This window comes from Corylus avellana, chromosome 10 (genome assembly GCF_965113065.1).
Source record: "Corylus avellana chromosome 10, dhCorAvel1.hap1.2, whole genome shotgun sequence".
NCBI classification, from domain to species: Eukaryota; Viridiplantae; Streptophyta; class Magnoliopsida; order Fagales; family Betulaceae; genus Corylus; species Corylus avellana.
The window spans coordinates 15,921,269-15,988,710 of record NC_142499.1 but is presented as its reverse complement, the minus strand read 5'-3'; the positions used below and the strand labels follow the sequence as shown (position 1 = coordinate 15,988,710).

The 67,442-nt window shown below is 36.1% G+C and overlaps 1 protein-coding gene across 1 annotated transcript; it reads right to left on the bottom strand.

The window, feature by feature from the left end:
* Window positions 1–27,859: 27,859 nt before the first annotated feature.
* Window positions 27,860–28,652, bottom strand: LOC148583405 (uncharacterized). Its single transcript, XM_088511403.1, has 3 exons — window positions 28,461–28,652; window positions 28,170–28,361; window positions 27,860–28,066 (listed from the first exon to the last, which is right to left on the bottom strand). The coding sequence occupies exons 1-3, from the start codon at window positions 28,650–28,652 to the stop codon at window positions 27,860–27,862; spliced, it is 591 nt and encodes a 196-aa protein (XP_088367529.1).
* Between the last annotated feature and the right edge of the window lie 38,790 nt (window positions 28,653–67,442).

The following is a 67,442-nucleotide window of genomic DNA, read 5'->3' as shown; positions in this document are numbered from 1 at the left end:
CTAGCTTTGAACTGTTCCATTGTACCATTAGTCTTTCTCTTAATCTTAGACACCCATTTGTTTCAAATGACATTGTGGTAGAGAGGTCTAAGGCAGAGAGTCCAAGTTCCATTTGTTATCAAGGCATCATACTCTTGCTACATTGCTTCCATCCATCAAGAGTCAGAGGTAGCTTGCTTATAGGTTGCTGGTTCACATTCAGAGAAACTAGTATGGTAGAGCTGAAAATCAGGGAAGGCTTTAGGTCTTAGGGAGCCAGTTTTGGACCTAGTAATCATGGAGTGAGTGGGTAGTGGAGGTGGTGCTGCTATAGGGATGATATTTAATGAAGAGTTGGAGGTAAATAAACCAGTAGGTGTGGCCATAGGATTTTCAACTGAATTTGGTGTGGAACTAGGAGTGGATGGTGAACCGGGTGGTGAATCAGGCTCAGATGGGATGGTGATAAGTGTCAAATATTGCATATTTGGGCCCCTTAATTTATATTAGTTAATCCGTTAATTGTGTTGTTTTTTTAATGTTTTGTGTTAGTTTTGTGTTTTGTAGGTGTTGAAGAGAAAACTACAGCTTTAAAGGAACAATTGCAAAGTCTTGAAGAAAGTCGGAAAGAGAGCATTCTGGAAGTGAGATCGAGCACAGCTCTGCTGCGATGGAGCACACCCACGCCCACAAGCCAACATCAGCGTGTGAGCGCTGTGCCGTAGAAAGAATCAACGCATGCCCGAGTGTGATCGATCGCACTAGCCATGTGATCGAGCGCACTTGCGTCTCACAATTAGCGGCCAAAGTCCTTTTCCAAGTCAAATTGAGTTTTCAGTCTTTGGGACTAGGAGACAGACCTCCAATTTTCCTGGGACTCTCCTAAGCCCATAAATAGATTGCTATGCATTCAAGAAATGAGAGACTAGTTTTGGGAGACAATTTTGGAGACAGGCTGTAATACACAACTTTTCTTTTTAGTTTAGTTTTTTCTTTAGATTTAGGTTTAGGTTTTAGTTTCATAGTCATGTGGAGCTAAATTCTCAACTAAGGTTGGGGATAAAGTCTCACCGATGAAGAACAACATCACTTTATTGTAAGTCTTTATTATTCCGATTTTATTGATTTTATATTTCAATTGTTTTACTTATTTTCAATTGTGTTGAACGAATCTTGGATATCTTGTTGTGATTCAAAGATATACTTGATGGTTTAGGATAATTTCATATGATTGACTGCTTGGTTTTATATGCCTAAAAATTGGATATCCCTTGTGATTTGTTCTTCAGATACATCCGGTGTTTCAATTAAATTTGGATTTCTCTTGTAATTTGTGCATTGAATGGATACATAGGATGGTTTTGATTAATTCTTTGAAGCATAGTAAAACATACATAAGATTTAAATTGTGAGAACTTCGGATTAATATTGATGAACATAAATATGTTGTTATGATTTAGTGAGTGTGGATTCCGCATCCTTAGTGCCTTTATCTATTGATTTACTTAGTTTAGTTAATTCATGTTTAGTCTTTTAATTATAAAAAAACCCAATTCAAAACCCCTTTGAAACTAGGTTAGGATTTAATTAGTTGTGGGATCAACCTCGCACTTACAATCCATTAACTACAATTGATTTGTGCACTTGCGAGTTAATATAAATTGACACAACAGATGGCAGCTGCATTAGGATCAGTACTAACAGGCAATGCACTAGATAATGGAAAAGGAATAGAGAGAGAGAAAGGAGCTTCACCTTGAGCATTTCTCTTGGATGGAAGGAGTGTAGTAGCTTGATCCTTGGCAAGGATAGAATCTTCATTTAATATGACATGTCTAGACAAATAAGCTTTGTTAGTAGCATGATCCAAACACTTGTAGCCAGCATAGTTGTATCATAGGAAGATGCATGGTTTGGACCTATACTCTAACTTATGTACTCCATAGGGTCTAAGAAGTGGATAGCAGAGACAAACAAAAACCCTAAGTTTTTCATAATCTAGTTCTCTATGATAGAGCTTGAAATAGAGAGACTTGTGATTCAAAGGAGTAGGCAACGGATTAATAACAGAGACAGCAATTAGAAAAGCATCAACCCAGTATTCATTGGATAGGTGAGAGTGAGCTAGAAGTGTGAGTCATGTTTCAAGTATGTGTCATGTGTCTCAGCTTGCATTCTGCAAGTCCATTTTGTTGAGAAGTATAAGGACATGATTTTCTATGAAGTATACCATGGTTGGTGAGAAAGGTTTGAAATTGAGTTGAGGTGTATTCTCTTCCCCCATCTGATTGAATTTGTTTTGATTTTATAGGAGAATTGATTTTTTGGTAGAAGCTTAAACTTAACAAAATTTTCAAACACTTCAGATTTGTTATGTAAGGGGTAAATCCAGGTGAACCATGAGTAATCATCAACAAAAATAACGTGATATTTATATCCATTGATTGACTGTACTGGAGAGGTCCTAATGTCAGTGTGAATGAGCTCTAGAGGTTGAGTGGATACATGAGTATAAGCAAAAAAAGGCTGCTTGTTGCTCTTGCCTAATTGACAAGATGAACAAGCAAAAGTTTTATTGAAATCAAATTTGGAAACAGGAAGGGATTTACCCTTAACAACACAGTTAACAACATCAAGATGATCTAACCTAAAATGCCACACTAAAGTGGTGGTTCTTATTCCTATCAAAGCTGTAAAAGTCTTGGTGCCTTTGGGAAGATTCCTTCCTAGCCAAAGTGGATACAGGCCATTTTCATTCCTCCCTTCCAAGAGTGTTGCATGAGTCAGACAGTCCTTGATATAATATTGAGAAGAGGTTAGAATAAAGTAGCATGAATTGTCATGGCAAAACTTTTGTATAGAAACCAGATTAGTAGAAGCTTGGGGAAAATGCAGTATATTTTTGAGTTAAAATGAAGATGTAGGAGAGTGCAAGAGAGTTAAACCAGTTGTAATGGCCCCAAAATTAGCCTTGGCTAACCTGGCAGGGTTACTAGCAATTGCCTCAATTAAACCAATTTGTGGCTAAATGAGGAATGGCCCCTCTAAGCGTTTCAGAGTAATGCATAGGAAGGTGAAATACAATCTGAGAGAAACTATTTACATTGTCACGATACCAGTAAAATCCTTAAATTAAATACATGGAGCAACTAATCAATAGAAAAGAGGCAAACCTGATAACATTATACAGATCCTTAAGCAGTGCCTACAGTGGTAGCCATACCACTCTTGGCTTCTAGTGACAAGCTTCCTAAAAGGGTAATAACAACATAAGTCTGTTGACTTAGTAAGTAAACCTCACAGTTTTAGTATGATATGGGTTCATTTAAGCATAATTAAACGTGCAGTTTGATAATCACTCAAAAGAAGTGTTGTCTACGTTAATACACCATAAAGTAGCATTTTGGTTAATAAAAGGGTGGTGTACTCTCAGCAACAATCGCCTAAATATTTTAATGCAGGAAAACTAATGTTTTATAGGTTATAACTCTCATGTATGGTCTACTCGAGATATTATCCATTCTCAGCAGGGTTGGTGCTGTCCCGAGAGACCTCTAATACAATGCTGGTGCCCTAGCCATTGTACTCTACCATACGTAACACTAGCGGTACGACCGAGTTTGACCTCGGGTGACTCACACCACTAATGATGTCCGTCCTATAGTAATCTAGCCATTTGGGAATGGCTGCACCAAGTCACAAAACCATTGGATCCAAAGCCCACATAACACTCATACAGAACGAAGTCTATATAATAAGCCTATGGCCATTATACAGCACGTACTAGTGTACCATGTCATACAATGCATCTTGTTATTGAGTTAATAAGGCAGTTACCAAGTAGTTACAAAAATGTAGACATACTCATATCATACTTGTGGTCAATCAACTGACATATCCCACAAAGCAAACCCCGTTTGCTCAGGATTGTCTTACCCCTCTCACTCATATGACCTAACCGTATATGCCATAACTGGGTAGTGTCTGAATCTGGATCATTTGAAGAAGACACAGCAGCATAACCTGTTACCGTACTACCCTGAAGAAAGTAGAGGCCATCAACCTTGTTACCTTTCATTATAACCAATAAGCCTTTGCTAACCCGAATGACTCCACATTCACCGGAATACTTGTATCCAAGGGAGTCCAAAGTGCCCAACGAAATAAGATTTTTCTTCAAATCTGGTATATGTCGAACATTCGTCAAAGTCCTCACAATCCCATCATGCATCCTAATTCTGATTGTACCAATACCAACAATGTTGTAGGCGACATTATTTCCCATCAAGACTGAACTACCATTGACTGAAGCATAGGTAGTAAACCAATCTCTTTTAGGGGACATATGAAATGTACAAGCAGTATCAAGGACCCACTTGTCATTAGAACGATCATTAGGAATGGTAACTGCAAGGACAGGGTCTGAACCCTTAGAATTTCCTTCGACAACATCAGCCACAAAAGAGGAACCTTGCTTGTCACCTTCCTCTTTATTTTTTAACTTTGGACACTCGGATTTATAATGCCCATACTTTTTTTAGTAGTAACACTTTACTTTCTTCTTTGACCTGAACTGCGATCGGCCTCTTGATTTACCTTTACTCGAATCCCTCTCATTGGATCAACCTCTAAAATTAGAAAAAATTTCTGAACGACCCTTAACAAATAAACCCTCTACCTGATTATCACTACCTTTACTATTCAATCTTGTCCTCAACTCCATAGAATTTAAAGCAGATTTAACATCGGCTAAGGAGACAGTAACTCTATCGTACAACATTGAATTAACAAAATTATCAAAGGCATCCGTTAGTGAACACAACAAAATCAGGGCTTGATCCTCATCATCTACTTTAATATCAATATTTTTCAGATCCAAAATAATTCTATTAAAGTCATCAAGATGATCACAAAGAGGCATACCTTCTTTCATCTTGAGGGTATATAACCATTGCTTCAAATACAATCGAGTGAGGGATTTCGTCATGTACAAGCTCTCCAGCTTCTTCCAAAGTCCAATGGTTGTTTCTTCATCGGCAACTTCTCTTAAAACTCCATCTGAAAGAGACAACAAAATTGCACTGTGGGCTTTTTCTTCAAGTTCCTTCGTTTCCTCCGTTGATGATGTTAATGGCACCTCGCCATCCAAAATCTTCGCCAAGCCTTGTTGTCGTAACAAAGCTCGCATCTTGATGCGCCAAAGGCTGAAACTATTTTGACCATCAAACTTCTCTACTTCAAATTTTGCAGTAGCCATCCCGCAAAATAAATACCTGAGCTCTGATACCAGTTTGTTGTGACAAATGAAAACTCCAACATCACCAAAGAAGTAGAAAAGTACAGAATAGAAAAATAACACAACCACACAAGACACCAAGATTTAAGTGGTTCGGCTTAACAAGCCTACATCCACTGGCGGAGATGATCTAGGAGAAATTCACTAACAAAATAATGGAGTACAAAGAGTAGTACAAACCAAACCACTCAAACCCAAAAGCCCCAATACACCCCAATCTCACTCAAAAGAGAATTAAATACAAAAGAGAAAATATTCTCTAAAATTCTCTAAGCTTTTCAGCATTCCAAATGTGAGATCAAACTGAATAAAAATGGTGTATTGCTTCTTCCCTCTGCAACACAAGTCTCTTTCTCTCTCGGCAACTTCAGCTATTCTTTCTCTCTATTTTTTCTCAACTAAAGTTGCTGCATTCTCCCTCCTTAAGACTGAATGGCTTCAACCTTTAAACAACCAAGCCATTTTGTCAAAGCTTCTAGAAGAAGCTTAATAAAGAAGGGACAAAATGGACATGTGAGAGAGAGAAACTTAAGTCAAAAGGTATGGGTGTAAAAGTGACCATAATTGTTTGGGGCCCACGGTAAGGTTGAAGAGGAAATTCAAGTCACCTCTTCTAACACACATGATTACGGTGACATCCTAGAAAGTTAGTCTCATTGGGTGGGTGGATTGTGAAGGTGTTGCATCAGTTCTAAGTCTCACATTGGTTATTTACTAGGTGAGATTGGCTTTATGAGTGATTTCGGAGAGTTTCAATTGTGACTTCATCGGTCTTGTTAGGGTAGTAGTGCAGAGGCGGTTAGCCACTACTCTTGAATCGTGACAAATGGTATGAAAGTAACCTAGTAACATCATATGGTGCTAGAGCACTGGAACTGTGCAACATAACTTGAACACTATCAAGGATATTAGGGATTTGAGTGGTTGTGAGACTTTTGGAAGTTAGTCCCACATTGGTGAGCAGATTGTGAAGGCATTTCATGAGTGCTAAGTTCTTCGTTTGTTTCTTTTTAGGCAAGATTGGGCTTTATACGTGATTTCAAGAAGCTCTAATTGTAACTTGACTAGGCTTTTTGGAGTAATAACGTTGATTTGGCTAGCACTTTCTTTGAGTTGTGACAATTACTTTTGGAATCTCATGTTAAGGGCAAGTATAGAAGTTCCAGATTCCTTAATGATTGTCCTCCTAGAATAAAGACTACTAGGAGAGCACTCTGGAGAACTCAAAAGTTGTCTTGTTCCCTTTTTGTTTGGTTAGACATGATGGCATTGCATTTGGGTTGGTCATTTAATTTCGGTATAAAAGGCTTAAATTTCCTTACTTCGCTAACATCTTTCTCTACTTTTTATGGTCGCTCATAAGCTATCAAATTATCAAGGTGCAGGGGCATCTTGTTCTTGCCATTATGTGTGGCTCCTTGACCAGGCCAAATGGACCTCCAAAATATACATCTTTTCTAATGTTTTAGATCAAGTTTTCTTGTTCATCTTTATACAATAAATTGTATACATCTGCAGAAGGATATAGTTTTCTAGCTTTCATTCTAGATGATGATACACAAAAGTGAGTCTGCTAAATGTATGATTGTTGATATCTTCTTGTCAATTCTATGGCATGATAAGAAAACTTCAGAGTGTTGATTGTATGCGTCTTGCATCTTTCTCTAAATGACCCTGTCGTAATAGCTAATGTACTTCATTCATGTATCACATCCTCATTTAAGGTCAAATTTAGTTAGTGAGATACTCATATTCTTTTTACTTGGTGTAAATTATGATATCATATTTGTTTGTGTTTACTTTTAACTACTTTATGGTTTGCTTCAGGCGAAGGATTATGTACCATCATATGGAGATCTTCAAGAAGGTTGATGTCATAGTGACCCCAACAATTGGGTATGTAAGCCTAACTGATAAGCAATGTTAACAATGTTGCTAATGCATGGATCATGATATACAATAAATCATCAATTGAGGAATTTGGATATGGTTTACTACAATCCATGCCAAAGTTGATCCAAATAGATTTTGTATCTAAGACATAACAATCTCACACTTTTTTTCAGCTTTGTTAGTTCTTGTGTTGGCTTAATTCAGTTCCAAAATGCAGATGCTACTGTTCATGGCTCAAACACTGATATAGAATGCTCAGAATCCAATCTCCACCGTTCATAACTTAGATTCATGTGTTATGAACGTCCCTGCAAAATTTCAGCTCAATCGGACCACAAACGCCCATCGATCGGAGCTGTTGATGAAGACTGGACAGGCCGGGTCCGGACCCCAATTCCCCGGGTCCGGACCTCATTTCCAGAAACTAAAATCTTGCTCCGCAAAGCCGTGTCCGGACCGCCCATTAACGGGTCCGGACCCCCCGTAAGTTTTAGGCCCAAAAACGTGTTTTTAAGTGGGTTAGGTCTAGGGTTTTGTCGGGGGTATATATACATCATTATAGAAGAGAGAGGCACGAATTTTCACCCCCAGAGAGTTCGTGTGAGGCTGTGCTTGAGTGATTATTTTGTTGTGAGCCAAATTGATTCCTCTTAGAGGATTTTTGTTAGTATTGATCGTGTGCTTAATTGAAGTCTATCGGAAGGGTCCGATAAAGGAGAATCACGTTGAAGAAGATTGTGAGCGAGGAGACAAGTTGGAGGCTTGTCGATCTTACAGAGTCAAGGTCTTGCAAAGGGTTGTAAGTGTTCCTAGTATCTGTAATCTCTGGATAATCTTTTGATAGTGATTTCCTGGGTTTGGCTGCCCCGGAGAGGTTTTACTTTTAGAACGTTTTCTAAAAGGTTTCCTCTTCGTCACCAAAATCTTTGTGTGTGATTGTTCATATTTTGGTGAATGTTTGTTTTGATATATATCTGTTAATTCCGCATAAAATTGTAATATTTATCTGTTTAGAATTTTTCAATTGGTATCAGAGCGAGTTCACTCCGTGAAGGATTAAATTCCTGAGTGTGACCTTTGTTTCTTGTTTAAGATGTCTCAAACCCTTAACACTGTGCCTGATTTTGATGGATCAAATTATGGCTATTGGAAATCCCGTATGAGATTTTTCTTAAAATCTATAGACGTTTGGCATGTCATTGAATCTGGATTTAAAGCTCCAGATAAGCCGACGGCTGAATGGTCTAATGTTGAAAAACAAACTCGTATGGCGAATGACAAAGCTATGAATGCTCTATGCTTGGCAATTTCACAAACTGAGTTCTCCAGAATTTCAAATTGTGATAGTGCCAAGGATGCATGGGAGATCCTAGAAACTACGTATGAAGGAACTAATCTTGTTAAAGCTTCAAAACTTCAAATGTTAGTTTCTCAGTTTGAGGATATTAAAATGTTAGAGGATGAGACATTCAATGAATTTTTTGGTAATCTTAGTGAAATTAGAAATTCCATGATAAATCTAGGAAAGAAAGTTTCTGACACTAAGCTTATTAGAAAAGTTATGAGATCCCTCCCTGAAAGATTCAGAATGAAGGTAACTGCTATTGAGTCATGCACTGATCTTAATACCATGAGGATAGAAGAGTTAGTTGGTGCTCTTCAAACTTATGAGTTTTCCTTGCCTCAACCTAGGAAAAATAAGGATATTGCCCTTAGAACTCTTAGGAAGAACTCTGATGAGTTATCTGATGAGGATTCACCAGATGATGAGGAACTTGCATTGATAGCTAGAAGGTATTTTAAGAATGAACATAGAATTTCCAAGAAATTTGGAAAACAAAAAGAGAGTACTCAGGGTAGAAATGAAAGAGACTCACGTGGTCCAAAATGTTATGAGTGTTCTGGCTATGGTCATGTGCAAAAGGATTGTGCTAACCTCAAGAGTAATAAGCCAAAAGGTCAAAAAGCTTTCAATATTACATTGAGTGACACTGATGAGGAAGAGACTCCTAATTATATGGCTTTTGGTGCATCTTATGATTCTGATGATTCTAATCAATCAGATGTTCAGTCTGCCCCTGATAATGAATCAAATAGGGTTAATGATCTTCAAAACTCCTTTAACAATTTAATGGAAAAGTTTTCTATGCTTAGAAATACTAACTTGAAAATTGTTAAGGATTTTAAGAATCTTGAGCTTGAAAGGGATAATTTGTTGAAATCTTTGAGTGATTCACATGTTGTTTGCAATACTCTCAAATCTGAAAATCATGTGTTAATTGCAAAAAATAAATCCCTTCAAAATGATCTGATTGCATCTAGAAATCACTTGAGTAAATTCTCTAGTGAAAAGCTTGATAAAATGTTGCATATTCAAAAGCAATCTAGCGACAGATCTGGCTTAGGATTTGATAAAACTGCTTCTTTGTCTTCTAACCGTGCTTCTACTTCAAAGACTGTTTTTGTTAAACCAGTGAAAGTAGAAGAATCTTCAAGTGAAGAAAAGCAAGTAGTTGCTCCGACTCCTCAAGGTAATAAAGGTAAGAAAATCTACATTGACCCTCAAGCATCTTGCCCTACACTTAGAGTCATGCATCCTCCTAGGAAATTACCTTCACAAAGGTTTGTCCCTACATGTCATCACTGTGGCAAAGTGGGTCACATTCGACCTCACTGTTTTAATTTGAAACTTCATGTGCATATAAATAAAAATTCCTATTCTAGGAAAGAAAGTGAGGGTTTGGTCATAATGATGAGAGAAGTGCTATCTAGGCTAGATAAGTTTAAGCAAAGTCATAAGTCTAGACCTAAGATTTCTCAAGTTTGGGTTAGGAAGGATGATACCATTCACCCCTTGAGGGGGAGTGGTGATGATCTCACCTTATGTTAGGTGAGTCACCCACATGTCTAGGATTGTTTTTCATGCATATCTTTGCATATCCTAGAGCATGTTGTTTTTCGTTTTTCATTGCATTTTTGTTTTATTTTGTTTTGAAATTGTATTTTGTTTGTGTGCATTTCTTTTGTGAAAAATAACAAAAAGACAAAAATATTTTACTTTGGTTGTTTGTTTCTTTCTTTTCTTTATTTTGTCTTATGCACCGAGATAGTTCATTAATTTCTCATGTTGTTTTTTATGAATTTAATTCCTTACGTCTTGGAATGTTCTTAATATGCATGAGATGAAAATTTGTGTCAATGAACTTGTTTTTGTGGTTACCTAAAGCCTGAGCTTATGTGGTACTTTTTGCCTATGCTTTATTTCTTGTGCACAGTTAAGCTTAAATTGAGGTTTTGTTTCACTTTATTTGTGAGGTCTGTTAGGTAGCCATATGAGGTTTTTGACTAGTCATATTTTTCAAATTGACCATATGCTAGTTGAACCTAGGGCTTAAAAATTCCTGCTTTCTCTGTTGTGATAAGCACCAAAAGTTTAAGGACACTTTCTCAAAGAGAAAAATAAACAAAATAGTGAAACAAATAAAATCAAAAGATCATATTCCAAAAGGAATTTATTTCACTGTGTCAAACTTGTGCAAAATATTTTACAAAGAGAATTGTATAGGATGAGAGTGGCTAGGCCCTAGTATGATAAGGTTTGACTTTTGATTTGATATACTTGTCAAAACCTCATGGTGGTGAAACTTTCTCCTCATTTTGTAAATTGAAAATTTTTCTCTTTGGATGGCTTACCCACACACCACACAAGCATAGGTTGAATGGAACATTTTCTTGGCTTGGGTTAAGCAATATGAGTTTCTAGCCATTTCTAGTCTCATGTATATTTTGCATATTTGGAGCATGTTTGGATATTCATTGTGCAATACATGAGTCATTGATGTGTTATCATGTGTGTTCATTTAACTTTTAAGGGAGAGAAACATGCTTTGCATTTCCAGTTTCCTGTTGTTAATTGAGTCATACATTGAGGGGGAGTTTTGCTGATGTTTCTTTATAATCACGCATTCTACGTCATTTTTTTTATCATGAGTTTTATTTATGTCTTCTTGTTCCACATATGCCTTGATGTATTTTGTGAAGTGTTTCAGGAAACATGAAGACCTTTTGTCATTCTGTGACAAAAAGGGGGAGTAAATATGGGGAGATGATGGGATTGGCTCGACATTTTGGTTTTGTCACTGAATTGCCAAAGGGGGAGTTTGTTAGTTCTTGTGTTGGCTTAATTCAGTTCCAAAATGCAGATGCTACTGTTCATGGCTCAAACACTGATATAGAATGCTCAGAATCCAATCTCCACCGTTCATAACTTAGATTCATGTGTTATGAACGTCCCTGCAAAATTTCAGCTCAATCGGACCACAAACGCCCATCGATCGGAGCTGTTGATGAAGACTGGACAGGCCGGGTCCGGACCCCAATTCCCCGGGTCCGGACCTCATTTCCAGAAACTAAAATCTTGCTCCGCAAAGCCGTGTCCGGACCGCCCATTAACGGGTCCGGACCCCCCGTAAGTTTTAGGCCCAAAAACGTGTTTTTAAGTGGGTTAGGTCTAGGGTTTTGTCGGGGGTATATATACATCATTATAGAAGAGAGAGGCACGAATTTTCACCCCCAGAGAGTTCGTGTGAGGCTGTGCTTGAGTGATTATTTTGTTGTGAGCCAAATTGATTCCTCTTAGAGGATTTTTGTTAGTATTGATCGTGTGCTTAATTGAAGTCTATCGGAAGGGTCCGATAAAGGAGAATCACGTTGAAGAAGATTGTGAGCGAGGAGACAAGTTGGAGGCTTGTCGATCTTACAGAGTCAAGGTCTTGCAAAGGGTTGTAAGTGTTCCTAGTATCTGTAATCTCTGGATAATCTTTTGATAGTGATTTCCTGGGTTTGGCTGCCCCGGAGAGGTTTTACTTTTAGAACGTTTTCTAAAAGGTTTCCTCTTCGTCACCAAAATCTTTGTGTGTGATTGTTCATATTTTGGTGAATGTTTGTTTTGATATATATCTGTTAATTCCGCATAAAATTGTAATATTTATCTGTTTAGAATTTTTCAAGCTTGTTGGAAGTCCCACATTGCTTGGGTATTAAGGAGATTGGCCATTTATAAGGGTGAGGGGAAACCTCAACTCTTGAGCTAGCTTTTGGGTTGAGTTAGGCCCAGGACCAATTATATAACATGCATCTTGTTGATTGCATGTTTGTTATGGTATCATAGTCAGGTTCCTAGTTCCGTACCTTCTCCTATTCTTAAAAGGTCAGATAGGATCAAACACAAACCTAGTTACTTGCAAGATTATCATTGTAAACTGGTTTCTACTTGTTCACCTCAATCGGCTTCAAATGTTGACAATTCAAGTAAACCTTATCCATTGTCCAATTTCATTTCTTATGATAACCTGTCTTCTTCTCATAAGCATTTCTGTCTTTCCATTTCATCTCAACCTGAGCCTAAATTTTATCATCAAGCTGTTAAGAATCCACTTTGGTGTGAGGCTATGAAAGCTGAGATTAAGGCTTTGGAGGAAAATAAAACTTGGGTAGTCACTGATTTGCCTTTTGATAAACATCCCATTGGTTGCAAATGGGTTTATAAAGTGAAGTACAAATCTGATGGAAGCATTGAAAGATACAAGGCTAGGTTGGTAGCCAAAGGGTACACTCAATGTGAAGGGTTGGATTTTCAGAAGACTTTTTCACCTGTTGCTAAGATGACTATTGTTAGATGTTTTCTGGCACTTGCAGCAACAAAAGATTGGGTTTTACATTAATTAGATGTAAACAATGCATTTTTGCATGGGGATTTAGATGAAGAAGTGTACATGTCTATGCCTCCTGGTTTTGGCACTAAGGGGGAGACAAAGGTTTGTAGGTTAACTAAATCTTTGTATGGATTGAAGCTGGCCTCTAGGCAATGGTTTTCAAAATTTTCCACTGCATTGATTGAGCTTGGTTTTACACAGTCCAAGGCAGATTACTCCTTGTTCACTTAACTCAAAGGATCTTCCTTTATTGCTTTGTTGGTTTATGTTGATGATGTAGCTATTGCAAGCAATGATCCACAGGCAGTGTCCTCTTTCATCTCTCTTTTGAATGACATATTTAAGTTGAAGGATTTCGGGCCTTTAAAATACTTTCTCGGTCTTGAAATAGCTAGGTCTACAGAAGGACTTTCTCTTTGCCAACGAAAGTATGCTCTTGAAATCCTAGAGGATTCAGGTTTATTGGTTGCTAAACCTGTTAAATTTCCTATGGAACAAAATTTGAAACTCTCAAAGGGTGAAGGTGATCTCCTTTCAGATTCTACAAGCTACAGAAGGTTTGTTGGCAGGCTACTTTATTTCACAATTACAAGACCAGACTTAGCTTTCTCAGTTCAGATATTGAGTTAGTTTATGGACAAGCCACGGCAACCTCATCTAGATGCTGCTCATCGAGTTTTGAGATACTTGAAAAATTCTCCTACTCAAGGCCTTATTTTCTCTGCCAAATCAAATTTTCACCTTAAGGCTTTTTCAGATTCAGATTGGGCAGGTTGTTTAGATACTAGAAGGTCTATCATTGGTTTTTGTGTGTTTATTGGTGATTCACTTGTGTCTTGGAAATCAAAGAAACAACACACAGTGTCAAGATCATCTGCTGAGGCAGAATATCGAGCTCTTGCTTCCACATGTTGTGAGTTGATGTGGCTGACTACTCTTCTCAAGGATTTCAGAATTCCTCATCCACAGGCTGCTCTTTTGTTTTGTGACAGTCAATAAGCTCTTCATATTGCTGCAAATCCGGTTTATCATGAAAGGACCAAGCACTCGAAATTGACTGCCATCTAGTTCGTGAGCAAATACAACTTGGACTCATTCGCACTTTTCATGTTAATTCCCATAATCAATTAGCTGATATCTTTAATAAAAGCCTTGGTTTCAAGGACTTTTACAGATTAATGTCCAAGATGTTTGTAAAGGATATCATCCTTCACATCCATCTTGAGGGGGAGTTTTAACACGTGTATAAACTAAATAAACTAGCTTTTTCTGTTGAGTAAGTTAGTTTTTAAGTTCAAGTTGTTAAACGGTTTTCACAGTTTTAGTTGCTTCATTGGAAGCGTGTATATAAGCTTTCTTGCTTTTGCTTGTAATTCATGCAAGTTTATTATGCTAATGAAGATCTTCTCTCCTTTTCTGCTCCATCTACTTGCTTCTTCTTTCTTCTTCTCCTTCTGTTCTTCTTCCACATAGCATATGCTCTGTTTTCCTTGATTCTATTCATTATTGAATAGTTTGACATGGTATCAGAGCCTCGCCCAATTGGATGTGGTCTACCGTCACCCATTATCACACGTGTTGGCTTGGATGTCTTCCCGCCACACGTGAGGGGGCGAGTTGGAAGTCTCACATTGCCTGGGTATTAAGGAGATTGGCCATTTATAAGGGTGAGGGGAAACCTCAACTCTTGAGCTAACTTTTGGGTTGAGTTAGGCCCAAGACCCATTTATAACATGCATCTTGTTGATTGCATGTTTGTTACAGCTTTTGAAAGAAGAGTATTGATTTTAATAGTATCAACTCTGATCTCAGATAAAATATTGGATAAATATCTGATCCAGCCTGATCGTGATCTTTTTATAGGCATACTTGTGACAAAGCTTATATATAGGTTTATTAAATGCATTCTGAAATTAGGTCCGCTTTTATCGGTGTGAGTCACTATAGTCATTTGCCTCTTTTAATAATTTTAGCTATTACTTTTACTCATTTCAAAGAAAAATACTAATTTGACTTGTTTGCTGGTTTACCTCTAGCAGCATATTTATATTTTTTCTTTGAGAATTTATAACTTCAAATATATGTTTTCTTATGCAAACAGCATGACAGCCCCCATAATACCTCCTAGTGCAATTCAATCTGGGGAGACGGATATGCAGGTTACAGGTTTGTTGGTCCACATTCCACATTGCAGCTTTAGAAGATTAATTATTTTTTGTCTATTGTAGTCGTTCTCTGAACTGAAAAGTAGGGCCGGCAATTTTGACACGACCCGCGAATCCGACACGAACACGACACGAAAAAACAGGTATTGGGTTTGGGCTAATCGGGTTCGGGTCGTAATCGGGTCTACCCGATTAAGACCCGAAAATTTCGTGTCTGGCGGGTCGACCCGTCGGGTCTGGCGGGTCGACCCGCCAGACCCGGGTTTTTTTTTTTTTTGCCTTTTTTCTGGACCCGGCGACCCGGCAACCCGGTTTCTCGCCTCACGCACGCACGATTGCTTTGCGGTCTCGCCTCACTTCACGTCAGTGACTCAGTGGTCAGTTTACACTTTACAACTTTATCACTTTATCACTTTCTCTTCTTGTTGGTATAGTGGGAAAGGAAGGGGATGGATGATGTGTTTCCATATGGGCCCACCATGTTCCATCCAGTTAATTAGAAGAAGAAGAAGAAGAAGAAGAAGAAAGAGGAAAGTATTGACTTTGTCTAAAAAGTTTTCCTCTCCATCGAATAGAAGTAGTAGGATTAAAAAAAAAAAAAAAAAAAACTCTTTCTCCAAAAGCCTGAATTATGTAAAAAAGTTGAACAAGAAGGAGTAGTGATTCGTTCAACAAGAGGGAATACATAATAGATATACAGGGGATCCTTTTAGGAGATTAAGCGAAAATTGTAAGCATAATACTTACTAACCCTACACTCGATGTTTTATTGAGTAAATTGTACAATGTTTTTAGTGTGATTATGTGGCCCTGTATATTTTGGGAAATTATTATGATAAATTATGTTGATATGATATATTACATGCATTTAAATAAATGTGTTAAAGGAAAATGAAGTGAAAATTTTGTAAAAGATAGGTATCTCGTGGTTAAGTGGGGTTATACACTTAACAGTTAACAACCCAATGCTAGTAAGGTGAAAACAAAAATGTTTCCTCGGTCAGTTAACAACCCAACGCTCAGCTTCTCATGGTGGGTCATAGTGATTTCTTCATGTTGATATGATATATTACATGCATTTCCAATTTTTTTTTTTTTTTCTTATCCTTTATTAAAACCTTTAATCTCTTAGAAGTTAGAACTCAATTTTTTGCATTGACTATATTGATGTATTAGTATTATTATTACAATTTTGAATTTTAATTTTTTTTTTTAAAAAAAAATTATAGTTTAGGGTAATCGGGTCGTGTCGGGTCGTGTCTACCCATTTATACCCGGTTATTTTAAACGGGTAAAACGGGTCGTGTCGGGTTACCCGATTATTTTCGTGTCATAATCGTGTCAACCCGATTACCCGTTTAGCTAAACGGGTCGTGTCTGGGTATAGGCTAATCGTGTAACGGGTACCCGCGGGTCTAATCGGGTCGTGTATGGGTACCCATTTTGCCACCCCTACTGAAAAGCATGAATTTGAAAATGATTTTTAGCCAAAATGTTTGTTTCTAAGTAGCTATATATTGCCATGAGCCTTTATGTTCCTCCTAATTTCTTTTCTTCTATTATAATTTCTGTCACATTTTTATTACGAAATAATAATTGGTCTCGTTATAAATTTTCAATTATTCAAATGAAAGCATTGAACATGTACAACTCAATGCATATTTCTGTTATTGTGTATAATTTGGAACGTGGACAAGTCATACAAAGGTTGTTATGTGATAATTTAAAAGTTTACATGCGTCTTATGTCACTTAATGTTGGAATATTTGATACTAAAGGAACGTGGACAACTCAATGCCTTTCCTAGCTCAGTTGCCTCAAAGGCTTAAAGTTTGGCAAAATGGCAGTATTATTTAGGAGTAGAAGCTACCTTTTGTCAGTATTATTTTAGGAGTAGAAGCTAGAAAATCTTACTAGCTTGGACAGATTATGGCAAATTATTGCCATTTTGCAGCTGCCTGCTGGATTGTTCGCGGATCTCTTGATTTAGTAAACAAAATCACTGCCTAGCTGAGGGGAAAAGTAAGATGTCAGTGTCATATGACGACATTCATTCACGCTTAACTTCACAGAGATGGAGATGTGCCACCATGCTCCGGTGGACTATTTGCATTCATGGGTTCTCAATGTTTCTGAGTAGAAAAGACATGCAAGACCTTGGTTATTGGGCATTCCAAGTTTTCCAACCCTGCAACTGTAACTTTGACCTGTAGTTAGATGGCCTTAATTAGCCAAACATGCATTAGAACTCTACAGAATGCCAAGAGACCTTATTTTGATGTCTATGTTCCCAGATTCCCTTGCCATACTCCTCCGTTGGTCCTCTAAACCAAATTACCCTTTCATCTTTTAACCCCATGTAGCATGTTAGTCCATTAATGAATGTATATGTGCCTCTTAATGCTCTTAATCTGAATATAGTACCAAAATTATGTTGGGTGGAACAGATTTAGTTATGTCACCGGATGGGATTCAGAGAGCCTTTTGAGATTATTCATCAAACCAAAATTGACCCATCATGATTGTACATATAGCAGATGTCTAGTGTCTTCTGTGTTATTATAGATTCAATTATCTTAAAATTCCAAAATTTGAGGTTGTACATTAGGCACAACCTCAAAATTTGATCAATTGTTTTGAGGTTGTGCCTCCCAGTATTGTTTTCATTGTGATCAATTCAATTGTCTCCAATTTCCAAAATTTGAGATTATACAATAGGGATGTTTCTTTTAAGTCATTCAACATTCAGCTATCTCCAATTTATATCTGTTTTTGCTAAATTTGTACTAATATGCATTCAGTTATCTCCAATTTGTATCTATTTTTGCTAAATTTGACGTAATGTGTTTTTAGTTTTACACTTCCACCATCTTTTAAAGTTTTTGTGCATACCTTCCTCTTGTATTCAGGTTATCTTATGCGGTTTATCATCGCAGCAAATCTTCTTGGACTTCCTGCCATTTCTGTGCCTGTGAGTGTTGCCTATATTTTTCCTAGAATCCTAGCTGATGTGCTCTATGGTTTATGTTTGTCAGGTACTCAGCTTTCATCCTTGGTAATTACAAAATGAGAGAAATAGACTTCGACCTCCATCACCAATTAAGAAATTTAACTCCCACCAATCTTGATACATTTGGAAGCAAAATCTATTAAAATTTAATCCGAAGAATAAAGAAAAGTAAACGAAAGGAAAAACTAGTGGTTTTCTTAATTTTGCTTATTGCTTGCCTTGACTAGGACATTAAATGCTGGATAATTGGAGGAATAACAGATATTTTTAGGGTACTTTAAAACATATCTGGACGTCTATAATGCAAATAAATTGAAGTCTACTTCCCAAGCCGGATTGGTGTTGAAAACCTGCAACAAATATTTGCATTTTGTTCTCCCATTCCATATTATTTTAGGGTACTTTAAAACATATCTGGACGTCTATAATAAAAATAAATTGAAGCCTACTTCCCAAGCTGGATTGGTGTTGAAAACCTGCAATAAATATTTGCATTTTGTTCTCCCACTCCATATCATATACTAATCAGCAAGCAGTTTATTATAATATGAATTGGTTGGGAATTATACTAGTATTTGGTGAACTGCCTTTTATGTTTACGATTTTGTTGGGTTATTATAATGTTTTGGGTCAATTTCTTCAATGCTTTCAGGTGGGTTATGATAAACAAGGACTTCCAATAGGTTTACAACTAATAGGCCTTCCATAAAAGAACCAAAGCTGCCGTGACTTTTTTGAACTTTCCGACCACAAGCACTCCAGACATCAACTGCTAGGGGGCACTCCCATAAGATGTGACACACTGTTTCTGTAGCACTTCAGAATTTTCAAAATTATTTAAATAGATTATTTTGATATTGATGTTATTTTAATATTCATTTTAGCCAAGAATTTAATTCTTGGGAAATCTATGGTGATATAGAGAGTGGTAATTAGAGAATGGTACTTTGTGAAATAATAGGATAGTAAATAGTATAAGAAGAATTGTATTGGTAGGTAGAATAGTAAGGGAAGATAGAATAGTTAATCGTAGGTATAATAGTATTGATATAGTAAAAGGAGGGTAGAATTGTAAATGGAATGTAGAATAGTCAATGGTAGGTATAATAGTGTTGGTAGGTGGAATAGTAAAATAAGGGTAGAATAGTATTTGGTTTTTTCCTATAAATAGAGCTATTTCCCTTCACAAATTTCACCACTCCTCTCCTTTCTCTTTCACATATACTTCCATCTTCCGCTTTCTACTTGATCTTTCTTCTTTCTAAGAGTGTTTACACAGAGCAGAGAGAGAAAGGGCAAGACAAAGCACTGCAAGAAAGAAAGAACACAAGGGAGAACGGACTTGAGAAATTAGTTTCAAAAGATATACTAGTGGTTTTAGTCAGATTGGAGCAACTAGATCCTTCAGACCACTTTTAGCTTCAGTCTAGAGGTAAGTAAATTCACTACCCCTTCTAAAGTTATCGTGTAATGCAATTTATGTATTTTTGTAAATATTCATTTTTATTTACATATTATGAAGTTATATGGCATGCATGAAAGATTTGAGAAAAAGAATTTTGTGAAAAGATGTCGATTATAAGAAATAAGAATAATGATAAGCCCTCCTACATGTTGCCCTAAAAAGCATCAAAAGAAGGGCGAAGAAAAGTGCAAGAAATGAGTTAAATGTTTATGAAATAAGGACACATGTATGAATGAGAGTATTTTTGGCCCCAAGATAAGTAAGGATGAGAGGAGTTCAGTACCGATACTTGAATGGAGGCGAAACCACTGAAGGAGGCTATGCAAGAAGGTGGTGTTCCATCAACATGACCGTTGAGTGCACAAAGAAAGAGTTAATTGACGGTTGGGCATGACTGAGGCCACAGTTCAGTGTCATGGTTACAAGGACCCGCAACCATCGTACACAGGGGTAACAGTGTACATGGGCCATAATATGAGAAAATGATAATATAATTTCAACGGTGATATACTATGACGATTTACAATGATGATTTATAATGATGCATTATGATGATGATTTATGACGATAATTTATTACTAGATGTAATAGTATGTATATGCTACTGGAGATGCAACCGTACATACATATATTATTATGGCTGGTTGTATATATATAAGTAAGGGCGAAGAAAAGTGCAAGAAATGAGTTAAATGTTTATGAAATAAGGACACATGTATGAATGAGAGTATTTTTGGCCCCAAGATAAGTAAGGATGAGAGGAGTTCAGTACCGATACTTGAATGGAGGCGAAACCACTGAAGGAGGCTATGCAAGAAGGTGGTGTTCCATCAACATGACCGTTGAGTGCACAAAGAAAGAGTTAATTGACGGTTGGGCATGACTGAGGCCACAGTTCAGTGTCATGGTTACAAGGACCCGCAACCATCGTACACAGGGGTAACAGTGTACATGGGCCATAATATGAGAAAATGATAATATAATTTCAACGGTGATATACTATGACGATTTACAATGATGATTTATAATGATGCATTATGATGATGATTTATGACGATAATTTATTACTAGATGTAATAGTATGTATATGCTACTGGAGATGCAACCGTACATACATATATTATTATGGCTGGTTGTATATATATTTATGAATTTTTTTAAAAAAAACTAAGGACAAGGAGTAAAACTATTTTATGGTTGTGGACTTTACTTGTTGGGCCCCTTTGGGTTCATTGAGTTTTATTTCTTGTTTTCAGGTAGAAAGGACACTGGAATAGGAGGTTATAATGGGAGCGGGAATAATTATTAACTTTCAAAGTCTTTTTATATCAGTTATTGTAATAATATGATATTCCGCAACTAAAGTTTAATGTTTTTTAATTTCGCTTATAATAAAATCTCTTGAAGAATGTTTTATACATTTATCGTATCCTTTAAAATCAAGTACTTTGATAGACCTTATAGATCTTTGCAAAAACTTTTGTTTTAAAAGAAAAAAAAAATGGCAAACTCAGCCTTAACAGGCTGGGGATGTTACAATTTTGGTATCAGAGCAAAGGTTATAAGGTTCTGCAGACTTTTCAAAAAAAAAAATTGGGTTAATGGGAAGCCACATTCCGGCCAAGTAGAGTATGTATTTTTGTGTGATCTCTAATAAATGATGCATGGGCATTTTTCTAAGGGTTAATTTTTGGTTTAAAAAAAAAAAAAATCATCTTAGTGTGATTAATTTGGAGGAGTTTATTATTGTGATCAAGTTAATGACGAAGATGATTTTATTTTTATTTTTATTTTTATATATAGGTTGTGATCTATAGTATCTGTCCATTTGGATTTGCGGCAATTTTCTTGAGTATTGATCAATAAGAGTATATTTTGAGGTGTATCAAGGATTTAGAAAAGATTATTGATCATGATTTTAAAAAAATAAAAAATAAAATCGTATGATGGTTTTACGGATTTAGGTTGCGAGATGATTTGTGTAAGTAACTTGGTGACAAAATGCATTTTGGTTGTGAGATGAATTGTGTAAATGACTTGGTAATAAATGGTCTTATGGATGTCGGTTGTGAAATGATTCTTGTAACTGAATTAATGATATAAGAGTTTATATGAGTTTTTGATAATAGCCAAAGTTTGGTTGATGACAATAATGGCTCTATGATTGATGTTGTAATATATGGATTGATGAATAGAGATTACGTAGTGACATGAAGTGAATGCCTATGTATTGCAAGGATAAATGCAAATGAGGTATACCCTGGAATCTATAAGATATTTTGATATTTACATTTGTGGTTTAAGGATTTTGATATTTTCAAATGATTGTGATGACTTTAAAGTACAATTCATGAAATCTTTTAGGTGATTCTTAGAATTTGAGGTGTTAGGTTTTATGTAATTAAGGTAAACTATATTGAAGTGACGCTTAACGTTTTGAAGATGAATTGGTGCTCCTAGGTTGTGGATGATATTTAAATTTTGAGGCATTAGTGGTTATGGTATTATGAGAATTTTAGTTACATACCAAAGCTTTTGATATGATTTTCTTTCACTAGGTAAAGATGATGGATTATTATTCTTGAGGTAATTTGAAGCATAAAGGTAAGAGTTGAACGACAATATGATATAGTAATATGATCTAAATTTCTTTTATAAGATATATGTTCAATGATATTCAGGTATTTTAGATGTTGATAACATATGATTGTGCATATTTAAATGTTTTATTGAGTGATTAACTTGTTAAACAGATTGTTTGTTTAAAGGAAGTTATTTCAATGACAGAATGATAACATAATGAATATTGAATGAGAATTGAATGATTATGAAAAGAAATGTTAGGAGAACAAGCTCCTTATAATATTACACACTAGTGTCCATTACTAAAAAAACAAAAAAGAAAGAAAAAAAAAAAGAAAAGAAAAATAATTTGTTGCATAAAGAGACACGTGGTAATGATGAGCAGATGATTCCTCAGAGCTACTCCAGGAAGATTATTTCTGCACAAAGAAAATCTAGTATGAGCAGAATCGTATATATTTATATAATTGAATTATCAAAGATAATATTTATTTCTAATGAGGTACCCGACTAGAGCTTGTGCGGAGAAACGTGCAACACCCCTGGACATCGACCCGGAGTTTTTCGTGTTGTCATTAAAGACAATTGGTATTCTTCTCCATTTCTAGCACCTTTGGTCTCAAGTATTCTGCGTAAGATAACACCAGCTTTTTCAGCTAAATATTCTCCTGCTTCAAATCCACATGTTTTCGTTTGTAGTAATTAAGCAGTTGCTGTAAGACCCCAATTTGGTTTCTTAAGACTTTCAGCTCAACATTTCTGGCACTCAAACATCGTGCCATGTCAGAAACTGAAGTAGCACCTTGGATACTGAACGCCAATGAATTATTAATAGCATCAGTATCCGACCTATCAACTAACAATGTTTGATCCCGTGGAATTACGAAACCTTTGGCCACCGCTACAGCAGTAGAATCGTGGAGCATGACAGAATTGTGAATAGAGATAAGACGATTGTCAAAGACGAAAGTTGACTGCCATGCGTCAGGATGTGCAGCAGGTTCATTAGGGTGTGCAACAGGTACGGCGGCATGTATAGCAGGCACTTCAGAGGGAACAGCAGGCACGTTTGGCTGCACGTTAGGCATAACAATGGGTTGTGCTGTAGGAGTAACATTCAAATCGATGTTGTTAACGGATGATAATGATCCTGCCATATTTAGGAGAGTAAGGAAAATAGTTGAGAATACAAAGAATTTGGGAGAGATGAAGTATTAGGAATAAGTGTACAGAAGAGACCGAGCGTTAGAAATTGAAGAGATTTTTTTTGAAGTTTCTGGAAGCAGCAGACGAATGGCTTTAAAGAAACTTTTCACTTCAGGTGAAGTAAACGGTAAACAAGAAACGTTAGGCGACCTCGGGCCGCGAAGGATTTTTGTCAAAAGATCTTGTTGCAGTAGGATCTGGTCTCCTGTCATAAATTCGACTGACATCATTAGACTTTCAGGGCTCATTTTTTCAAACTTACTATTCACTCAACGACTTTGAATTCCATGCTTGGGCAACTGAATGAATTGTCATGCCAACGCGCACCACACACGCTCATTCATTATCCAGAAATCCTTCCTATAAATTCATACCTCTTTCTCCATTGCAACACATGCCTTCTAATCATACCCCTTCACCTGAGATCTTCTGCTAATAGCCTTCCATACAATGAAAGCTCGACTTTTCTCCTAGTTGAGCGTATCCTCAAGAGAAAAATGCATCATCACGACTTGATTCACAAACCTAACACCTTATACTCTCAGTAGTAAACCATTGAAGCAAGATTATCTTTGATCATGTCCTGATGAAGCAAGATTACCCTTGATCATGCTTCTCAGGCTAAATATCTCTCTTTTCTTCAAGTCTTCATACATGACAGAGGAGAGAGAGCATCTGATGTGGGTATTTTGAAAGTCTTGGAAAAGAGTCACATGCATATCATGTCCTAAAATGCTTATCAAATCTTCATTTCTGAAAAACAACAGGACTATCTATTTCTCTTTTTTCTCTTCTTGACCTTGTAAGACTCAAGGGAGAGAAATTATAACATGAGTGTTTTGGGACTTCCAGCTTGGAAACTTACCCATATCTTGCTCTGCTTGCTTATCAATTTCATCTCTAGAATGTAGCAAAGCACAGTATGTATTAGTCAAGAATGGATGAGAATCTTACATTTAATGTAATCGTGTATTTCAATTGAGTTGGACTAATAATTAAGAGTTTTTTTTGTTGAGTTATGAGTTATCAGGTAAAGATGTAGTACAAAGAGATTTTCGCTGATATTGTAACACTGACACAAGATTTGGGATAAGAAAATAGAAACGGTTGTGTATTTAGAATGAATCGAATTATGATGTCATTTCTAAGGTACATTCATGTAATGATGTTTTTGAGAGATATAAACTGTAGAATGTTGGTGCTATTTACTTTTATGGATTTATGATGGTGAGAAGTTAATAATCATCAAATTAATATTTCGTATACATGATTTGGAATACTGAGATACTGAGGAAAATATAGGCAGAGATGATTTTTACATCTTTTTGGTAAGATTAATACAAAGAGATTTTCGCTGATATTGTAACACTGACACAAGATTTGGGATGAGAAAATAGAAACAGTTGTGTATCTAAAATGAATCGAATTATGATGTCACTTCTGAGGTACATTCATGTAATGATGTTTTTGAGAGATATAAACTGTAGAATGTTGGTTCTGTTTACTTTTACGGATTTATGATGGTGAGAAGTTAATAATTATTAGGGCATCATATTAATATTTCGTATACATGATTTGGAATACTGAGATACTGAGGAAAATATAGGCAAAGATGATTTTTACATCTTTTTGGTAAGATTAATTAAATTAGATCGAGGAAATTATTGCGGGCTCGCAAGAAGGACTATAGTGTTTAGAGGTATGGACTAGTGATCACATGATTGTTGGGGATGAATAATTCGATTGTTGTTATTGAGGTTGAAAAAAAATGGAAAAGATTTTAGGTAAGATTCTAGTGTGGACTGATGAACGATTGCAGAAATCGAGACTTTAGACAGTGAATAAGATTTACTCCTAGAAGACGAAGATGAAATTTCAACATGATAAAAGTGAATATTGGAGAGTAGGCTCTGATGAATGATTGAAAGGAATATTTTAAATCTGAATCGCTCAATTTGAAGATCGGACGATAATATTATAGGCTTTAATTTCAATGACGAAATTCCAATAAGGAAGGAAGATTGTAGTGCCTCAGAATTTTCAAAGTTATTTAAATAGATTATTTTAATGATGATGTAATTTTAATATTCATTTTAGTCAAGGATTTTAATTCTTGGAAAATCTATGGTGATACAGAGAGTGGTAATTAGAGAATGGTAATTGATGAAATAATAGGATAGTAAATAGTATAGGAAGAATTGTCTTGGTAGGTAGAATACTAAGGGAAGATAGAATAGTTAATGATAGGTATAATAGCATTGATATAGTAAAAGGATGACAGAATTGTAAATGGAATGTAGAATAGTCAATGGTAGGTATAATAGTGTTGGTAGGTGGAATAGTAAAATAAGGGTAGAATTGTAAATGGAAGGTAGAATAGTATTTGGTTTTTTCCTATAAATAGAGCTCTTCCCCTTCACAAATTTCACCACTCCTCTCCCTTCTCTTCCACATATACTTCCTTCTTCCGCTTTCTACTTGGTCTTTCTTCTTTCTAAGAGTGGTTACACAGAGCAAAGAGAGAAAGGGCGAGACAAAGTGCTGCAAGAAAGAAAGAACACGAGAGAGAACGGACTTGAGAAATTAGTTTCAAAAGATATACTAGTGATTTTAGTCAGATTGGAGCAACTAGATCCTTCAGACCACTTTTAGCTTCAGTCTAGAGGTAAGTAAATTCACTACCCCTTCTAAAGTTATCATGTAATGCAATTTATGTATTTTTGTAAATATTCATTTTTATTTATATATTATGAAGTTATATGGCATGCATGAAAGATTTGAGAAAAAGAATTTTGTGAAAAGATGTTGATTATAAGAAATAAGAATAATGATAAACCCTCCTACATGTTGCCCTAAGAAGCATCAAAAGAAGGACGAAGAAAAGTGCAAGAAATGAGTTAAATGTTTATGAAATGAGAGCACATGTATGGATGAGATTAATGGCCCTAAGATAAGTAAGGATGAGAGGAGTTTGGTATCGATACTCGAATGGAGGCGAAACTACTGAAGGAGGCTATGCAAGAATGTGGTATTCCATCAACATGACCGTTGAGTGCACCAAGAAAGAGTTAATTGACGGTAGGGCATGGCTGAGGCCACAGTTCAGTGCCATGGTCACAAGGACCCACAACCCTCGTACACAGGGGTAACAGTGTACATGGGCCCTAATATGAGAAAATGATAATATAATTTCAACGATGATATACTATGATGATTTACAACGATGATTTACAATGATAATTTATAATGATGCATTATGATGATGATTTATGACAATGATTTATTACTAGATGTAATAGTATGTATATGCTACTGGAGATGCAACCGTACATACGTATATTATTATGGCTGGTTGTATATATATTTGTGAAAACATTTTTTTTAAATTGAGGACAAGTAGTAAAACTATTTTATGGTTGTGGACTTTACTTGTTGGGCCCCTTTGGGCTCATTGAGTTTTATTTCTTGTTTTCAGGTAGAAAGGACGCTGGAATAGGAGGTCGGAATGGGGGCGGGAATAACTATTAACTTTCAAAGTCTTTTCATATCAGTTATTGTAACAATATGATATTCTACAACTAAAGTTAATGTTTTCTAATTTCACTTGTAATAAAATCTCTTGAAGAATGTTTTATATATTTATCGTATCCTTTAAAATCAAGTACTCTGATAGACCTTATAGATCTTTGCAAAAAAAATTGTTGTAAAGGAAGAAAAGTGGCAAACTCAGCCTTAACGGGCTTGGGATGTTACAGTTTCAGTCTCCTGTTGGCAAAAAATGCATGTATCCTCCCTTATGACTCCTCTCTTACAAAGTTATCTTTGGTGGGTAAAATATTTTGAAGAAAACTTTAGCTGCATTAGGAACCTCCAAACCCCATAATGTTTTCCACAAAGGATAGTACCCGGAATGTACAGACCCTTTCCCAAATCTCCTAGCCTACCTTTCCATTTCCATATGATATGCACTACGCACGGTAAAAGAGCCCGAAGTATTTGCTCTCGAAATAAGTCGGTCCAGCTGCTCATACTTACTTAAGGGATGCTTACATATTAAAGCCACTTCATCATCGTGGAAAAGTGCATTAAGTAGAAGGATATTCTAGCTCCGTGTCCGTGCATCAATCAACTCTCCAACCATAGCATCCATCGGCAACAGGGTGGATTGTGACTAAATGGCATAAGTTGTTGGTCTAGGGACTCATTTTTCCTTCCAGATCTTAATTAGTTTTCCATCTCCAACTCGCCACTACAACCCCTACTGAAGGAGCTCCCGAGCCGCAAGAATGCTCCGCCAGGCAAACGAAGGCCTGCTTCCCTTTTTGGCCTCTAGGAAAGAACCCCCATAAAAATACTTGGCTGCAAAAATCCTCCCCACCAAGCTGTTAGGTTCTTGCACTAGTCTCTATCCTTGTTTGGCAAGGAGAGCGTTATTAAAGGAATGGAGATCGCGAAAGCCCAGCCCTCCATTCGTCTTTGTCAAGCCCATCTTAGCCCAACTCATCCAATGAATTTTTGGGTCATTCTCCTTGTGTCCCACCAGAATTTCTACATAGAATAGTTAATTTCCGGACACAATTCTTTGGGCAATAAGAATACACTCATACAATAAGTGGGTATAGCCTGAATCACAGCTTTTAGCAACACCTCATTTACAACCTGGGATAGAAACATGTTCTTCCTATCATTAATCTTCTTTTTTGACCTTCTCAGAAATATGCTAGAATTCTTGGATTCTGGATTTCCACACCAAAGCTGGTAAGCCCAAATAATGATCATACCGTTTCGAGGCCAGGACTCCTATCAATTGCAGCAACTCCATACGAGTCCCATGGCTAGTGTTTCGGCTAAAAAATACCGATGTCTTGTCTTTGTTAAGCCTTTGACCCAACGCCCATTCATATACTTCCAGAAAATTCGACAAAACTTGCCATTCAGTTAAAGAAGCCTTGCAAAACAGTAAGTTGTCGTCAGCAAAAAACAAATGATTTAGTCTAGGCCCTTTCGAAGAGGTAGGAACTCCTCGAAGTAACCCCAACTGCTCAGCTTGCTGAAATTGAGAACTCAAAACTTCTGCACATAAAAGAAACAATTAAGGGGAAAGAGGGTCCCCCTGTCGTAATCCTCTAGTTGGGAGAATATTTCCCACTGGCTGCCCATTAACAAGGATTGAATATGTGACCGTGGTAATGCATTCCATAATGAGAACTAGCCAACGAGGAGCAAAACCCATCTGTAGCATCACGGCTTCCAAGAAACCCCACTCCACACGATCATAAGCCTTACTCATATCGAGTTTGATGGCAATGTATCCCTCCTTACCCCACATGCGAGAGTGCATCGTATGTAAAGTCTCATACGCTACCAATATGTTGTCCGAGATTAATCTCTCTGGTATAAAGGCACTTTGATTGCTAGAAATAGTTGTTGGGAGAATAATTTTCAATCTGCTAGCCAAAGCTTTAGCCCCTATTTTGTACAGCACATTGCACAGGCTAATAGGTCAATATTCAGTCACGGGTTGGGTTTTTAATTTTTGGAATCAAAGCAATGTATGTATGATTAACAGCCGCATCCAATCTCCTTGTCTCAAAAAAATTCAACACTGCAGAACATACCTCGTTTCCCACTTCCATCTAGTTATGTTGATAAAAGCATACTAGAAATCCATCCAAACCCGGGGATTTGAGGGGTGCCATCTGTTGGATCGCAAGTCTGACTTCATCATGGGTGAATGCACGGAGAAGCTGTTCGTTCATTTTCGGAGTCATGCAGCAAGACAAAGAGGTGAGGCACTGGTCCACGCCACTCAAGTTGGAAGTCGAAAACATACCCCTATAATAGTCAATGAATGCATCTTCAATTTTCTCTGGAGAAGAATGAGTTGAATCTGTTTCATCAACAATAGAATGAATACTATTAGCTCTTCGTCATTGGTTGATACATGCATGGAAAAATTTCGAGTTCCTATCCCCCGCCTTCATCTTGAGCAATTAATTCACTGACTTCTTTCGGAGCTGTCTATATTTTCCTGCATCCAAAATTCCCTCCCCCAATTGGAGGTGAGCAATTTCGCTTGTTTTGGAATTAATGAGCCTCTTAACGGGCCTTCTATTTGTCTTGGCCCATATTGTCAACTCTTCTTTGCTTCATTCCAGTTTCTGCTCCACCCTCTGCCAAGCGTTTGCCTCCAGGTTCACTACCCTCCATATTTGTTGGATAATTTTTTGTGGTCTTTCCATCGATCCCACGCAGCTTCATATCGAAATTTTTTATGCCGTGGCCAATGTCCCCTTTGAGGCTTGCTAAACTTGATGAGCAAGGGAGTGTGATCAGAGTTATGGTTGGCTAAGACCTCCATAACCCTCACTGTATATTCGTCCTTCCGTTCGTTAGTTGCCATAGCCCTGTCCAACCCTTCTTTGACAAAATCTTCTCCTTGCCGCATGTTACACCATGTGAAACGTGCTCCTGTGTAGCCAATGTCATGTAGCCGACATTGACTCAAGGCGTCACAAAAATCTCTCATTTGCCATCAAGGTTTGATAGCCCCACCGAACTTCTCAAAGTCCTTAGTGATCTCATTAAAGTCACCATTCACCAACGCAAAGCCAGGCTTCTGAGGGGGAAGAATGTAAGTGGCGTAGGAGATTCCATGCTGCATGCCGCTTCCCAACATCGGGCGGACCATAAAACCCCGTAAACTTCCATGTGCTCCCATTAACTTCCATCTGAACTTTTGCATTCACATGGCGTCAACTATAGTTTTGAATTTCCACGTTAATGTCCTCACTCCACATCAATGCCAACCCACCAGTACATCCCACACTGTCCACCACAAATATGCTACTATAGCCCGTTCTTGCTTTAATAATCTCCATGCGGTGTGACAGTAACTTGGTTTCCATCAGGAAAACCAGTTTGGATCTCTTTTCCTTCACCAACCGGCAAAGGTCCCGAACTACCTGGAGGTTCTCAAGCCTCCGATAGTTCCAACTTAAAAGACTCATAATGGGCGGCGGGGCTGGTCTCCAGCCTCCGTCAAAACAATGTTGAGAGAATCGAAAGTGGAGGCTGTGACTCCCTCATTCTTCCTCTTCTCCGAGCTTGAAAAATCACCAGCCATTCTTTCGATAACTGTCCCCAACTCACTCCCCGTTTCATCTCACTGCGCTTCTTTGGTGATGGTGCGTCTTCTTGGGCTTGTAGGTGTTAGGCTAGTATGGCTGCAAGTTCAGCCACCTTTGGCCCAGCCAAGCCCACTGTCGATTCCACTAGAGTCTTCAGTCCAATTTTATGGTAAACACGTGTGTTTCTTGAGGCTCCCCCTATTCCACGTTTCTTCTCTACCCCCATACCTTTTTTTGAAATTCCCCGATCAATGCCATCCATTGCTTTATGAGAATTAAATTCTCCAAATAAAAATTCCCCAATTTCAGGTAGTGACTTATTCACCAAAATCTCCTCTAGCTGGAAAGGAGAAGTTCCCTATATTCCCGCCAAATTTGAATTTTCTATATTCTTTCCTTTTCCTGCTCTTTTGTCCATCCACATAGGATCCCTATATTTTGAACCATCCAGGTCAGCTCTTTCCTTTACTGAATCGACAAACTTTCGAGATTGTGGGGATTGGAGCGTATCACGTCTGCTTTCCTTATGTGCATATTCCCCATACACGGAGCCTCCGTCGTCTCTCCGAGCCGCCGCCCTACCGAAATCGTCATCGTTGGAATCTCCACACTGTGTGCCTCCTCGTTAACCCGTCCTTCTTTCACGTTCTTGGCATTTTCGGATGCTTCATTTCTAGAATGTTTGGACGGTGCTGAAAGTCACCCATAGCTCTTCTCGACCTTCCTTGTCGGTGAAGAAGCTCTCAACCACGGACCGTAATCTGTTGTAACCTCCTGGTTTTTCAGCACGTTCCTCTTCAGACATCCCTCATGACCATGGATAATCACATCACAATGGTAGCAGAACTTTGAAAGCCTTTCATATAGAAAAGTGATCCAAAACGATTCCCCTTCAAATTTTAACTTCCGTCCTCACGGGAGAGGTTTGGATAGATCTATTAGAATTTTTACACACAGGAACTCCCCCCATCCGATTCCATCCTTATCCGTATCAACCTTTTCCGCCTTCCCAACTGAAGATCCTATTTTAAGTCCACATCCCTTTCCATGCATGCCAGAGGCAAGTTTTCATTCGTACCCAGAAGTACGCTTTTTCAAAAGTAATCCTCGATGGGGGAGTTCGACCATCAAAATCGTTGACCAGGAATAGATTCTGTTCAAAGACCCAAGGCCGACCCTCCACCACCCGTGACTTATCCCGGGCCTCTTCGAATTCAATTAGAAACAAGTTTTCTCCCAAAACTTTGAATGTTAGGGTTCCCGACAATCGCCACGAGTCAATCTGCCACCAGTTTACCCACAATGCAAGATTAACCTCTTGTGACTGTCCCCACCACCTCATTTGCCTTGATTTCTACATCCAGATCTTCTTCCGCCGACAGGGAGAAATTCTCCCATGGTTTCAGTAAGTCATCCACCATATTTTGAGACAAAAACGGCAAGCTACTCTTACAACTTCAAGCAAGTAGGAGATACCCTCTCTCTCTTCATTCGCTATACATTGAATTGGATTAACCAGGAGTGCTGGTTGTGAATAAGTGTAGTGTCCCAGAATTTTCAAAGCTATTTAAATAGATTATTTTGATAATGATGTTATTTTAATATCCATTGTAGCTAAGGATTTTAATTCTTGGGAAATTTATGAGAGTGGTAATTAGAGAATGGTAATTGGTGAAATAATAGGATAGTAAATATGTAGCACCTCAGATTTTGAAAGTCTTATTTTAGAGATATTAATTTGATGCTATGATTATATTCATATTAGGCAATGATGTTAATTCTTGAGAAATTTATGATATTGTATGAATGGTAATTGGAAATTGGTAGGTAGAATAGTAAGTGGTAGGTGGAATAGTAAGTGGTAGGTGAAATAGTAAGTGGTAGGTAGAATAGTAAGTGGTAGGTGGAATAGTAGGTGGTAGGTGAAATAGTAAGTAGTAGGTAGAATAGTAAGTGGTAGGTGGAATAGTAGGTGGTAGGTGAAATAGTAAAATGAGGGTATAATTGTAAATTGAAGGTAGAATAGTGTTTGATTTTCTCCTATAAATAGAACTCTTCTCCTTCACAATTTTCACAACTCATCTCCTCTCCCATCTCTTGCATATATATTCTTCCTTCTTCCGCTTTTTACTCGGTCTTTCTTCTTTCTAAGAGTATTTACTCAAAACAGAGAGAGAAAGGGCGAGACCAAGCGCTACAAGAAAGAAAGAACACAAGAGATAGCGGACTTTAGAAATTAGTTTCAAAAGATATACTAGTGGTGTTAGTCATATTGGAGCAACTGGATTCCTTCATACCACTTTTAGCTTCAGTCTAGAGGTAAGTAAATTCACTACCCCTTCTAAAGTTACTTCATGTCATGCTATTTATTCATTCTTTAGTAAATTGTAAATGATTATTTTATTTACGTATTATGAAGTTATGTTGCATGCATGAAGGATTTCTAAAAGAATTATTTAGAAAGTTTATATTTCTTTAAAGGCTTTTTAAGCACAACAAGTTTATATTTGGAAAAGTTTCCATTTTAAGAAAAGAAAGTTGAGAAATGATGATGATTATAAGAAAGAAAAATGATGATAAACCCTCCTACATGTTGCCTTAAGATGCATCAAAAGAAGTACAAAGAAAAGTACAAGAGATGAGATAAATGTTTATGAAATGAGGGCACATGTATGGAGGAGAGTATTTTTGGCCCCAAGATAAGATAAGATGAGAGTTCGGTACCGATACTCGGATGGAGGCGAAACCACTGAAGGAGGCTATGCCAGAAGGTGGTATTCCATCAACATGACCGTTGAGTGCACCAAGAAAAGAGTTAATTGACGGTCGGGCATGGCTGAGGCCACAGTTCAGTGCCATGGTCACAAGGACCCGCAACCCTCGTGCACAGGGGTAATAGTGTACATGGGCCTTATTATGAGAAAATGATACTATATTTTCAACGATAATATGCTATGATGATTTACAGAGATTATTTATAATGATGCATTATGATGATAATTTATAAAGATGATTTACAACGATGATCTATGCTATGATGATTTACAGAGATTATTTATAATGATGCATTATGATGATAATTTATAAAGATGATTTACAACGATGATCTATTACTAGATGTAATAGTATGTATATGTTACGGGAGATGCAACCGTACATACAGATATTATTATGGCTAGAATTATATTTATTTGCGAAAATGATTTTCAAAACTGAGAACAAGGAGTAAAACTATTTATGGTTGTGGATTTTACTTGCTGGGCCCCCTTTGGGCTCATTCAGTTTTATTTCTTGTTTTCAGGTAGAAATGATGCTGGAATAGGAGGCCGGAATGGGGATGGGAATAATTATTATTTTTCAAAGTCTTTTCATATCAGTGATTGTAATAATATGATATTCCGCAACTAAAGTTTAATGTTTTCTAATTTCACTTGTAATAAAAAAATCTCTTGAATAATGTTTTATACATTTTTCGTATCCTTTAAAATCAAGTACTCTGATAGACCTTATAGATCTTTGCAAGAACTTTTGTTGTAAAAGAAGAAAAGTGGCAAACTCAGCCTTAACGGGCTGGGGATGTTACAATTTTGGTATCAGAGCAAAGGTTATAAGGTTCTGGCAGACTTTTCAAAAAAAAAAAAAAAAAAAAAAAAAAAAAAATTGGGGGGGTTAATGAGAAGCCACATTCCGGCCAAGTAGAGTGTGCATTGTTGTGTGGTCTCTAATAAATGATGCATGAGCATTTTTCTAATGGTTAATTTTTGTTAAAAAAAAAAAAAAAAAAAAAAAAAAAATCATCTTAGTGTGATTAATTTGGAGGATTTTATTATTGTGATCAAGTTAATGACGGAGATGAATTTTTATTTTATAGATAGGTTGTGATCTATAGTATCTGCCTATTCGGATTTGCGGCAGTTTTCTAGAGTATCGATTGATAAGGGTATATTTTAAGGTGTCTCGAGGATTTAGAAAAGATTATTGATCATGATTTAAAAATCGTATGATGATTTTATAGATTTAGGTTGCGAGCTAATTTGTGAAATTAATTTGGTGACAAAATTGTTTTATTGATTTAGGTTGTGACACAAATGGTGTAAGTGACTTAGTAACGAATGGTCTTATGGATGTCGGTTGTGAAATGATTCTTGAACTGAATTAATGATATAATAGTTTATATGAGTTTTTGGTAATGGCTAAGGTTTGGTTGATGACAATAATGATACTATGATTGATGTTGTAATATATGAATTGATGAATAAGGATTACGTAGTGGCATGAAGTGAATGCCTAAGTACTGCAGGGATAAATGCAAATGAGGTATACCCTAGAATCTATAAGATATTTTGATATATAAATTTGTGGTTTAAGGATTTTGATATTTTTGGATGATTGTGATGACTCTAAGGTACGATTCATGAAATCTTTGAGGTGATTCTTAGAATTTAAGGTGTTAGGTTTTCTATAATTGAGGTAAATTATATTGAAGTGATGCTTAAAGTTTTGAGGATGAATTAGTGCTCCTAGGTTGTGGATAATTTTTGAGGCATTAGTGGATATGAAATTATGAGAAATTTTATTTACATGCCAAAGCTTTTGATATAATTTTCTTTTACTAAGTAAATGGATTATTATTCTTGAGGTAAATTGAAGCATAGAGGTAAGAGTTGAAAGACAATATAATACAGTGATATAATATAGTGACATGATCTAAATTTCTCTTATAAGATATATGTTCAATGATATTAAGGTATTTTAGAGGTTGATAACATGTGATGGTGCATACTTAGATGTTTTATTGAGTGATTAACTTTTTAAACAGATTGTTTGTTTAAAGGAAGTTATTACAATGACAGAATGATTTCATAATGAATATTGAATGAGCACTGAATGATTACGAAAAGAAATGTTTGGAGAACAAGCTCCTTATAATATTACATACCAGTGTCCATAAAAAAAAAAAGAAAAAAAAAAAAAAAAGAAAAAAAAAAGGGAATTTGTTGCATAAAGAGACACGTGATAATGAGATGAGCAGATGATTCCTCAGAGCTGCTCCAGGAAAATTATTTCTGCATAGAGAAAACCTAGTATGAGCAGAATCGTATATATTTATTTAATTGAATCATCAAAGGGAATATTTATTTCTAATGAGGTACCTGACTAGAGCGTGTGAGGAGAGACTTGCAACACCCCTGAACATCGACCCGGAGTTTTTCGTGCTGTCGCTGGAGACGTTCGGTATTCTTCTTCATTTCTAGCACCTTTGGTCCCAAGTATTCTGCGTAGGATAACATCATCTTTTTCAGCTGAGTATTCTCCTGCTTCAAATCCACGTGTTTTCGTTTGTAGTATTTGAGCAGTCGCTGTAAGACCCCGATTTGGTCTCTTGAGACTTTCAGCTCAACATTTCTGGCACTCAAACGTTGTGCCATGTCAGAAACTGAAGCAGCACCTTGGATACTGAATGCCAATGAGTTATTAATAGCATCAGTATCCGACCTATCAGCTAAGAACGTTTGATCCCGTGGAATTACGAGACCTTTGGCCACTGCTACAGCAGTAGAATCATGGAGCATGATAGAATCGTGAATAGTGATAAGACGATTGTCAAAGACAAAAGTTGGCTGCCATACGTTAGGATATGCAGCAGGTTCATTAGGGTGTGCAACAGGTACAACGGGAGGTATAGCAGGCACTTCAGGGGAAATAGCAGACACCTCCGGTTGCACGTCAGGCATAACAATGGGTTGTGCTGCAGGAGCAACATTCAAATCGAGGTTGTTAACGGATGATGATGATACTCCCATATTTAGGAGAGTAAGGAAAAATAGTTGAGAATACGAAGAAATTGGGAGAGATGAAGTACTGAGAAGAGACTAAGCGTTAGGAACTGAAGGAATTTTTGTGAAGTTTCTGGAAGCAGCAGACGAGTAGCTTTAAAGGAATTTTTCACTTCAGGTGAAATAAACAGTAAACAACAAAGCGTTAGGCGACCTCGGGCCGCGAGGGAAATTTTGTCAAAAGATCCCGTGAAAGTAGGATCTTGTCTCCTGTCATAATTCGACTGAGCTCATTTTTCAAACCCACTGTTCAATCAACGACTTCGGATACCATGCGTGGGCAACTGAATGAAATGTCATGCCAACGCGCACCACGCGCTCGTTCGTTATCCAGAAACCCTTCATATAAATTCACACCTCTTTCTCCATTGCAACGCATGCCTTCTGATCATACCCCTTCACCTGAAATCTTCTGCTAATAGCCTTCCATACAATGAAAGCTCGACTGTTCTCCTAGTTGAGCGTATCCTCAAGAGAAAAATGCAGCATCACAACATGATTCACAAACCCAACACCTTATACTCTCAATAGTAAACCATTGAAGCAAGATTATCGTTGATCATGTCCTGAGGAAGCAAGATTATCCTTGATCATGCTTCTCAGGCTAAATATCTCTCTTCTCTTCAAGTATCCATACATGACAGAAGAGAGAGAGCTTCCGATGTGGGTATTTTGATAGTCTCGGAAAGAGCTCACATGCAAATCATGTCCTGAAATGCTTTTCAAATCTTCATTTCTAGAAAGCAACAGGACTATCTTTCTCTCTTTCTCTTCTTGACCTTGCAAGACCCAAGAGAGAAAGATTTTAGCATGTGTACTTTGGAACATCCAGCTTGGAAACTTACCCATATCCTACTTTGCTTGCTTATCAATTTCATCTCTAGAACGCAGCAAGCACAATATGTATTAGTCAAGAATGGATGAGAATCTTACATTTGATGTAATCGTGTATTTCGTTTGAGTTGAAATCATAATTACGAGTTTCTTTTGTTGAGTTATGATTTGTTAAGTAAAGATGTAGTACAGAGAGATTTTGCTGATATTGTAACATCGACGCAAGATTTGGGATGAGAAAATAGAAATAATTGTGTATTTAGAATGAATCGAATTATGATGTCACTTCTGAGGTATATTCATGTAATGATGTTTGAATGTTGGTGCTATTTACTTTTACAGGTTTATGATGGTGAGAAGTTAATAATTATTAGAGCATCATATTAAAATTTCGTATGCATGATTTGGAATACTGAGATACTAAAGAGAATATAGGCAGGAATGATTTTTACACCTTTTTGATAAAATTGATTAAATTAGATCGAGAAAATTATTGCAGGCTTGAAATGAGGACTATGATGTTTGGAGGTATAAACTATTGATCACATGATTTATTAATTTGATGTTTAAACCTTGATTGTAGACTGTTGATGAATAACTCGATTGTTGTTATTGAGGTTGGAAAGAAACAATGGAAAAGATGTTGAGGTATGATTTTAGTGTGAACTGATGAATGATTGCAGAAATCGTGACTTTAGACTGTGAATAAGATTTACTCCTAGTAGAAGGAGATAAAATTTCAATATGATAAAAGAGAGTAGGCTTTGATGAAGGATTGAAAGGATTATTTAAATCTGAATCCCTCAACTTGAAGATTGGACGATAATATTATAGGTTTTAATTTCGAGGACGAAATTCTAATAAGGAGGGAAGATTGTAGTGTCCCAGAATTTTCAAAGCTATTTAAATAGATTATTTTGATAATGATGTTATTTTAATATCCATTGTAGCTAAGGATTTTAATTCTTGGGAAATTTATGAGAGTGGTAATTAGAGAATGGTAATTGGTGAAATAATAGGATAGTAAATATGTAGCACCTCAGATTTTGAAAGTCTTATTTTAGAGATATTAATTTGATGCTATGATTATATTCATATTAGGCAATGATGTTAATTATTGAGAAATTTATGATATTGTATGAATGGTAATTGGAAATTGGTAGGTAGAATAGTAAGTGGTAGGTGGAATAGTAAGTGGTAGGTGAAATAGTAAGTGGTAGGTAGAATAGTAAGTGGTAGGTGGAATAGTAGGTGGTAGGTGAAATAGTAAGTGGTAGGTAGAATAGTAAGTGGTAGGTGGAATAGTAGGTGGTAGGTGAAATAGTAAAATGAGGGTATAATTGTAAATTGAAGGTAGAATAGTGTTTGATTTTCTCCTATAAATAGAACTCTTCTTGTAGTGTCCCAGAATTTTCAAAGCTATTTAAATAGATTATTTTGATAATGATGTTATTTTAATATCCATTGTAGCTAAGGATTTTAATTCTTGGGAAATTTATGAGAGTGGTAATTAGAGAATGGTAATTGGTGAAATAATAGGATAGTAAATATGTAGCACCTCAAATTTTGAAAGTCTTATTTTAGAGATATTAATTTGATGCTATGATTATATTCATATTAGGCAATGATGTTAATTCTTGAGAAATTTATGATATTGTTTGAATGGTAATTGGAAATTGGTAGGTAGAATAGTAAGTGGTAGGTGGAATAGTAAGTGGTAGGTGAAATAGTAAGTGGTAGGTGGAATAGTAGGTGGTAGGTGAAATAGTAAGTGGTAGGTAGAATAGTAAGTGGTAGGTGGAATAGTAGGTGGTAGGTGAAATAGTAAGTGGTAGGTAGAATAGTAAGTGGTAGGTGGAATAGTAGGTGGTAGGTGAAATAGTAAAATGAGGGTATAATTGTAAATTGAAGGTAGAATAGTGTTTGATTTTCTCCTATAAATAGAACTCTTCTCCTTCACAATTTTCACAACTCATCTCCTCTCCCATCTCTTGCATATATATTCTTCCTTCTTCCGCTTTTTACTCGGTCTTTCTTCTTTCTAAGAGTATTTACTCAAAACAGAGAGAGAAAGGGCGAGACCAAGCGCTACAAGAAAGAAAGAACACAAGAGATTGCGGACTTTAGAAATTAGTTTCAAAAGATATACTAGTGGTGTTAGTCATATTGGAGCAACTGGATTCCTTCATACCACTTTTAGCTTCAGTCTAGAGGTAAGTAAATTCACTACCCCTTCTAAAGTTACTTCATGTCATGCTATTTATTCATTCTTGTATCAAACTGTAAATGATTATTTTATTTACGTATTATGAAGTTATGTTGCATGCATGAAGGATTTCTAAATGAATTATGTAGAAAGTTTCTATTTCTTTAAACGCTTTTTAAGCACAACAAGTTTATATTTGGAAAAGTTTCCATTTTAAGAAAAGAAAGTTGAGAAATGATGATGATTATAAGAAAGAAAAATGATGATAAACCCTCCTACATGTTGCCCTAAGATGCATTAAAAGAAGTACAAAGAAAAGTACAAGAGATGAGATAAATGTTTATGAAATGAGGGCACATGTATGGAGGAGAGTATTTTTGGCCCCAAGATAAGATAAGATGAGAGTTCGGTACCGATACTCGGATGGAGGCGAAACCACTGAAGGAGGCTATGCCAGAAGGTGGTATTCCATCAACAGACCGTTGAGTGCACCAAGAAAAAGAGTTAATTGACGGTCGGGCATGGCTGAGGCCACAGTTCAGTGCCATGGTCACAAGGACCCGCAACCCTCGTGCACAGGGGTAATAGTGTACATGGGCCTTATTATGAGAAAATGATACTATATTTTCAACGATGATATGCTATGATGATTTACAGAGATGATTTATAAAGATTATTTATAATGATGCATTATGATGATGATTTATAAAGATGATTTACAACGATGATCTATTACTAGATGTAATAGTATGTATATGTTACGGGAGATGCAACCGTACATACAGATATTATTATGGCTAGAATTATATTTATTTGCGAAAACGATTTTCAAAACTGAGAACAAGGAGTAAAACTATTTATGGTTATGGATTTTACTTGCTGGGCCCCCTTTGGGCTCATTCAGTTTTATTTCTTGTTTTCAGGTAGAAAGGATGCTGGAATAGGAGGCCGGAATGGGGTGGGAATAATTATTAATTTTCAAAGTCTTTTCATATAAGTTATTGTAACGATATGATATTCCGCAACTAAAGTTTAATGTTTTCTAATTTCGCTTGTAATAAAATCTCTTGAATAATGTTTTATACATTTTTCGTATCCTTTAAAATCAAGTACTCTGATAGACCTTATAGATCTTTGCAAGAACTTTTGTTGTAAAAGAAGAAAAGTGGCAAACTCAGCCTTAACGGGCTGGGGATGTTACAATTTTGGTATCAGAGCAAAGGTTATAAGGTTCTGGCAGACTTTTCAAAAAAAAAAAAAAAAAAAAAAAAAAAAAAAAATTTGGGGGGGGTTAATGAGAAGCCACATTCCGGCCAAGTAGAGTGTGCATTGTTGTGTGGTCTCTAGTAAATGATGCATGAACATTTTTCTAATGGTTAATTTTTGTTAAAAAAAAAAAAAAAAAAAAAAATCATCTTAGTGTGATTAATTTGGAGGATTTTATTATTGTGATCATGTTAATGACGGAGATGAATTTTTATTTTATAGATAGGTTGTGATCTATAGTATCTGCCTATTTGGATTTGCGGCAGTTTTCTAGAGTATCGATTGATAAGGGTATATTTTAAGGTGTCTCGAGGATTTAGAAAAGATTATTGATCATGATTTAAAAATCGTATGATGATTTTATAGATTTAGGTTGCGAGCTAATTTGTGAAATTAATTTGGTGACAAAATGGTTTTATTGATTTAGGTTGTGAAACAAATTGTGTAAGTGACTTGGTAACGAATGATCTTATGGATGTCGGTTGTGAAAAGATTCTTGAACTGAATTAATGGTATAAGAGCTTATATGAGTTTTTGGTAATGGCTAAGGTTTGGTCGATGACAATAATGATACTATGATGGATGTTATAATATATGGATTGATGAATAAGAATTACGTAGTGGCATGAAGTGAATGCCTAAGTATTGCAGGGATAAGTGCAACTGAGGTATACCCTAGAATCTATAAGATATTTTGATATATAAATTTGTGGTTTAAGGATTTTGATATTTTTGGATGATTGTGATGACTCTAAGGTACGATTCATGAAATCCTTGAGGTGATTCTTAGAATTTAAGGTGCTAGGTTTTCTGTAATTGAGGTAAAATATATTAAAGTGATGCTTAAAGTTTTGAGGATGAATTGATGCTCCTAGGTTGTGGATAAGATTTAAATTTTGAGGCATTAGTGGATATGAAATTATGAGAAATTTTAGTTACATGCCAAAGCTTTTGATATAATTTTCTTTTACTAAGTAAAGATAATGGATTATTATTCTTGAGGTAAATTGAAGCATAAATGTAAGAGTTGAAAGACAATATGATACAGTGATATAATATAGTGACATGATCTAAATTTCTCTTATAAGATATATGTTCAATGATATTAAAGTATTTTAGAGGTTGATAACATGTGATGGTGCATACTTAGATGTTTTATTGAGTGATTAACTTGCTAAACAGATTGTTTGTTTAAAGGAAGTTATTACAATGACAGAATGATTTCATAATGAATATTAAATGAGTACTGAATGATTACGAAAAGAAATGTCTTGAAGAACAAGCTCCTTATATTATTACATACCAGTGTCCATAAAAAAAAAAAAAAAAAAAAAAAAAAAAAAAAAAAAAGAGAATTTGTTGCATAAAGAGACACGTGGTAATGATGAGCAGATGATTCCTCAGAGCTGCTCCAAAAAAATTATTTCTGCATAGAGAAAACCTAGTATGAGCAGAATCGTATATATTTATATAATTGAATTATCAAAGGGAATATTTATTTCTAATGAGGTACCTGACTAGAGCGTGTGCGGAGAGACTTGCAACACCCCTGAACATCGACCAGAAGTTTATCGTACCGTCGCTGGAGATATTTGGTATTCTTCTCCATTTCTAGCATCTTTGGTCCCATGTATTCCGCATAAGATAACACCATCTTTTTCAGCTGAGCATTCTCCTGCTTCAAATCTATGTGTTTTCGTTTGTAGTATTTGAGCAGTCGCTGTAAGACCCCGATTTGGTTTCTTGAGACTTTCAGCTTTTTAGCTCTGGCACTCAAACGTTGTGCCATGTCAGAAACTAAAGCAGCATCTTGGATACTGAACGCCAATGAATCATTAATAGCATCAGTATCCGATCTATCAGCTAACAATGTCTGATCCCGTGGAATTACGAAACCTTTGGCCACCGCTACAGCAGTAGAATCGTGGAGCATGACAGAATCGTGAATAGTAATAGGACGATTGTCAAAGGCAAAAGTTGGCTGCCATACATCAGGATTTGTAGCAAGTTCATTAGGGTGTGCAATAGGTACGACGGGATGTATAGTAGGCACTTCAGGGGGAACAATAGGCACATCCGGTTGCACGTCAGGCATAACAATGGGTTGTGCTGCAGGAGCAACATTCAAATCGAGGTTGTTAACGGATGATGATGATGCTCCCATATTTAGGAGAGTAAGGAAAAATAGTTGAGAATACGAAGAAATTTGGGAGAGATGAAGTATTGAAAAGAGACTGAGCGTCAGAAACTGAAGAGATTTTTTTTGAAGTTTCTGGAAGCAGCCGACGAGTGGCTTTAAAGGAATTTTTCACTTCAGGTGAAATAAACAGTAAACAACAAAGCGTTAGGCGACCTCGGGCCGCGAGGGAAATTTTGTCAAAAGATCCCGTGAAAGTAGGATCTTGTCTCCTGTCATAATTCGACTGAGCTCATTTTTCAAACCCACTGTTCAATCAACGACTTCGGATACCATGCGTGGGCAACTGAATGAAATGTCATGCCAACGCGCACCACGCGCTCGTTCGTTATCCAGAAACCCTTCATATAAATTCACACCTCTTTCTCCATTGCAACGCATGCCTTCTGATCATACCCCTTCACCTGAAATCTTCTGCTAATAGCCTTCCATACAATGAAAGCTCGACTGTTCTCCTAGTTGAGCGTATCCTCAAGAGAAAAATGCAGCATCACAACATGATTCACAAACCCAACACCTTATACTCTCAGTGGTAAACCATTGAAGCAAGATTATCCTTGATCATGCCTCTCAGGATAAGCATCTCTCTTTTCTTCAAGTCTCCATACATGACAGAAGAGAGAGAGCTTCCGATGTGGGTATTTTGATAGTCTCAGAAGGAGTCACATGCACATCAGGTCCTGAAATGCTTATCAAATCTTCTTTTCTGGAAAACAACAGGACTATCAGTCTCTCTTTTTCTCTTCTTGACCTTGCAAGACCCAAGAGAGAGAGATTTTAGCATGTGTACTTTGGAACTTCCAGCTTGAAAACTTACCCATATCTTGCTTTGCTTGCTGATCAATTTAATTTCTAGAGCGTAGCAAGGCACCACATGTATTAGTCAAGAATGGATGAGAATCTTGCATTTCAAATTGAGTTGGACTAATAATTTCAAGTTTCTTTTGCTGAGTTACGAGTTATCAAGTAAAGATGTAGTACAGAGAGATTTTGCTGATATTGTAACATCGACGCAAGATTTGGGATGAGAAAATAGAAATAAATTGTGTATTTAGAATGAATCGAATTATGATGTCACTTCTGAGGTATATTCATGTAATGATGTTTGAATGTTGGTGCTATTTACTTTTACAGGTTTATGATGGTGAGAAGTTAATAATTATTAGAGCATCATATTAAATTTCGTATGCATGATTTGGAATACTGAGATACTAAAGAGAATATAGGCAGGAATGATTTTTACACCTTTTTGATAAAATTGATTAAATTAGATCGAGAAAATTATTGCAGGCTTGAAATGAGGACTATGATGTTTGTATAAACTATTGATCACATGATTTATTAATTTGATGTTTAAACCTTGATTGTAGACTGTTGATGAATAATTCGATTGTTGTTATTGAGGTTGGAAAGAAACAATGGAAAAGATTTTGAGGTATGATTTTAGTGTGAACTGATGAATGATTGCAGAAATCGTGACTTTAGACTGTGAATAAGATTTACTCCTAGTAGAAGGAGATAAAATTTCAATATGATAAAAGAGAGTAGGCTTTGATGAAGGATTGAAAGGATTATTTAAATCTGAATCCCTCAACTTGAAGATTGGACGATAATATTATAGGTTTTAATTTCGAGGACGAAATTCTAATAAGGAGGGAAGATTGTAGTGTCCCAGAATTTTCAAAGCTATTTAAATAGATTATTTTGATAATGATGTTATTTTAATATCCATTGTAGCTAAGGATTTTAATTCTTGGGAAATTTATGAGAGTGGTAATTAGAGAATGGTAATTGGTGAAATAATAGGATAGTAAATATGTAGCACCTCAGATTTTGAAAGTCTTATTTTAGAGATATTAATTTGATGCTATGATTATATTCATATTAGGCAATGATGTTAATTCTTGAGAAATTTATGATATTGTTTGAATGGTAATTGGAAATTGGTAGGTAGAATAGTAAGTGGTAGGTGGAATAGTAAGTGGTAGGTGAAATAGTAAGTGGTAGGTGGAATAGTAGGTGGTAGGTGAAATAGTAAGTGGTAGGTAGAATAGTAAGTGGTAGGTGGAATAGTAGGTGGTAGGTGAAATAGTAAGTGGTAGGTAGAATAGTAAGTGGTAGGTGGAATAGTAGGTGGTAGGTGAAATAGTAAAATGAGGGTATAATTGTAAATTGAAGGTAGAATAGTGTTTGATTTTCTCCTATAAATAGAACTCTTCTCCTTCACAATTTTCACAACTCATCTCCTCTCCCATCTCTTGCATATATATTCTTCCTTCTTCCGCTTTTTACTCGGTCTTTCTTCTTTCTAAGAGTATTTACTCAAAACAGAGAGAGAAAGGGCGAGACCAAGCGCTACAAGAAAGAAAGAACACAAGAGATTGCGGACTTTAGAAATTAGTTTCAAAAGATATACTAGTGGTGTTAGTCATATTGGAGCAACTGGATTCCTTCATACCACTTTTAGCTTCAGTCTAGAGGTAAGTAAATTCACTACCCCTTCTAAAGTTACTTCATGTCATGCTATTTATTCATTCTTGTATCAAACTGTAAATGATTATTTTATTTACGTATTATGAAGTTATGTTGCATGCATGAAGGATTTCTAAATGAATTATGTAGAAAGTTTCTATTTCTTTAAACGCTTTTTAAGCACAACAAGTTTATATTTGGAAAAGTTTCCATTTTAAGAAAAGAAAGTTGAGAAATGATGATGATTATAAGAAAGAAAAATGATGATAAACCCTCCTACATGTTGCCCTAAGATGCATTAAAAGAAGTACAAAGAAAAGTACAAGAGATGAGATAAATGTTTATGAAATGAGGGCACATGTATGGAGGAGAGTATTTTTGGCCCCAAGATAAGATAAGATGAGAGTTCGGTACCGATACTCGGATGGAGGCGAAACCACTGAAGGAGGCTATGCCAGAAGGTGGTATTCCATCAACAGACCGTTGAGTGCACCAAGAAAAAGAGTTAATTGACGGTCGGGCATGGCTGAGGCCACAGTTCAGTGCCATGGTCACAAGGACCCGCAACCCTCGTGCACAGGGGTAATAGTGTACATGGGCCTTATTATGAGAAAATGATACTATATTTTCAACGATGATATGCTATGATGATTTACAGAGATGATTTATAAAGATTATTTATAATGATGCATTATGATGATGATTTATAAAGATGATTTACAACGATGATTTACAACGATGATCTATTACTAGATGTAATAGTATGTATATGTTACGGGAGATGCAACCGTACATACAGATATTATTATGGCTAGAATTATATTTATTTGCGAAAACGATTTTCAAAACTGAGAACAAGGAGTAAAACTATTTATGGTTATGGATTTTACTTGCTGGGCCCCCTTTGGGCTCATTCAGTTTTATTTCTTGTTTTCAGGTAGAAAGGATGCTGGAATAGGAGGCCGGAATGGGGTGGGAATAATTATTAATTTTCAAAGTCTTTTCATATAAGTTATTGTAACGATATGATATTCCGCAACTAAAGTTTAATGTTTTCTAATTTCGCTTGTAATAAAATCTCTTGAATAATGTTTTATACATTTTTCGTATCCTTTAAAATCAAGTACTCTGATAGACCTTATAGATCTTTGCAAGAACTTTTGTTGTAAAAGAAGAAAAGTGGCAAACTCAGCCTTAACGGGCTGGGGATGTTACACTTCTCCTTCACAATTTTCACAACTCATCTCCTCTCCCATCTCTTGCATATATATTCTTCCTTCTTCCGCTTTTTACTCGGTCTTTCTTCTTTCTAAGAGTATTTACTCAAAACAGAGAGAGAAAGGGCGAGACCAAGCGCTACAAGAAAGAAAGAACACAAGAGATAGCGGACTTTAGAAATTAGTTTCAAAAGATATACTAGTGGTGTTAGTCATATTGGAGCAACTGGATTCCTTCATACCACTTTTAGCTTCAGTCTAGAGGTAAGTAAATTCACTACCCCTTCTAAAGTTACTTCATGTCATGCTATTTATTCATTCTTTAGTAAATTGTAAATGATTATTTTATTTACGTATTATGAAGTTATGTTGCATGCATGAAGGATTTCTAAAAGAATTATTTAGAAAGTTTATATTTCTTTAAAGGCTTTTTAAGCACAACAAGTTTATATTTGGAAAAGTTTCCATTTTAAGAAAAGAAAGTTGAGAAATGATGATGATTATAAGAAAGAAAAATGATGATAAACCCTCCTACATGTTGCTCTAAGATGCATCAAAAGAAGTACAAAGAAAAGTACAAGAGATGAGATAAATGTTTATGAAATGAGGGCACATGTATGGAGGAGAGTATTTTTGGCCCCAAGATAAGATAAGATGAGAGTTCGGTACCGATACTCGGATGGAGGCGAAACCACTGAAGGAGGCTATGCCAGAAGGTGGTATTCCATCAACATGACCGTTGAGTGCACCAAGAAAAGAGTTAATTGACGGTCGGGCATGGCTGAGGCCACAGTTCAGTGCCATGGTCACAAGGACCCGCAACCCTCGTGCACAGGGGTAATAGTGTACATGGGCCTTATTATGAGAAAATGATACTATATTTTCAACGATAATATGCTATGATGATTTACAGAGATTATTTATAATGATGCATTATGATGATAATTTATAAAGATGATTTACAACGATGATCTATGCTATGATGATTTACAGAGATTATTTATAATGATGCATTATGATGATAATTTATAAAGATGATTTACAACGATGATCTATTACTAGATGTAATAGTATGTATATGTTACGGGAGATGCAACCGTACATACAGATATTATTATGGCTAGAATTATATTTATTTGCGAAAATGATTTTCAAAACTGAGAACAAGGAGTAAAACTATTTATGGTTGTGGATTTTACTTGCTGGGCCCCCTTTGGGCTCATTCAGTTTTATTTCTTGTTTTCAGGTAGAAATGATGCTGGAATAGGAGGCCGGAATGGGGATGGGAATAATTATTATTTTTCAAAGTCTTTTCATATCAGTGATTGTAATAATTTGATATTCCGCAACTAAAGTTTAATGTTTTCTAATTTCACTTGTAATAAAAAATCTCTTGAATAATGTTTTATACATTTTTCGTATCCTTTAAAATCAAGTACTCTGATAGACCTTATAAATCTTTGCAAGAACTTTTGTTGTAAAAGAAGAAAAGTGGCAAACTCAGCCTTAACGGGCTGGGGATGTTACAATAAGAGCCTGATCGAGCAGATATTTAGAAATGGGTGGTTGGAAATAGTCTCCTTTCATTGTGCCATTATATATATATATATATATATATATATATATATATATATAGAGAGAGAGAGAGAGAGAGAGAGAAAAAAAAACTTATATAGGGAGGTTGCACAAAAGGTGAGTTTTGTGCAACCAATCAGAAGTTGGCACCTAAGCCAAACTTACCAAACTTAAGTTTAAAAAAAAAAAAAAAAAAGTTTAACTACACCAAATTATATCACATATGAAATAAAAAATTAATTGTTTATAAATAAAATAAATAAATAAAACAGAATTGAAGGGGTGGTTGGCTAGCCACCCCTCCCCCACTTGGGGTGGCAACACGGCCACTCCCACGGCCTGTGGGTGGCTCGCCGGCCACCCCATAGGCCATGGGGTGGTTGAGTTTTAAAAATTCTGTTTTTTTTTTTTAAAAAAAAAAAAAAAAAATTAATTAATTTTTTATTTTATTTAGAGTATAATTTGGTGTAATTGAGTTTTTATTTTAAGTATAAGTCTAATGAAATTGGTTGATATGTCAGCTTCTTATTGGTGGTACAAAAGGTGACTTTTGTGCAACAGGTGCACCCAAGTCGCTCTCATTCATATATATATATATATATATATATATATATATATATATATTTCCTTATCATATTTTTCATTAAATACTTCCAGCAATGTCGTCAGCTGCAAACAACTCATAGTGGTTGACCATGAACTCAACCACTCTTCTGTCTTTAACAACAATCCACTAGACCCTTGGGAGTTGAGGCGGCAAGGCCACATGAATCATGATGATAGACTTTCTAGCCGATTATTATCTGAATGTTAAGAATTGCCCTGTATGAAGCCCACTGGAAGCAGGATATCTCCGGCAACGCTAGCCGGAGTCCACCCCATCCAGGAAGTAGTCGAGCGATTAGCTGAAGAATGTAGGGGCAAGCCCCCAAGACCAAAACAAGGATTTTAGTATATAATTCCACTTCAACATATCCTTTGAACAGATATATATATATATACTTACAAAAAAGTTTTGCATTTATTAATGCAGATTTATTACGTACAGTACTGTACCTGTTAAATTAATTCCTATGTATTTTTTTTGTTTTTTTTTTCGTCAGTTGGAGTCTTCCAAATTACTTTGTTTTCTAGTTATTTAGTTGGCAATGAATAATTTTAAGTAGTCTACTTATGTCTTACTTGTGTTTTACTAAGGATGATGTAAATATTAAAATCATAATTTGATTTTTGATTGATCATTATTTAATTTTGATCAGATGATGATTTTAATAGCCACATCATTCTTAGTAGGATACAAATAAGCTACCTAGAATTACTCGTCGACTATCCAACTAATGGCAATCTTGCAGATAGTTATCATATCTGGAAAGAGATTTATTAGTTATACTTAATGAGTAAAGTTGGGTACCATCTTTTGTATTCTCTTTTTATCCTCATAAAGTTAATGTAGTTTTCAAAATCATTATTGGATCAAAATTCAAGTATGATTTATCTAAAATTTAATGGTAATTTTAAAAGCCACGTAAGTTTTAGGAGAATAAAAAAAAATAAAAAGACACTTAATTATGTACCATTGTAATTGAACAATTAATTAATACAGTTTTTAGTCTGAAAATATTGGGGCAGATTCACTTTGATCTTATCCTTTCCTTAGCATGTTAAATTAAATCACGTAGCCAATCAAGGAAAATCATAGTGCATGGTGGTGTCCCGACTCTGAAATTTAAACCATTATCTGTCACATCAATTTCGCAAAGCAAAAGAAAGAAAAGAAGTAGTGGGTGTAGGCTGACGCCCAAGAAATTTGTTGACAAAGTCCAGAACGAAGGCGTTGAATTTTTGGTTCTGCAATATTTCAGCTGAGAAGAATGAAACCAAATATTATGGCTCCTAAGTATTTATCCTCCTGCTCAGGGTGGGTACCTAGATCGATCGCTCTCATCCTCTTTATTGTCTTATTAATTACTTGCTCCTCGATCTTCTCCTTTCTATTCCTTGTTATGTTTGTATACATGATGTGTGATTATTATGCAGCCATGCATGCAGTTTCCATGTTGCTTTACCTGCAGGTGTATCGAACCCGAAGATTTTCAGCCTTTGGGACGAGACTAACTGGTATGTCTGCTAAACTCGTAGAAGTTTACCTAGCTAGCTATAAATACTTGCTTGTACGTATTCCATCAAGTATCTCCAAACACTTCAAGATATATAATTAAGTTCCAAAACACTTCATAAAATTAGAAAAATCCATATAAAACGGGCAAGGGAAAAAGTTCCAAACACTTCATAAAATTAAGCGAGGGAAAATCCATACAAAACGGGCAGGGCAGCAACATATATATATACGGGAGAGGGGATGTAAAACTTATATATGACTGGGTTTGGTCCACCTTCCTGCTTTTTGTGATATAGATATGAAATGTTGTAATCTTAAATCATTCCATTCCAAAAAACTTAATTCATAGCCTTTCAAAATTGTGGGACTTTAACTCAAGGTGTTGGCGCAAGTGGTGAAGACCTTGGTCTTGAGGGTTTGCTCCCTTTAAGGTTTAAGGTTCAACACTTCATAGGTGCAAACAATCCCCTAGTGAAAAGCCAGCGATTTAACCAATTCTATGTAGAAAAATTTTCGAGGGTGCGGTGCAACGGGACTGAGGTTTACTCTGCAGGGATGGGTCCGAAGGGCCCTGCCTTGGAGAGATTCTCCAACATTAAAATATATATATATATATATATATATATATATATATATATATATATGAGACTTTCTTTCATTAGTCAGGCAGATATTGGCTAAGATCCAAACATTCGAGGCATTATTATCATGCATGGGACTTCCTTTAATGGCTGTACAATGATCGATCTTAAAGAGAGGCCCAGCCCCAGAAGTATTTTGGTAACATGTACTAATTAAACTCTCAGGAGTTTGACCCAGTCCCTATATACCCCAGTCTGGGCCTGTTACCTAACTATAAGTATCTGCAAATATATGTTCCATCAAATATCTCCAAACACTTCAATAAAAGTTCCAAACACTTCACTGAATATATATATATGTGAGTGTGTGTGTGTGTGTTTTCCATCAAATATCTCCAAACACTTCATAAAATTAAGCAAGCAAGGGAAAATCCATATGAAACGGACAGGGCAGCAACATTTATTTTAATGGGTTCGTTGCATATCCCTAATCAACCGCATTATGTCCAAAGTTGCGAATGCGTGTTCTTTTCCATCTTGCCCCTCTTACAGATTAAAACAAATATCACCAGCACCGAAGCAGTCACAGCAGCAAACATCACCCCCATTGACATCGTTAGGGTCTGTGTTGTAGTTCCTCAGATAGCAGCAGAAAAAAGCAAGGCTGCAATGTTAACATGAGTGAAAATTCAATTAAAAGTTTCTCCAAGATTGGAATCCCCTATATATGTAACTTATAAATATTATGCATATAAACACTTGCCATTTTTTTCTTCTATGACATGGAAATACTTGCTAAATATATACACTTGCCATATGAAGAAACTAGATACTTTATATCTATACACATACCACCCATTAAGGAAGCCACTTCCCCGATTAGGTGGCTGAGGGGGATAATAGGCAGGAGGTGCCATTACTGGAGGTCCTTGATAGTAAGCAGCTGTGCATGCATGCCAAATTATATTGAATAAGAAACATAATTTACCTTTTGTTTTGCTATTAAAACATAGCAAAGAATAGAAAGGAGAACGAAGAGGATCAAGTAAATAAAGACAATAAAGAGGTACTATGGAGGAGGATATGGATTGGATGAGAGGTACGTACCATGTGCATGTCCTGGAGGATACCCTGGAGCAGCTAATGGTGCCATTACAGCAGGAGCTTGATGATAAGCAGCTGTGCAAGTAAATTAAGACAATAAAGGGCTACTGATCGAGCAGTATATATATGAATTGCCGTATATATTTGGGCTCACTCATCTCTCATGAAATGCAAACCAGTACAACACAGAGAGTTGCTTAGAGCTTGTTCCAAGGAAGTACATGTTTAGATTTTTGAGGTGTACGTTGGGCATTTAATATACTTATTTGGAAGAGAAAGCACTTACTATATATAAATATGCTATAATTAAAAAGAAATTACTAAATATGGTATGATTAATTAGGAAAATATCTTGCCTACTCCTTGCAGGCTGACTGGTATGTCTAGGTATGCAGATCATATATATCTTTAAAAGGGTTATAACTTAAGATAATGTAGAGTAAATTTTTACATGTTTACTGATGTGTAATCTAGGGTATAGCAGCAACTCCCACCATGTTGGGGATAATGACCTAAATTCAAGCTTAATTGTAATACATTTTAGTTGATATCGAATACAATTGTTATGTACTGATTTATTTAATTTGGCATATATCATATAATCTATTTACATGCTTATACACCATGCATCTACATGTAAATGATTCATAACTTGTATTGAATATGGTTTATTGAATATAATCTATTTCCGCTGCAAGCTCTCTTCAGAGAGTTTGAGACTCCTAAGTCTTATTTTCGTGTAAAATGGGACTGAGAGGCAAGCCAATAAATGAATTACCAATTAGTTAATTTCACAATCAAATTACACAATATTCTCAATATGCAGCAACAAAAGCCCACTACACGTACAATTTCACTATGAAACCCTACTAGACCACAAGTTGCTCAGCAACTTAATTACAACATGCATCAACGAAAGCGAAGCTAATCCAAATCTTATAAGAAAAGCCCAAAACCTCAATCAAACCACCACGAACAAATACAAGAAAAAACACCAAGAGCAATACAAAGCGCTATACAAGAAAGCTATACCCAGCTAACAAAAACTAACAAACCAAGCACATAACAGAGAATATATTGTATATATTAATTTAGATAGTTATAGCAGCAAATTACGAAAGGAGAAGAGGAGCAGTAAAGACATAAAGGATGAGATCGGTACCCTGATAATTGGCTTGAGCAGGATTTGGATGGACACAGTTGGGTTGGTTCATCTCTGAGATATATGCAACACCAGAGAGTACTGATCGAGAGTGAGAACTTATAAGTTACCCAAGCTAACAACGAAATCAACAAGACATTAATAGAACTATAAACATTCCTGAAAATGCAGTACATATATTGATCAGAGCAAAATCAGGTTACACCTAATAAGACCTGCCAAATTAACTTGTTAGCGCTACTGTGCGCTAAAGTTTCCATCATCTAGAGTTAGGAAAGAAAAACAAATAATGCACATAAATGGAATGTACAAATAGAAGCAAAATTCCCAAGAATGGCATTGTGAAAGAAAAAAAAAAATGATATTTTTTTTTTTTAATGAATATATAACATTTTTCATTCCATACACAATATATATTTTATTTTTATTTTTATTTTATTAAAAAGAGGCCTCTCCAACAAGAGTGAGACCTAGGGGTATAACCGAGCGAAGCCGTTCGAGATCGAATCGTATAAGTAACAAATAACAATATATAGTCAATAATAACAAATATACTATATAATATATTTTTATTTTTTGATATATTAAATAAGATAGTTATATAATTAATAAGTTAAAAAGAGTAGGTTTGTTGTAAAAAGAATACATTTATAGTTGCTAATGTGATTTTTAATGTGAAAAAAAAAAAAAAAAAAAAAAAAAAAAAAAAAAACTTACTTATTATGGTGAGAATAAATAAAATTTATTGAAGAATGGAAATAAAATTACGTGTGACTAATGGTGAGAATAAATACATTTATTCACACCTAGCAAGTCAAACCGATTGAAACTCATTTTTCTTGGGCTGCCACCTCTTAACCAAGCAGCAATTTTTTTTTTTTTATCTTCAAGAAAGATTCCCAACTATTTTCTCTAAATTTACTTTTTAAAATTCTATTTAAATACACTCCTTTAATATTTTCTTATATCATTAAAATAATATTTTTAATTCCATTTTTTTTTTTCTTGAAACTCTTTTACTTTCTGTCTCTCGTCTCCCTCCGAGGACCCCGAGAGAAGGATCTATGGGATCAATGAGGGTCTTCTCTCTCTCGTTTGCCGCCGCCATCAGAACTCAGGTGGGTAGAATTGTTCAATTGGAAAGCAAATGTTGTTTCGATGGAAGTTGGTGTTTTGGGGGCAGAAGAAGGATATTTCGATGATTTTGCAAAATCCCATTTATGAATGAAGCATATCAACGTGAAGGTATGGCATAAACTCATTTTTGAATGAAGGAGATTTCTATGATTTTGTAGAAGAAAGATATGTTGCGTGGCTGTGTGGGTAATAGCAGTGGGAAATCTACTTGCTTGAACAAAGAAGAAGAAGCAAGGAGGAGAAGAAGGGATGCGTCAGAGACTCAGATCGAGCTGTGAGAGGAGAACTCTTCAAATATTGAATTGCTACAGTGCACGAACTCTTCAGATTATCTACCACGCGCCAGGGCTCGGCGATGCAAGCGCGGGCAAGTGTTGGAGTCCAATGGCTGTTCGACCTCATCTATGCGGCTGATGCCGTCGGAAATCACGGGCTCGGCGATGCAAGCGGAGGCTAGCTAGTAACAAAGAATAGAAAACAGTAGCAGAGCTAGTAAAGACAATAAAGAGATCGAGGATTATAATTACCCGGAGCGCTTGAGCAGCAAACGAAATGCAGTTATTAGATTCAATCCTCTCTAGTCCTAGAGAGATTGTCTTTGGTTGCTGGCGGCCGCTGGCCCATGTGTGAAGCTTTGAGTATTTATAGGATTATGAAAAACAAACTGAGCAAATAAAACAATATTTCCACGGGGGAAAATCGACTCATTATTTTTGAGCAACAAAAGCACGCACGTGCGATTGTGCGTCAGTATATTATTTTTAATGTTTTCTTTATTATTTTCTTTTAACAGCAGTTCACTTGCCGACCTGACGACCTCCAATTCCCTTTCCCTTCTATGTGGTTTTCAAAGCTACTTGAGAATGAGTGTAATTAAGTCTAGCATGTTTATTTTTCAAATGGATATGTATTCTTATTAAAATAACAGTATTTATGTTACAGTTTAAACAACAGTTAAAATTGAATATCAAAATTGCATTAATTTTAAAAACTTTTAATAGAAGAAAATGGTTGCATAGAACCACAATTGGTCTAAAATGGATTGTAAGAGATTTTGTGGGGATCATGAACTACCGGTCTACGAGGGATAAAAAAAAAAAAAAAAAAAAAAAAAAGTCTAGAAGGGATATATGACTGTTGAATTTGTGATGGATCCTTGGATAGGTATAAGACCCATAAGCCCTTATCCAAAAGATCAAATAAACTTAAGAGGGGCTTTGTAGCCAGTAATCAAGAAAATTTATGAATAAATAAGGTATTATTTTGGGTTAAGAATATTTTTAAGTGCGTATAATATTGATAGGAGGATTCAGGATAGTTTGGTAACTTTGACCAAGGTCTAAGTTGTAAACTTAAGAAAGGTTTAGTCAGTAATAAAAAAATTTAAAAAAAAAACAATGTAAGAATAAATTAAATAAGGTGTTGTTTTGGATTTAGTGCATTTTTAGGAACAGTTTTAAATATAAATATTCGTAAGGATCCATGATATATAGTTTCGTAATTTAGACCAAGTAAGCTTGTTTGGATAAACCAAATCTCCACGACTCCAAGTCAATCGAATCGAATTTTGTTTAATTTCAAATCAATTTTTGGGTTGGTGAAGGCTCAAACCCAACTCAGTTTTCAGTTTTCCCGACCCCATTTGTGTTTCCAATTGCCAATGACATGATCATGGCATCATGCATCCTTAGGCATGTTTGACAGGGTCCAGGGAGGCAACTGGGGCATACATGACAATAATCCCGATGGGGTTATTTATAAAATAATCCCGATAGCACTAGTTCACATGACATGTTGTCCCTTCAAATTAGCGCCCAAAGTCTTTTAAGTCAATTATTTTTTGTACAGTACAAATTCCCTTCCTACAGGGACTAAACATATATATCTAGTTAGTTAGGAGAAATTTCACTTTAACCTTTTGAACTTTCACCCGATTTTATAAACTTTCTTAAACTTTCAAATATTTTATTTTAGATCCCTAAATTTTTAATTACTCTCAATTAGAATCATTTCCTTAATTTTAGCCATTAAAAATATAAAAAAGACCAAAATGTCCTTGATTTTCATTTTTTTTTTTTAAATAAAAAAACATTTGAAAAGTTAAAATTTTATACAAAAGTTAGGGGTATAAACGTCATGTAACGTTTAAAATCTGACGGAGGGGTCCAGATTAAGAGTAATTGAAAGTTCAAGGGTCCAAAATGAGATATTTAAAAGTTTAAGAAGATTTATAAAATCGAGTGAAAGTTAAAAAAATCCAGGTGAAGCTTTTCTTTTTTTAATTTGACAAAACCTTCGATCCGGATGAGCTGTAGACTAGCTCCCTATTTTACAGCCATGCTTCTAATAAACAATCAACACATCATTTAAAAATACCAAATAAAATGGTGAAGAAAAGACTGAATTTTAACTTTTAAGCCTAATTAAACTCCACTTATAAATAAATCATTCTTCCTGGATAAGAACAAAGGTAGTTAATGAGTGTAATGACTTTGACACGTGGCCTTCATTAAAGGTGAAGAACCTCCCAAATTCACGCCATTTTGCCTTAGACATCTTCTTCAACCTTTGGACACCCATGCCCATAACATAAAGCACCTACTTTTTCCTCAATTTCAACCTTTGATCAGAATACCGTGAAATGCAAATAGACAAAGGAAATAAAATTAAAAAAAAAAATTGTTAATTATTTTTTTAGTATTTAGATTTTCACGACTTTATTTTTTTGACCTATGTTTTAATTTGTATCATATATATAGTACCTAATTTATGTTTTCTTTGCGTGCACATATAAAAAAAAAGAAAGAAAAAAACTTATGGATAAATATCAATTTACTACTTTTGTCACAATTCCCTTAATCAAACTAACGGGTTGTAAGTCATGTGTCCAAACAAAAAAAATCATTAAAAATAATATTGCCATTTTTTCTTTTTTAATAGATTAGATATAGAGACTAGGTAAAATGCATAAAGTGTTACAATAAATAGCACCTTTTTGTTACTCACTATAAAACACTGAACTAATATTTTATTGTTTTTTCATGTTATCTTTTAGTAGGGTTGGCAAAACGTGTTGGCATGTTAAGTTCATGCATCTCGTTTATGACACGAATTCGTTTATGCCAAATTCGAACACGATACGTTTAACTAAACATGTCGTTTAAATAAACGACATGATATATGTAACCCGTTTAAATAAACGTTTCGTGTCGGGTTCACACGACATGACCCGTAAACATGTTTAATTTAGATGTTAATAGGTTCAAACCCGACCGGACCAGTGAACATGTTTAAAGTCATTTTAGTTTTTATAACCAAACCAAAGTAGCAAAATCTCAGCAACTAAGTAAAAAAAATAAAAATAAAATATATACGGATCAAACATGTCAACTCATGAATTCGCGAATTGTACATGACCCAACACGTTTATTAAACGGATTTTAGATTGAAAATAACTTATATAGGGAGGTTGCACAAAAGTCACATTTTGTGCCACCAATAAGAAGCTAACACATCAGCCAATTTCATTAAACTTATACTTAAAACAAAAACTCAACCACACCAGATTATACTCTAATAAAATAATTTTTTATTTTTTATTTTTTATTTTTAAAATAGAATTGAAAGGATGGCCGGTTGGCCACCCCTCCCCCACTTTGGGTGGCCGGCCGCCACCCCAAGGCCATGGGACTCCCATGGCCAGGGGGTGGCTCGCCGGCCACCTCATTGGCCATGGGAGTGGCCGGTGAGCCACGCCATGGTCATGGGGTGGCGGCCAACCACCCCAAATCCGGATTTGGGGTGGTTGCCCGCCACCCCATGGCCTATGGGTGGCTGGCAAGCCACCCACCCCAGGCCATGGGAGTGGCCACGCAGCCACCCCATGGCCTTGGGGTGGTGGCCGGCCACCCGAAGTGGGGGAGGGGTGGCTACCCCACTTGGGTTGGCCGGCTAGCCACCCCTTTAATTTTTTTATTTTAAAAAAAAAAAACAATTAATTTTTGTTTATAATCTAGTGTAGAGAGGCTTTTTTAAAAAAATTGAAGTCTGATAAATTTAGTTTAAGTGTCATCTTCTGATTAGTTGCACAAAACTCACATTTTTTGCAACCTCTCCATATAAGTTATTCTCTTTTAGATTAAGGCAAATTATTTCCACGTTACAGCTAGCTGATGGATAAGTTTTAGGGTCGTATGGAATAAGTGTGGAATGGGGCCGGGTATAGTAATTATTTCTCCTTAAATAAAATTATACAAAAAAATATCAACGGCGGAGTCATAGGTCCAGCTATGAGAATATTGACTTTGTAGTCGTAACTCACGATGCATGCCTGGACTACACACGTGTCCCAACCTGACCGTCTTGGACTCTGGAAGAAAAGTAAATCAACTATTGGTTTATGCGACAGACTCCATAAAGCGACGAAAAGCATGATTCATGTGAATCACCCCGATTGCCCTCTCAACAAACCCGTCCCTCCGGGGCTCCACCCCGGGCAGAAGTGAGAATTAAAATAAAAAAAAAATGGAGGAAGGAACCGGAGGGCAGAAGTGAGAATTAAAATAAATAAAAAATGGAGGAAGGAACCGGAGGGCAGAAGTGAGAATTAAAATAAATAAAAAATGGAGGAAGGAACATGTAGGCGTACGCTGTCCATAGATTGGTAGATGTCTAATTTAAAAGAAAATGGTGCTCATACTTGGATCCCCCGGAGATTCTTCAATTGATCATTTTGGTCATTCATTTTTATTTAGCAGTCTACACCACACCACGCCATCTATCTCATTAAAAACTAAATAATAAAATATTAATTAATTTTTTCAAAAATAATATAAAAGTAATTTTTTTTTTTTTTTTTTTTGTTAATCGGCCACCTCAGCTAAGCCATGGGGGTGGCTTCAAGGGCCGGTTGGGGGTGACTTCAGTGGTTCGGCCACCCCCAACCAGTCTTTGGGGGTGATTCTTAGAGCCAAAACCCAAAAATTAAATTTTGGGGCCCTAGGGTGGCTTCAGCCACCCCCAACCGGTCTTTGGGGGTGGTAGAAGCCATCCCTTAGGGCCCAGGAGGTGGTTCGGCCACCCCCAACCGGCCCTTGGGGGTGGCTTGAAGCCACCACCATGGCTCATATGGGGTGGCCGGCCACCCAAAATGTGGTGGCTGACCACCCCATATTTTAAAAAAAAATTATTTTACTTTTTTATTTTTTTTTAAAGTTAATTAATATTTTTTTATTTTTTTTTTAGTGGGACACGTGGTGTGGTGTGGGCTGTTGGATGAAAATGAACGGCTAGGATGATCAATTGGAAAAATCTCCAATTTCTCCTCCAATTGAAGGGGATCCGAATCTTAAAAAGCCCCCGTGTGGAAGAGCTTGATAAATTTGATTAGATAGTTTTTCTTTTCTTTACTTGTTGACGTGTGGGTGTAGGGCTATAGACAAACAAAGCTACTATTGAGCTCGCTCGGATTCGGCTTGATAAAACTCGGCTTGTACACAACTTGGTTATTAAATGAATCGTTCATGGACATGAAACTATATTCAATTATTAAAAGATACATACCCGTATAAAATTCAGCTCACTCGTTTAAAGTTCATGAAAGTCTTGACTCGCTAATTAGCGCGACTCGTATATATATATATATATATAATTTAATAATAAAAGTTAATCATATGGCCATATCTTAAAAAACTTAAATGATCCAACCATTAAGTATCTAATGCAGGTTGAGTCAGCAATTTGAATGTAAACTTATTATATTTTAAGTCCTATGATCACCCAAGCAAATAGGGAAGGGTCTTTATCGGGGGTCCCTACTTTAAAGTCCGGAGAGCAGCCACATTTTTTTTGTAGATGACAGCTTGCTGTTTTGTAGGTCAAATATGTCCCAATGGAATCATTTATCCTTCATTTTGCAAATGTATGAGATGGCGTCGGGGCAAAAGATGAACACCAACAAGACAACTATCTTCTTTAGTAGGAACACATCTATTGCTGACAAAGAACAAATAAAGGGGCTTGCTGGAATCCCTATAAATAAAAAATATGACACTTATCTAGGGCTGCCCGCCCTTGTGGGAAGATCACATACGAGAGCTTTTAAAAGCATCAGTTCGGAAATTAATTCCTTAATGATGAAGTTTTTTTGGGGTCATAAGGAGAACAAAAAATGAATTCATTGGATGAGCTAGAGTAAAATGAGTTTTTCAAAGGCTAATGGAGGTATGGGTTTTCGTGATCTAAGGAGTTTTAACAAAGCCCTCTTGGCCAAGCAAATTTGGCGTCTGTGGAAAACACTGGATAACTTAATTGCGAAGATTATGAAAGCTAACTACTACCCAATTGTTCGGTGCTTGATGCTTCTTGTGGGAAAAAGACCTTTTGTGTGGCGTAGTATACAAAGCTCCAGTGATCTTGTCAGGGAGGGGTTGGTATGGAGAGTTGGCAATGGGAAAACAATCCGCATTTGGAAGGATCGATGGCTCACTTCCTCGACTACCTATAGGGTGATTTCTCCTCTAAGGATACTTGATTCTACATCAACAATGATCAAACTTATAGATGAGGACACGAAATGGGGAATTATGCATTGTTGGAACATATTTTCTCTAGAGAGGAGGTTATTTCTATTCAATCAATTCCGGTGAGTACTACGGATCAAGAGGATGCTCTTATATGGAGGGGGACGGCTAAGGGGGGTTTTTCGGTAAGGAGTGTGTATCATATACAAAAGGATCGTGAGATGGTACACAAAGCGGAGGGATTAGGGGTGGGCAAAAACCCGCCCAACCCGCAGACCCGGCCCGCCCCGCCCCGCCCCGTGCGGGTTTAATGTTTATTTTCGCGGGTTCGGGTTGAGAATATTCAACCCGTGCGGGGCGGGGCGGGTTTCGGGTTTACTAAAATTTCCTATGCGGGTACCCGCCCCGCCCCGCTCCTACCCGCAGGTCCTAAAACACAAAAAAAAAAACCTTAGACTTACCCATAACCCATTCGATTTCAGCACCCAGCAATCAAAAATAAGAAATGATGATTTGGAGGCTATGGTGGAATTCATAGCACTGGTCCACTGGATGAAGAAGAAGAAAAACAAGAAGAAGAAGGCTTTGAAGAGTTATCCTGTAAAAGTCGTACCAAAGCTTTTTTTTCTAGAAGATAGTACAAAGCTCCTTTTATTTCTAGCCTTTGGATCATTTGCTTTAAATCCTAACCGTAGAAATCTTATCACCAACTTGAGCTGCAAAGCTCTTTTTTCTAGGAGATTGGTACAAATCTCTTTTTATTTCTAGCCTTTGGATCATTTTTTTAAAATCCTAACCGTAGAATTCTCATCATCAACTTGAGCTGTCATCCAGTACCCCACGTAACGCTGTCATCCAGCACCCATCATCTCATCTTCTTCTCCATCATCTCATTTTGAAGAAGCAGCTTTCTAGTTTGTGATCTGCCAACCCACGAAGCAGCGACGAAGAAAATGAAGGCTCTTGATCTCTCATCTCACTCGGTCACTCTTGCCTCTCGATCCTCTCGGCTCTTGATCTCTCATTTCACTTAGTCACTCTTGCATCTCGATCTTTCACTCCCGCCTCTTAATCTCTCAAACCCGGCCCGACCCGCAAAACCCGCAAAACCCGCACCTATTTTAACCCGCACCGCAAATACTCGACCCGTGCGGATCTTGGTCATTGGGCTCGGGTGGCGGGTTGGAAAATCCCAAACCCGCAAGGTGCGGGGCGGGTGGAAAAAAACCCAATACCCGCCCCGCCCCGACCCGTGCCCAGCCCTAGGAGGGATCCTCTCAGATTGGAAATAATGCAATTTGGAAGAGTATTTGGTTAATCAATATACCAAATGCGGAGAAGTGTTTTCTTTGGTGGGCCTGTCACGATTCCCTACCTACTAGAGCGAACCTATGCTCTCGCAAGGTTATAACGGACCCTAGCTACCAGATATGCGACAGAGAGCCTGAAACGGCTTTTCATACTTTGTGGCAGTGTCCTTCAGTGAGCGATGTCTGGAGTGTAGGGCGTATTAATTTCCAGAAGAGTTGTTTTGAAGGGCCTGACTTTCTACGGGTAGTTGAAGGGATGTTTAGCAAGTGTGATAGAAAGGATTTTCTCCAATTCGTGGGCATAGCCAGACACATATGGCTTCGGCGGAATGAAGTCGTCCACGGTGGGTCTTTTTAAAACCTGTCTATCCTTGTTAAACAAGCTATTCAGGTGACGGAGATTTTTCAAACACTGGTGGAAAAGCAAGAAGACTGATCGGGCACCCACTGGAGAACCTAAGGCTCCTGCATGGAAGGCGCCTCCCCACGGTTGGTTCAAAGCCAATTGGGACACCAGTGTTGACAGCAAGAGGGGACGAGTGGGGTTGGGGGCAGTTATTCATGATCAACATGGAAAGATGTAGGCATCGAAAAGCCAAACCCGACAAGGTTTTCTGGATCCTTTAGCGGCGGAAGCCATGGTGGCCCTTATGGCAGTTTAGCTCTGTATGGAAATGGGAATACAATAGGTTCAACTGGAAAGAGATGCCAAAAATGTGATTGTGGCAGTGAACTCAAAAGAACTGGATAAAAGTGGTAGGGGCCAATTGACGGAGGACATACGCTCGACTTTACGGGTTATTCCGGTTTGGGAAATGAGGTATGCACTAGAGAGGAGAACAAGGTGGCTCATGCATTAGCTAGTTTGGCTACTTATGATAATATTAATAAGGTGTGGCTCTATGATCCACCAGACTGTATACGTGATTTTTTGCAAGCAGAGATTTCTGCTTTGCAAGTTATGCCATAAATACAATGCGAATGCTATTTATACTCCAAAAAAAAATTATACTTAATCATATCAGTAATAAAATTTGTTTATTCTGTTTTCTTGAATTTATTTTTATTTTTTATACTTAAATACAATTTATTATTTTTTTTTAACTTTTTTTCTTCTAATTTATAAAGATATTTTTGTCTTATTGAAACTTTTTAAGGTCATTTTAGTCTTTTTGTTAGTCATAGGGGGACATTAACATTTTATTAATAGTTTAAAGAGACATTGATAATGAAGTAGTAGTGTGAGAGAGCATGGCCGGCCTAATAGATTTTGAGGCCTAAGACGACAAACTTAATTAGGGCATTTCTTTTATGTAAATATTTAATTAAATAATTTTAATTCTAAATCGTTTTATTTTTTATTTTATTTTTTTTACTTTTGCCCGTCATTTTTTTTTTCCAAATGACTTGCAAAACTCATTTTTGTTAGGAGACATTTAATTTCAATAGATGTCATATTTTGTGTTGTTTTATGTAGAATTTAATTTGTAAAAACAAATTTTACTTTATTCTAAAATTATTTAATCAACAAACTTAGCCAATATATTGGTTTTAAGTGAAGATGAAATTATGAGCCTAGTAACTGCTTTAGAAGTACAATTAATGTAACTTTCCAATTTTCTATTTCCTTTCCTTTAACGTCTTTGGGAATGCAATTTTTTGGTTTTGAACTCAATTTATTTTTGAGTTTTGTTTTAGAGTGAATGTCAAGGAGAAAAAAGAGTTGAGATTATGTTTGGATAGTAATTGATAAAATTAAGTAAAAATTATAAAAATATATATAATTAAAAAAACCAAAAAAATATCATTATTTTTTTTAAAAAAAAATTATGGGTAATTTTGAACTACCCCTAGGGATGGCCGAACCACCACCGAGGGGTGGATCAGCCACCCTTAGGTATTTAAAGGTGGATGAGTCACCACCGAGGGTGGATCGGCCACCCCCGAAATTGATGGGGGTGGCCGAGAGCCACCCCCAACAATGATTTTGAGCCACCTCAAAAACTGCTTGCGGGTGGTTGAGTCACCCCCAATGGCTACTTGGGGGTGTTCGACCACCCCCGAAGCTAATGGGGCGGCTCGGCCACCCCTAGCAGCTAACCACCTTCAAATTAAACGGGGGTGGGGGTGGCTCGGCCACCTCCATTAGCTTCGTACTTCGGGGGAGGCCCCAGGGGTAGATTGGTCACCCTCAGATTCTTAGGGGTGGTTCAGCCACCACCCGGGGTGTTCCGGCCACCCTAAATATATTTATTTATTTTTTTAAAAAAATATTTATTTAGAATTTTTATTAATTGGGTTGAAAATTTTTGTGTTAAGTTGAAAATTATTGAGTTAAGTTGAGTTGAGTTGAGTTTAAAAAATTGCCAAACATGAATTTAAAAAAAAAAAAAAAAAAAAAAAATTGAGTTCGAGTTGGAAAATCTTGCTTCCCAAACAAGTTAATATCTTGGAATTTAATTTTTTGTATTTATATTTATCGTAATTGGGGCTTAATTAAAGAGAACTTACTAAATTTTTTGTCATATTTTTACCATAATTGAAGCCTTAATTAAAGACAATTGACTAACATTTTATCATAATTAAGGATCTAATTTGCATTTCAGGGCTTTGTGCTCCTGCGATGTAAGAACTTTATACTCATGATTGTTATCAATAAAATTGAAATGTATTTCTTTAAATAAATAAATAAATAAGGCTCTAATTGTTTGTTTTATAAAAGAAAATTTAATTATACTATAATTTTTTGGAGCCTTATTTTTATTGGGGGTTTAGGCAATTGCCTAATTTACCTAACCGTTGAGTTGAGCTGGCACTGTGAGGGAGTATGTATATTTTTTCCAAATTAAAAAAAAAAAAAAAAAAATGTATATTTTTTCCAAAAGTTTATCTTGTCCCTCCTAGGCAGTAATGATGGAAACCTTTCCTAGCTCCGTTGAGAGTGGCTAATAATGGTAGAGTTGGTAAGTTGGCGAGGTCGGTGACTCCTTCCGAGAAAGTGTTGCGCACTGCATTTCTCTTTAAATTTAAAAAAGGCAGAAAATGTTTTTCGGATTTTGGATTATGGCAAATTATTTCCACTTTACAGCGTAGCCGAGGATAAGTTTTAGGGTCGTGTGGAATAAATGTGGAATGGGGCCGGTGGGTCCATCTATGATCTATGAGATTCTGAGAATGCTGACTTTGCGATTTCTCTCTCCTGCGAAAAGGGCCGCAAAAGGAGTTGAAAAGTCGGGTTTTGGTCAATCTGTTCAATTAGTCAAGCCCATAAGAATAAATTCAGACACGATATGGGAGGGACCTCTTACGAGTTGTTTGATTTGTTCAATAAATCAAAGCAGCTATAGCGAGTGACGAGTCGACGCGATTACGATCCATATTACTCTCGTTTTACCTGCTCTTTATTTGCTGCGTGGCAGCTGCTTTGGCAATACCATATTGCTCGAGATTTACTAAGAGAATGAGATACGAACCTATAATTCATGTATCAAGGAACATTACCTTTTAGCCAAACACTCAAGACTTTCAGGTGCTAATTAAGGTGTTAAATAGCCACGATTATGAAGTTTAATGAGAAACATATGATTCATCATTCACCCTCAAAACTTTCAGGCGCTAAGAATATTCACAATGAATGAACCAAATTTTTATGCACAATGACTCATTAAAACTTATTTTATCTAGTTTAGTTAATGAATTTTTAAAGGCCTCCTATATCCGATTAGCTATATTTTTATCTATATCATTTATATATATATATACTCTTTATTGATTATATCTTTATTTCTTTTTTAAAATTCATATTTCACTCTTTATTTTTTCAATGACAATTCGATCATCTAGCACAATAATTTTTCAACGATTATTAGTTTTCAAATAATCATTTTTGTAACTATAATATTTTTGAAACGGTTGTATTTTATAATAATTATATTTTTCAATGGTTATATTTTTCAAATGTCATATTTGCCAACATTAAGTATAAAAAACATATTCTCATAGTAATATCAATCATATTTATGAAATATCTTTTTATTAAAAATTGTGAAAGAATATTCTCATAATGATCCCTTGAAAAGTGGGAAAAGTTTTGGGAAAAAGAGAAAATAGGTGATAGAAACAATAAAAAATAAAATGACACCCTTGAAAAGTGCTTCTATATATATGTAGATTTTTTTTGCTAATCTAATGTGAGTTTTTTTATAAATCTGATTAGCTATTTTAGATAAAGGTATTAGTTGGCTCTTTCATTGTAAATGCTCAAAGGTGTTAAATAGCCATGATTATGAACTTTTAATTTTTGTCTCTAACACCCCCTAACCCCTACCTTAAGCCTAAGCTAATTAGCCTATAAGGAAGCCCAAGGTAATGGGGTTAAATTGTGCAAGCCTAATTGGTTGAGCCTAAGTGAGCCTAATAAAATGGATTAAAACCCTTTAAAAGACCTTGGTTATTGGGCTTTCCAACCCTGCAACTGTAATTATTGTGGGTTTTGGTCAACGTCAGCACCAATTACGGTTTGACACGTATCTACATAATTAATTAATTAAAAAAAATTAAAAGCATTAATAAAAATAAAATAAAACCACCCCCTTTGGCCATTTGGGAGTGGTTCGGCCACCCACAAGGGCTTTCCAACAAAATTGTTTTATTAATTGATACTTGGGGGTAGTTAATTAATTAATTATATGGACACATGTCAAACCGTGATTGGTGCTGACGTGCCGTTTTATCAAATTTTGGACAAAATTTTGACGAAGGGACCATTTCCATCTTTAGGCAAACCAGAGGGAACTTCTGTGATAAAAAGTAAACCCTAGGGGTTAAAAAATAAATAAGTTAAACCATTAGAGTGAATAAACCCTAGGGGTTAAAAAATAAATAAGTTAAACCATTAGAGTGAATAAACCCTAGGGGTTAAAAAATAAATAAGTTAAACCATTAGAGTGAATAAGGTATTTAACCCATAAATCTTTTTTTTTTTTTTTTTTTTTTTTTTTGAAATATGTTAAATCTATTGTTAATTGATGGTTCAAATTAATTACTACTTTATACAATCTTAAACTAATGTATATATATAATTTGTTAAGATATGTTTTGAGTCTTGTAACATAAATATAAAAACTGCATTTTTATTTTTCTAGGCGTGCTTTATGTTTGGGTTGTGTTTTAATACTTTGATTTTGACAAAAGAAAACAAATAGACATATTTAATTTTAACAAGAGCCACTAGCTATTTTGTTTTTTCATGAACACTAGAATTTATTATGTTACGGTGTCCAAGAAAAAAATATTAATGAGATTAAAGTTAAAATTAATTTATGCCAACAATAATTTTAAGATATATATTCATAAGTTTAATTTTGTATGCAAAAGATAAATTAGCAACATATAATGGTAAAAAGCAGCCGCCTAAGAATTTATTTGCGATTTAAAAATGTGCAATTTGAGAACATGATTTTT

What these genes read in the sequence shown, in the direction of transcription:
- LOC148583405 (XM_088511403.1), bottom strand. Translation starts at nt 28,652, where the DNA reads ATGCACTCTCGCATGTGGGGTAAGGAGGGATACATTGCCATCAAACTC. An exon ending in TCCTTGTTAATGGGCAGCCA is followed by an intron (nt 28,362 to 28,460) that starts GTGGGAAATATT and finishes TCTCAATTTCAG; the next exon opens with CAAGCTGAGCAGTTGGGGTT. An exon ending in TTAACAAAGACAAGACATCG is followed by an intron (nt 28,067 to 28,169) that starts GTATTTTTTAGC and finishes TGGGCTTACCAG; the next exon opens with CTTTGGTGTGGAAATCCAGA.